Source organism: Gallinula chloropus, assembly GCF_964237585.1.
Source record: "Gallinula chloropus genome assembly, chromosome: 11".
In the NCBI taxonomy this organism is placed as follows: Eukaryota; Metazoa; Chordata; class Aves; order Gruiformes; family Rallidae; genus Gallinula; species Gallinula chloropus.
In genome coordinates, this window is record NC_140096.1 from 1,573,754 (window position 1) to 1,645,025 (window position 71,272).

The 71,272-nt window shown below is 45.4% G+C and overlaps 1 protein-coding gene across 1 annotated transcript; it reads left to right on the plus strand.

The window, feature by feature from the left end:
- Window positions 1-3,405: 3,405 nt before the first annotated feature.
- LOC311195904 (transmembrane 9 superfamily member 2-like) lies at window positions 3,406-34,412 on the plus strand (the record flags this gene model as incomplete). The annotated part of the gene is made up of 17 exons (XM_084269351.1): window positions 3,406-3,522; window positions 3,834-4,126; window positions 5,401-5,494; window positions 7,184-7,311; window positions 7,503-7,632; window positions 10,155-10,282; window positions 12,705-12,816; window positions 15,285-15,364; window positions 16,301-16,409; window positions 19,315-19,447; window positions 21,033-21,152; window positions 21,330-21,387; window positions 24,087-24,246; window positions 24,831-24,982; window positions 26,119-26,230; window positions 26,630-26,801; window positions 33,790-34,412. The coding sequence occupies 17 exons, from the start codon at window positions 3,406-3,408 to the stop codon at window positions 33,855-33,857; spliced, it is 2,166 nt and encodes a 721-aa protein (XP_084125477.1). The 3' UTR covers window positions 33,858-34,412.
- Between the last annotated feature and the right edge of the window lie 36,860 nt (window positions 34,413-71,272).

Below are 71,272 nucleotides of genomic sequence, written 5' to 3' on the forward strand. Positions count from 1 at the left end.
TACTGCACCTCCATCAGCTGCGGCAGGATGCCACGTGGGTTTTCCTGGGGCCCTGGTACCTGTGCTGTAGGTGCACAATACCTATTCAAGCTCTGGTGAGTACATACAAGATCCCTTTCCTTACAGACGCTGTAGCAGGTCAGCACAGAGAAGTTCTGAGGGCTGGCAATGCTCCACAGTGAACCTGCTGGGAGCAAAAAGGAAAAAGCCACCTTTCCCAGCCATATCTACTGCCCTTTGGACTCCTCCCCACACAAGTATTTGTACCGGCAGCTCGGAGGGGTAGGAAGGGGTGGGTGGCATCAAAGCAATCAGAAATGGTGGTGTAGTTTCCTAGGCCATGCTGTCTTATAAGAGGTGTAGGAGACAGACTATAGTCCACAACATATCACCCTTTCTTAACACATGGGATGGACATTGCTCGACTCTGCTGTGACTTCTGTTTTCCCTTGTGGTATTTCTTCTACAGACCTTTATTTCTGAGAGGTGTCAGAGTCCAGACACTCTCCTGGTACTGCCCAGTACCATTACAGTTGCAGAGCTGTGTAATTCTTGCATCCTGATAAGAGAACATCAGATTCTATTCTTGCCTTTGGTTTCTCAGCCTCTTCTCCTCAGATACTGATATTCAACTGCTCTTTGTGTTAGGGAAAGCAGAAGGTGACACCACTTCAGATTACCTCATAGATCTGTTGGGAATACAAAAGCAGGTAGCTCAAACACTTCTCTAGGCTGTGGTATGTACTTCAAGATGATCACCTTTCCAGGGTACATGCTAAGAGTTTCAGGATGCTCTTACTCTGCCTGAGAAAAGGATAAAATGACCTTCGGTAACGAAGTGGGAGGGCACTGCATGGGATAACAATGCAGATGTGGAGAATGGCATAGCTAGATACCCATCCAATTATCATATGAATAAAGGTTCAAATTCTAGTTTCAACACAGAATAATTTAAACCTTAGAGCCTCCCTGGAACTAGTGAAAACTAAAGCACACTGTTAGTCCTGTAAGAAACGTGCTAAAAATAGTCCCCATCTATGTGTGAAGTCTGTGTGCTTCTGTGACGCAGCGTGTTTGCTGACTGCCTAGCACATAATTACAAAGATAAGCAAATGCAAACTAAAGTCTCTTTTTCTTCCTCTGATTGAAAGAGTAAAATATTTCATTGGTAACTCCAGGCTTCATTTTGTTAATGTGCTGCACACGTAGCTAGATGGGATTAGCATGGACATATTTTAAACACTGAACATAACTGCCTGTGCTTGTTGTGGCTGGGATAGAGTCAGTTTTCTTCATAGTAGCTGGCATGAGGCTGTGTTTTGGACTTGTGCTGAAAATACTGTTGTTAACACAAGCCTGTTTTCAGTACTGCTGAGCAGTGCTTACACAGAGCCAAGGGCTTTTCTGCTGCTCACACCACCCCACCAGTGAGCAGCCTGGGGGTGCACATGGAGTTGGGAAGGGACACAGCTGGGACAGCTGACCTGGGATGGTATATTCCATACCATATGACGGAAGGGGGAAGAAGAAGGAAGGGGGAATGTTCGGAGCAATGGCATTTGTCTATCCAAGTAACGGTTTCACGTGATGGAGCCCTGTTTTCCTGGGGATGGCTGAACACCTGCCCATGCCAAGCCATGAGTTTTCTCACTTTTACTCCTCTGATTTCCTTCCCTGATGGCTGGGGTTAAACCACAGTACTGCTGTGATTGTATCAGGGCCAAATTCTTCTAATTGCAACTCTAGGTCCATTGCCATTGCAAAACAGAACAGCATTTTACTGTATTCCACTACATAGCTTCTGTATTGTCTTGCTCCAAGTTCAGCAAGAGATCTTTTTCTTAGAGGATTACAGGATATCAAGTTCTTCTAATTTGTCCCCTTTTTCTTCCCTCTGTTTTTCTAAGTTTGAATTTTTGGTACAAAAACTGCAGAAACCTGCAGGAAACAAACTGCAGACTTGGTTCAACAGCTTCATGTCTCTCTTGTACTGGGGACCCCAGAGCTGGATGCAGTACTGCGGGGACACACACATACATCTCACTAGAGCAGAGTAGAGGGGGAGAATCCCCTCCCTCAACCTGCACATTCATACTGAGGCAGTGCTTGGGATCTCTTTTGTACCATGCTGCGTGTTTTCATGATATTGGCCTTTTACCAAGTTCATCATACTTTTGGGTTTAAAATGGAGAAAGGATTTAGGAGAGCTGCGGATGAGCACTAATGAATCCATAAATAATCCGATCACTAAGTCTCATTCAGAATGAACAAAAAAGGGAATGTAATTCCCTCTAGATATATAGCCAAAAACTAATAACTGAAAAGATCAGTTTAATACTTTCATGACAAAGAACACTTTTCTAGGCAGCTGTCAGTTGACAGGTATTACAGAAATTCAGCACTTTTCCTCTGTTAGATGAGTGGATGAGAGCAGCACAAAGTAATTGTTTCTGGCATTAACTTTGTCAACCATTTCTAAACAGTATCTCCCTAATGTGCTTGTCCCAAATCACTTGTTTGGGGTCTAATTGTGGCCCCTTTCAGTTTAGCAATACAAGGTGGATCACAGTCCCGTAAGACACAGCTGGACCTGCCTGAAATGCCAACTCAAATTGTCCAAGCTCAGCTGAGAAAGACACAATAAAAGCAGTTTTTACACAACCTTTGTTCTTTCTCCTCTTTCCTGGTGCTGTCCCTTGGTCAGGGCAACTAGCTACTGATTATGAATTGAGTAAAATTGTTGGACATGGAGGCTGTGGAGGTTGAAAACAGGTTCAAAACCCAAGTAGCAACAGCTTGCCTAAATGGGGAGTACAAAGAGGAAGATGAAGGTGTGTTCCACCCTGTGCTGATGGCAATACCTTCAGTGCAGGGTCTTAGCAGCAATGCCTATGTCTCGCTGTGGTAGCACAGAGCTAGGCTTGCAGGCATCACTCCTATTTACCCTGCTTCTCAGCCAGGTTCTGTAGCTGCCCCGAAGCGCTGCCCCTGTCATTGCCACCTGAAGGAACAACCATCCTGTTCCTGACGCCGATGTGGCAAAGGGGCCAGAGGACACCGTGAGCTGGAGCGCATCACACTGCCCGTAAGGCGAGAAGGGAAACCAGCTGCCCACCGAGGGGAAGACGACATAAGGCGAGAAGAAGGGAAACCGGCTCCCCACCGAGCGGAAGACAACGGCCGGCGCGAAGGACCCGGAGCCAAAGGCGGCCTCTGTGCCAAAGCACTGCTGTGCCTCAGTGCGCCCTGCCTCAAGATGGCGCCCAGCGCCTCAGCACCTCATCGCGCAGGCGCCACGTCTGTGACACCGCCTCTACCGGCCTCGGCCGCCTCCGCAAGGCGCTGCCCGGGGAAGTCGGGGTTGCAGCCTCGGCTCATGGTGCCTTCCTTCCCGCAGGCTGGAAGATGAGGTTGCTGGCGGCCGGACTCTTGCTGGTGGCACCTCTCTGCGCTGCCTTCTACCTGCCCGGCTTGGCGCCCGTCAGCTTCTGCGAGGAGGGCGAGGAGAGCGAGGGCTGCAAGGTGAGAGCCGGCGCGGGCGGGCCCAGCGCGGGCGGGCGCCCCCGCTCCTCGTATCCAAAACCCCTTAAGCGAGGGTGGGGACCCCCCGAGCACCCCTCTCCCCGCTGCCTGCGGGCCCCGGGCGTGCTCCGTCAGGCGACAACCTTTGCTCCGGGAAGCGACCCCCCCCCCCCCTCCCCGCCCCCAGCTCCTTTCCCCTTGCCGTACCCTGTGTTCGGTTTTGGGGTTGTTTGGGGTGGTTTTTTCGGTGTGAAACCCGTTTTCCCGTGGAAGCCTGCAGCCCTTCGCCGGTGCTCCGCTGCTCGCTGCAGCCCATTGCGGCGGCGCTGCCGGGGGAGGGCGGCTGCGGCGCGGCCCAGCGCCGCGGCGGTGGCCGGGGCCTGTCAGAAGTCCGCGGTAGCTCGGGGCGGGGTAGCGAAGCTCCCAAACTTGCCGCCGCGCTCCTCGGCGGGCGGCGCGCGTCGTGTCGGCCGCTCGTTTGCTCTTCCAAGCCCGTATTTTCATACTTCTTCTCTCCCCGCCCTTCCCTCTTCCAGTCGCTGATCGAGCTCTTCGTGAACAGGCTGGACTCGGTGGAGTCGGTTTTGCCCTACGAGTATGATGCGTAAGTGCAATCGCAGCGGGCTGTGCCGGGAGCCTTTGGGAAGCCGGGTTTCTGCTCTCCTGGTGGGGTCTGTGCGTTCCTCACAAGCGGTGGGTTGGATGTAGGGATGGAAGAGTAAAACAGCTCGGCGGCAGCAATGAAATACAAGAGGGTGGGAAGGATGGAGGCCCCACCTGTGCCTCCTCCGTTACTGTGAAGGACGAGGCCCCTGGGTTTCACTGCGTTGGGGTTTTTTTGAGCTGACCACTACATTCAGTGTTGACTGTTTGAAAGTTCTTCCAGTTAGTCAAATCTGGGAAGAAAAGGAGCTTTGTGTTCCTTGTTTCTAGCAACTAAAACAAATTGAAGAAGAGTCATTGTTATTGTAACCTTTTCCACCAAAGATCTGTACCTAATTCACAGTTGTGTGTTGGTCTTTGGGGTTCTTTTATTTATTTGCTTGTATTCTTGTCTGTGGAAGCTATTGCCTGTATTTACAGATAGTTATAGACCTACAAAGTAATGATACACAATGTGATTTGCAGTCTGGCTGCTGGGCATCCAGAAAAGAAAAACTTGCTGGTGTTATAGGATTTAGCCTCTGTAGTGCAACAGCAGCTGCAAGACCAGAGAGGAGCTCCAGCAGACCACAGCATCTCTATTTGCATTAAAACTCTGTGGAAGTCAATGAATTTAGGACTGCTTATTGAGGAAAAAGTACATAAGTGATTGTTACATTTTTTCCCCATAACCTACTGCTACCTGTGTAATCATAATGGTTACATTCTCCCTGCTACCTTCAACTGTTCCAGACTGTATGAGGTTGTAAAGAATTAGTGAATGGCATCTGATAGGGTAGCACCTTAAAATTAAAAGCACTTGCTTTCTTTGGAACATGTTTCACATTAAATGTAATTTGTAAAGTCTGCCTTTAAGAAAGGGGTGTAGTTGTTTTTCTAGAACATCTTTGCAGGAGAAATGGCCAGTCCAAGCATTATTGTGTTTTTCTTAGTATGAAATATTGTTTATTTAAGTGGTGATTTCAACAGGGTGCTTGGACTAAGTGTTAAAGATACTTCATCTTCTTGGTTGAAACTGGTAGCAAAATAGAAGTATTTCTGTAGAATATATGGCAAACTTCTCTGCAGAGGCACTTGGCATTTTACTAAAAGTGCCTGACCCACCAAAAGAAGCATGAAAACTGCTATGTTCAGGATGTAACTTAAGAAATTATTTTAGGCTGATATTTACAGTTACATGTTAATTAAAGGTCATCTTTTCCACTTTTCCCCCAGTTTTGACTTCTGTCAAGATACAGAAGAGAAAAGACCATCGGAAAATCTTGGACAAGTGCTGTTTGGGGAGAGAATAGCATCATCTCCATATAAGGTTCTTTTATCCCTTGATAAAGTTCATACTGTTTAAATTTGATAGGTGCCATTCTGATGGCTGTAATCAATAGACATAGATGAAAAGTTGATGATTGTGTGATTTTATTTTTTTTTTAAATATAAGGTCATTCAATAAAACCAAAACACCTCCCATGCCTTACCCCAAAGGCATCTTAAGGTGGCTAATTAAAATTAGGAAGCTGAACTAGTAATCACTTCTTTCCTGTTCATCTGTGGCAGAGAAATCTAGAAACTGTGTCTTAGGCAGTGTGGGTGTGTTGTGTGTTAGATGATCTGAAATCATTAGGGTTTTTTTAATGTGATATTGGAAGCTGTAAGCTGGGAGTTTAGGAACTGCTTCATGTACTTGTTTGTACTGTTGGGAAACTTCTGGAGTGGGAAGGAGAAGCTGAGTTAGGGCTCCCTTCCAGCTTTTCCCTGCTTGTGCATGCTTAACATCTGTTATCTGAACCCAAATTTTTCATTGTTGGTGCATGTCACTTAAGATCTTCTGTAAAATAAATGCATAGAAGTATTTTGTAGATCAGGTGTGTTGTATTTTCCTGTCTCAGGCCCTGCATTAGGAATGACTAAATGTAACATCTCTGAAATGCTTGTCCAGTCAACTTGGGAATATTATTTGCAGTAAAGAAGATCTGGTCAAACACTGGCTCTTAGTGCTTGAAAGCTGTATGCTGTTCAAATGCAGCTTCCAGACTGGGATTTCCTGGTGAAACTGAAAACTGGGCTGTGTTTGTGTGTGAGGGTTGCTAGATCATCCAAATCCCTGTGAGAAAAAGAGGCAGCAGAGTTTGAGTCTACTGCTGCTCAGTCATTAGGGACCTAGTCACATCTTTTCATAGGACTCCTAAGGAGGTGATGCCTCCTCCCTTGTGTAAGCTGCTCCTAGAAGTCTCTCTAAGGCTCTGAGCTAATGTTATTTTGAGTCTTACGACTGCTGGCCACAAGAAGCTTTTAAATACATAGCATAATGGGTCATTTGGATTGGATATGCATTTAATAGATTAAGTATTATAAAAATTACTTCTTTGAAATGGCAATGCACTACAGTAATTAGGAAATGCTGTTTTCAGTTAGCACTTAGGCTGTGGTAATGTTGGAATTTTCAGTCATGTTTTAAGTACATTTGCTCACCAACAGGTGAATCCTAACTGGGTTGGAATAGAAATGTGATATACTAATGGGAGCACGATTATGTTAGGTGGTGGCAGCACTTGAAGCAGGATGCTGAGCATCTTGCCTTTTTGGCAGCCTTGTCTAATAACTTAGCTATGCTTCCCCATGACAACTAAAATTAACATGAAACACTCAAAAAGCATGTAGTTAAGTCTGGTTTAGCAGATGATGAAATTACCAAAATAAAACATACTGATAAAAGAAAAAAACCCCACTACCTCTTCTACTAACTTCCAAATTCTAGCATTCAAGGTTATCTGGAGGTAGTTTATCTGGGCTACTGAAGAGATTCTTAGTAGTGTTAAAGGGAATTGCTGCTGCTGGTTATAAATAAATCTTGATATTCAAGTTAAAACTGTTGTATGGGAAATTCTGGCTTTACAACAAGGAAGTAAAGTATCAAAAGTCACCTTTACATGGAAAAAAAAAAAAGACTGAAAGACTTTTTGAAGCAAAACTGAAATTACTTTTTTGTGTGTTCTTCTGACAGTTCACTTTTAAAAAGCAAGAAACATGCAAGAAGGTTTGTACAAGATCATATGACCCAGGAAACAGTGCTGATAAAAGCAAACTGGCTTTTTTGAAGAAAGGAATGCAGCTGAATTATCAGCATCACTGGTAAGTCGTGTGCTGGAGGTTGGTTTGGGGCTTTTTAGTGCTTTTAAAAATGGTTATTGATGTTCTAAGTTCTCTTCTGTGCATTTTGTGGGCACTGCTGAAAACAATGTGCATTACATGAATGTTAAATGTCAGTGTGGAATAAGGTGGATCCCTTTCTGAGGCTGCTGTGTTCTCTGGTTTCTGTCCAGGATTATTGATAACATGCCTGTAACGTGGTGCTACGATGTGGAAGATGGACAAAAATACTGTAATCCAGGGTTTCCAATAGGATGCTTTGTTACTCCAGATGGCAGAGTTAAAGATGCTTGTGTTATAAATGTAAGTGGTGGAACGCTTCTGTTGGTATAGCAGATGCAATTTCATTTATGGTTTTATTTTTAAGCATTCCTTTACTGAGAGAGAACGTGGGCATCGATGAAGCTGAGTGCTGCTTCTGTGTGCAGTATATCATTGATAAAATTCACCAGTTCATGTAGATCTGTTAACTAATGCCATTATGCTTGGTTTATAGCTTTATTTGTATCTAAAAGCCATAGAAATGTGAGGTTTTGTTCCTGTCCTGGCTCTGGCCAGGCCAGAGTTCACCTCCCCAAGCAGCCAGCCCAGGTGAGCTGAGTTAGTCTGAGCTGTTTCCACACCACCTGACATTACTCCCTCATAAGAGAGGCTGGTCAGGGAGGGGTGCTCCTGGGTGCCTCCAGGGTAGTCTGAGTTGGGCCAGGATTTGGGTCTGTCCTGCTGTCATGCAGTACTCTGTTACCCTCATGTCAATAAGATCCTTTGTTATCACTGGGTGTGAGTGGAATTTTTTGCAGGCTGTTACTGTTCCCCTTTCACAGTGATTCTGTCAGTAAACTGTCCTTATCCCAACCCAGGGAGGCTCTGTCTGCTTCCCCTCCCCACCGTTTGGGGCTGAACCACCACAGTCCTAAAACTTCATGCATATTCATCCTTTGTCCATGCAGCAGAGCCATGTTTATGGGTGAGACCCTCTCCTACCTGTTTGAGACAGAAGCTCTCTAGTGAAGGCCTAGAAATCAGTGCTGTGTTCTAGTTGCAAAAGTTATGTCTGGCACAGTTTATAAGTTAAATGTGTCAGGACTTTCCCAGGTGGCTGGCAGATTACAAACACAGCAGTGACAGGGAGCAACTGATCCTGACAACAATTCAAAATGTGTCACTCATCCTGGGATTGGTGAACTAGTACAGTTACAGATCATAGTGATACAGTTTTTTCCTTCTTGGGGTGAGGGACTGTGTTCCTTTCAGTTAGGAGAGGGTGCTCTGCCTTGACTCTGCCAAATGGCTTAGTGCTTACATGCAGTGCAGTCAGTTTATTTGTATTCAGCAGGTCTGATGCTTCTTGAAGGGATGCATTCATCATGCATGTTTGGTTTACTGTCTAAAGTCACCTTTCAGCTTCATTATTCCTCAGGCTCCCTTGAGTACTGAAAATGGTCTGTGAATTGAATGGAGTTATAGTTAGGAGCTCAACTCCATTACTTTGAGCTTTTTATGTTAAATTCACACAGGTCCATGTTGTGTTGGGAGCTGTCTAATGCATAGAAAACAGCTGTGGCAAAGTCAGCAGCTTGTATTAAAGGGTTTGTTTTAGAGGGGATCCTTTGTACATAGGCATGGTTGGATTTTCTAGATTAAGGAGCTTGTGTCATGAATCCATGAAGTGCTGTGCAGATTGTGCATGCCAGCTACTCATACCCAATGTCAGTTTTCACCTGTAGATCCTGATTGTGATGATAATGAGGGATGATTGTTACGTTGACAAGTAAGAAAGTTGCTGTGAGGATATAACTGTAATCTCTGGGCTGAGCTTGGAATGCTTTATTTTAGGAGTATACCCAAATACCTCTTCCAGCAGACATAATTAGATCTTTAAAAATGGGGGCAGGAAAGGGATTGTTACCATGCAATGGCAGAGTTCCTCCTCTCATTTATGGAGCTGATGAGTCATATTATTGCTTCAGCTGCCGTTTTGGAAATGGAGGAAACAGGTACCTAAAGGTAGGGTTATGTTATGGCACAGATACAAGTTTAGGCTTCTCCCAGTGAAGATCTTGATTGTAGTGAGAGAAGAGGAATCAGATAAATCTAATGCAAGACACCTTCATATTTTGTTGGGAGGTGGGGGGCGGGGGAGATAGAAGTTGTATGGGAGTAGGAAAGTGGCTAATATACACAGTAAATAAATGAAGTTTTCTACTTGGAAACTCAAGTACCAGTCTGTCATCCTGGTCCCTTAATTCAAATTAATTTTTTTTTTTTAAAAAACAATGGCATTGTTGAGGAGAGATGGAAATCCAGGTCTGCTTAGTTGACTCTGGTATCACCTGAGCTTTATGTAGTTCTTCATAATTCCCCATTCAGAAAGGATAGGAATGATAAAGCGCAATAGCCACTGAAAGTGAAAGGTATCTTCTTGAAGCAGAACCTGTTTTGTAGTCTTGGTAGCTGGCATGATTGCCAGGGACATTGGGAGGGAGGGGAGAAAGAGTGAATCTGAATTACTTGCACCTTGAATAAATATGTTCTTTGAACTTGTTTTGGCAGCTTTTTGTGTTTAAATACAAAAATGGTGCCAAGTACGTTTAAATTTTACTAGTAACATAGATGTGGTACTTTGTGGTTTGTATTTCTATAATACAATGTAATACATAGAAACCTCTATAAATATTTTACACAGGCATATTAAAAATTGTGAATGCTGAAGCATTTCCCTGCCCCTGCTCTTCCATTGCACAGTTGTCTGTCTTTAAAGTTTCTGACTGCTTGCGCCCTCTCCTGTTGGAGAAGTTTCTCAATCTCTTGATGATATTTTGTAGTCAGAGTTTAACAAGAAGAACACTTTCTACCTCTTCAACCACGTTGACATAACAATCATGTACCATAGTGGGAAGGATGAAAACTGGCCTGGTGCAAGACTGGTGATGGCAAGACTGAGACCACAGAGGTAAGTGTACATTAAAGGAGCAGGTTCTAGTACTGGGGACTCTTTAACAGTAGCTGCAAACTTAGGAATGATACTTAGTGTTAAATTCTGAGGAACTGGTTATTTTGAATTCTGATAAAGCTTTCAGTTTACTGTTTTTTGGCTGGAACTGTCTAGTTTTGCAACTGTGTTATTTAACGTTGCTTTTAAAATGTGCCCTGAAGCCTCTCCTGATGGAAAACCTGCTTCTGTGAGGTCCTTAGAACCTCCCACAAACAATGCAAACTTCCTTATGTTTTTATAGATTTTCTTCTAGATGTATATTACTTTTCATGTAAAGTGAGAAACATCCTTTAGCTGAGTGATAGTTTCCTGTGTCATCTCCTTACTGATGCTTCATTGCCTCCCAGATGTCCTTTGTATGAGTGTATGTTATTTGTACAGGTATACTTCTTCCTGAGTTAGTTTGGATACTCAGGTATAGATGAAATATCAGGTTAATACTGGTATTAAAAAAGCAGAAGACAGCTACTTATTTTCTAATAAGACTAACTTGTTTTCTTAAAGCTTTGTATCTGCATTTCTGTGTTGACCAGAGAGGAGATGCAACAGTTTGGAGGTCAGAAACAGACTGAAGTGATTACTTTGGCCTCTTGCCAGTCTGTTCATGCACAGTTCGTACTTAGATATATTTGAAAACCACAGCCTGATTCTAAAATTTAAAAGTAGATTGCCTTTATCTTCTTTTTTTAGTTAAACTCTTCCCTCTCTTCTACAGAGATTAAGTACACCCTTAAATTATGTTACCACAGTTTCTCAAGTCATACAGACATGGGTGGTACAATGGCTTGCATATACCTGCTTTCTCTTTTGCAGTGGAAGAATATATTTTTAGAGACTTATACTTGCTGTGCAAATTTATTCCTTCCATTTACCTTTGCTCTGATGTGGTGGCAAGAAGCTTGTACCAAGCTAGTACTTGATCAGTTGGATCCTGAATGGCTGAAAAAAGAGAATTTGTCTTTTCACCAGTAATGTAGAACACAAGGGGGCAGAGTTAGGTTAATTTTGTCATTCTCTGACCTGGTGTTTTGCTTCAGCCTTGAAGATCTCCTGACAGAGTGTATTTGTTGTTGGAGCACCCTAGGCCTTTCATGAAAGTTTTTGTTCTCTTGTGGCTTGACATAGTTGTTGACATAGAATCATAGAGTGATCTGGGTTGGAAGGGACCTTAATTATGGTAATTTATATAAAGTAGAATTGTTTATCTAACTTGAGTAAATACAACTTGCCCAAGAGGGTGTGGAAGGGTGTTAGAGGAAGCTCACAGGAGTGAATTCAAGCAAACTCTAGGCTGTCTTTAACTTTGTGCTTCTATAGCTGCAGTATTTCTAAAGTACTGCAGGGAAGTGTTTGCATATTTGGACCTCAAATGTGGAGTGTTGTTCTGAGTTGTGTATTTTTCAGTGTATGGAAGACTGACAAGAGGTGAAATTAGACCACTTCTATAGGAATGGAAAATGAAAAGGTTCCCCCAGTAATGTCTTTTGTCCCAGTGTAAAAACAACCCCATTATAGTAGTACTGCTACTACTAAAAAAGGCACTCCCAAATCCCCCAGAATAAAACAAATGTCCTTCTTTGAATGAAACCTGGGGGAAGGTGAGAACCTGTGGGAGACTGATAAGAAATTCTCTTTCTGACTTGCTGGTGAACATACACTGAGGTTAAGTCCCTTATCAATAATGCAGTCTTGTTAGAGTGTGGAAAGGAGGTATAATGGCAGAGAAGGGTATTTTGTGCAAAACTTACTATCTTACCAGGTAAAGATCTTTACACTTCAGTACCCAGTTAATCAAGCAGCACTGTAGTTTAGGACTAGGACTTTATTCTGTTTGCAGCAGAAAGTGGGTAGGCTGAAACCTCATCTCATGACCTTTCAGAAGTCTGCAGTTCTCATCTCCCACATGCTTAGCAAACAACTTCACCTGTAATGTTCTCAAATGCCTGTAAGTGTGAACAAATATTAACTGAATGTAGGACAGCATTCCAAGAATCAGATCCTTAGGGTGTTTTCTGTGGACTTTTTAACTCTTGAATCAAGTACTTGTGAGAATTAGTGTTCAAATCTGATGTGGCTTTAAGGCTGTCAGAGAAATCCTGAATAATGTTATTAATTATATGATTTTTTTTCCTCATTCTCTCTAGTCACAATGGAAGTATTAATAAAAAATTATTTTTAAGATCTAACTTTGGAAGAAGAAGGGGTTCTCAAAGAAGTTGGATAGCTGTTATAAAATTTACACAGCTCTCCTCATTTTTTGTTGTGGTTGGGGTTTTTGTTGTTTGGTTTTTTAATTGAAACTTGTGTTAATTACCTTTTAGGATTTGTGAAAATGTTGTAGAGCATGTGCAATTTTAACCTCTTTTTCCCCCCTCCTTAGCTACAAACATACAGATGAGAACAACTTAAGTTGTGAAGGTCCACCCATGGAGATTCCTGGCGAATTCACCAATAAACTTAATCTGATCTACACTTACTCTGTGACATTTGAAGTAAGTATTGAATCTGTTACATGAATATGTAATTCCCCAAAAGAATGAAATCAGAACAGCTGGATAATTTGCTAATAGCTTTAACTGGGTTAAAGCAGTGTAAATTCCATGAGGATGGCCTTGTGAAGTAGTTTTTTAATTTTTCCAAAACCAATTACTTTTCCATTACTGTAGCTTGTGACACTTGTACTGTGTAAGTGAAAGACTCTTTATTTTGGCCTGTTGTGTTAGTAATAGAAAAGAAATGGGTTGGATAACTGCAAGAGTTGTCTGTCTTGAGGTATGCTCTGTTTTCAGAGGTACTGAGAGTCTCAGGTTGAAGAAATACTTGCATTATGTTTGGAGATGCTTTTGTGTTAAATGTTGATTCTAGCATATTTTAAGGCTGGTTTTTCTAGTGACATTGCAGATTTTGCCTCATATTGCTTTTATTCACTAGGGGTTTTTTTTTCAGTAGGTGGCCATTTATTTTTTTAGAGTTAATACTTCGATGTTTACTATTACTCTGCTGCTTTTACTCAGCCTTAGACAGGAGGAAATTAGGCATGGAACCCCAGTTTGGAAAGTGAACCTCCTGTGGGGGTGAAAATAATTTGGATCAAGCTACTTCAGACCTGGGTACCTTGGTTCCAGTCTGTCCCAAAAGCATGGCTGTTTTTCTGCTGTTGGACACCAATCTTAGAGGAACTGGCTGGAGACCACCAGCTGATCTTGTGTCAGCACTCCAGCAGCCGTCACTTGGTTCACAGATTTCATTCTACCAAATTGAATTTGATTTGAACCGCTGACCCTGAGCTGCGAGGCTCTGTCTCCTGTTACTTTTCCCTTGAGACCCCCAATCTTCTTTAGACTCTTGATTTTACTACATGAATGAGCCTCCTGTCTATTAACATTTGCGTTTTAAGTCCTGATGATAAATTGCATTGTGAACTTCGGCTGTAACGACGCGGTGTGTTTGGGCTACCTACTGCTTGGTCCTCAGGCATGGAGCAGAGTCCTTCCAGCAGGTGATGCTCAGCACGTCTTCAAAACAGCTGGCTTTCTCCCTTAACCATTAGCCATGGTTTGAAACAATACCTGATATGCATTGCTTTTTATTAGTAACTTCAAAACAACTTAAAAAGGGGAGCATTTGTCAGTGAAAAGTATCTTTAATTAGGAGAACATCAGTTTCAGTAAGCCTAAATACAGAAATCAGTTAAATATGTTAACTGTTTTGTGGTCCTAACACAGCAGCTGACTTCTGAAGAGAAAGCTATAGCATCTGTTTTAATTCATTGAAATGGGCAGGGTAGTTAGATCTGTGCATAGGAAAAGTATAAGTGATCATGCTTCTGATGTTTACTATGCACAGGTACAAAAATGTAAGCACCTGAGCAGCTTGGTACTCAAGTAACAATCTTTTAGAAATACACTTCTGACACTCTGTCCCAGCTAGCAGTGAACTACTGGTTGACCACTGATTGGGCTAATAGAGAGCAATTTCAGGTGATTTCAGCCACTTTTTGTGGTGCAGTTCTTCACTGTTACATGTTCTTGATCCAGACCAGGAATGGGAACTCAAATTTCTAGAGTGGAGACAGAGCCTAAATTTTGAGAATTAACTATTCAAACTTGCCACCTGGTGAAAAAGTTCTGTTGAGCTGTCTAGTGCTGGACCTAGTAGGGCTGGATAGATGGTTGGACTGGATCTTGAAGGTCTTTTCCAATCAAAACCATTCTATGAACTTCACACCAGTCTGGAAATAGAATTTGATAGCAGAGCAAAAGATGCACCTCCCATGAGACAAGCTGCAGAGGTTGAGGCATGGGAGTCAGGAAAAAAAAATCACCACCTGTACAGCACTCAGGTCAAGCATTTAGAGGAGGAGATAAGAGAGGGTGGAAGTCTCTTTCAAAGGTGAAAGTTGCTGAATGATTCCTTCTTAAATCATCCACAGGGATATGAAAGCTGACTGCCAGGAAAATACTCTGTATCAGACTCCCTTATGGCAGGGAGTGAGGAAGCCTGTGCCAAGTACAATAAGATTATGAGAGAGAAATTCCAGGGGGAGCTAGAAACACGCTCAGAAAGTATGTTTAACAAAGTCAAGTTTCAAGATCAGTTTGTTATGTTGGGAGCATCTTGTAGTGATGGCATGATTGTTTTTCAGAGCATGTTTGGGAGCTGCAGGGAGCTACACACCGAGTCATGGAGAAAATGAGGCTTGATGAAGCCCAGTTGGTTGGGGATGGGTGGGGACAAAAGGTAGAAGACTTGGATGGGAAATATCAATAAACAAAATATTCTTTGAGATGCTCAGGAGATAAAAAGAACAAATGCAAGAAGGAGGCCTTGGGCTGTTACCAGGATTAGATATTAATGCTGAATGGAAAATGTGTGGAAGACATTTGATGTGCTTACTCCTTCTCAGAGACTGCAACAAACTTTGCTTATTTCTATTATTTGCTGATTCATTTTTGTATAGGAAAAGAATAATATTAAGTGGGCTTCCAGATGGGACTACATTTTGGAGTCCATGCCACATACAAATATCCAGTGGTTTAGGTAAGATTTGCATTTATTCAATAAATAACCTTTCAGGGAGCACAAAGAGTTCATATTTGTGCTTCTAGGGATACGTAATTTCTACTGTGGTTTAAAAAAAAAAAAAAAGACTGCTAGTTTTCAGGCAAGAAAACTTTCTTGTTTTCATATGTGAAATAACTTTTACCAGTCTTCCATCTCTTGGGAGCAACTGTAGTATTGCATTTCACCAGAGGAATGCACCGTTAGTGTCCAAACGGAAAGCAGCCTCCATCATTTTACTTTATCAGCTGCATTCTGTAGAGCCTTATTGTTACTGTCTGGCTTTCTCTTGCTGCCAAGTGAGCAGTACATATGTGTACTGCCTGTTTAGTACTCAGCAGCTGCTTACAGTAAAAAGAGCTGCATTTTTTTACAAGTAAAAGATGTCTATGTAAAGCTCTTACTTATTTCCCTCTGTACCATGCAAATGATACCAAGTAAGTATATAATTTATGTTGAAATGGTACTGTTTTCCAATCTAAAGCATTTGAAAGGGCTGACCTGATTAAATGCATCTCAAAGTATTAAATGGCATGATGTAGATTTCATTGATTGATAGATATAAAATCTCCTTGACAGTGTAAATTAAGAGCTGTAGCTGTTTCACAAGGAAAACTCTTAAGTTATATAAGGAGGAAAATAGAAGTAATATGTAGCTGTCTTGAGAATTAACAGTGTATCATAATATACTATTATTCTCACTTCTGGCTCCTAAGAAATTGTAAAGGTATTGCACTTAAACCAGAGTACTTTCTCTGGATGGGAAAATACTGAAAGGCCTGAATGACTCAAGTTCAATCTGGAATATCTAAGTCTGTTCCTCAGACCTGAGCTGTGTGTGCGCTGTGAAATCAAAATGCATGTCCTGAAACCTGAATAAGGGGATTGAAAGCTTGACTTTTTCTTCCTCCACAGTATAATGAACTCCCTTGTAATTGTTCTCTTCTTATCTGGAATGGTGGCTATGATCATCCTGAGGACTCTTCATAAAGATATTGCAAGATACAACCAGATTGACTCTTCTGTGAGTAAGCTTTACAGCTCTTACACGAGCGTGCTCTCCTGGTGATAGTGCTTTCAGTTAGCTTTGTACACAGCCCAAGGACACGGGTGACTATCAAGAATTTGATACACACTAATATATCTGGGGGTTAAAAATAGCTTTGTTACTATTTTGTCTTTTCTAACAGCAGGAATACATGGGCAGATGTGAGAGTCTTTTCATTTGATGAACTTGACTAACACAAATTGACGTTGCCTTGTCTGTGCTTAGGAAATATGGTGGAATCTCATGCTTTGCCTCTGGTTAGGAGATCATAATGTTCCAGTGCCTGTGCAACAATGTCTGATCACCAGCTGTGTTAGAACTAATGGTGGGGGGTGTGTGTAAATGACTTTTCACATTTTTATTTTATTTTTTTAGTTGTGATGGTCACTGGGTCAGACTGAATCTGGTTTGACTTAATGTGGTGACTGGAGTTTGTTGCCTTCTGACTGAATTTGTCGCAAGTTCTTTTGAAATATGGAAATGGGAAAGGGGCAGGTCCCTATAGTGTCTTGCTGCTTTAGTGGAAAAGAATGTAACATTGTGAGATAAAAGACTTGACCAGTTAACTGTGAGTGAAAGGCTGAGTAAAAATTACTCCTCCTCATGGGTAAAAGTGATATCTGCAAGCCAAAGATGAGAAACAGTGTCAGATACAACAAAGGTTTCAATTTTCACTGTTGTTGCTGTCTGTCTGGATAAAGAAATACTTTAAAATTCACAAAAATGTTTCATATTGAAACTAAAACATCTGAAAGTACTTTTATTCTTCTTTGTGGTTTTGATATTTAATATCTTTTGTTAATGCAAATCCAGACAGTAATTGAAGTGGAAGAATTTTTCACATCCTTTAACAGATCATTTTTGTGAAGCTCCTCTTTGATCTCTCAATTAAATTACGTTCAGTATCTTATATTGTGTTGTCTTTATTAGTTGGTCATTCTTAATGTGATGAAGAGCAAGACTTGTAGAAGCTTGATTAGTTTCTATGGATAACAGCAGGGATAGGTGTGACTTTCAAAAAACCCACCATTTTTTATTTTCTTGCCAGTTGTAAGAGACTTAATCTCTTGCTGTCCAAGGAGCTGATGTACAGAGGTGTGAAATAGTTGTGCAAAAGAGGACCTGGGCTGAGGAAGCTGCAATGAAGCAAATGAGTATCTCACACTTAGGGAATGCTGAGGATTGTCTTGAAAAGAGAGATGCACAAGGCAGTAACCGTGATCTTTAGCATGTGTGTATAACATCCAGCTAATACCACCTGGCTTTTGGTGTGGTGTAGCTTTAGTGAGACATACATCGAGTGAAGGGTTTAGAAATTGTTAGAGTACTATTAGGGTCCCTTTGACTAAGAGAAGATTCCTGAACTGAACTTAAGAGAACTTATGTCCTCTGTTTTATAAATCTCTTTGCTTGTGACTGCTTGAGTGAAGAGGACTTTTTAGTAGGGCATGTAGGGATAGGGTGAGGGGGAATGGTTTTAAATTGGAAGGGGCAGATTTAGATTGGGTATTAGGAAGAAAGCTCTATGCTTTCAAGTTTGGGTTTAAAACCAGAAGGTGTCTTTTGAGTGCGTTTGCCAGATTAGGTGTTGACACAAAATGCAATACCAGCTGTTCCAAATCTGTATACTTTCTATAACTAAAGTACTGAGGATTTATTTCTCCTTAGTGTTCATGTTTAAAACAAAGGAAGATTTGCTTCAGGTGCAAACCTGTTAAACTCTTTCGTTACTTAAGAGTTCCTGGGAAAAGTCTTGTGTCTTACCTCAACACCTTTCTTGTCATCTGAACTTGAACTAGTTGTGATGACTCATAGGTGGTCCTTAGGTTTCTTTAACCAGACAATCCTTTCTTTACTTGAAAAGCACTGAGGTATTGTAGTCATACCTAAATATATGGTCTAATTGTCTTTGCAGGCAGAGTTTTGTTGTTTTGGGGGAGTGTTTTTTGAATCAGAGTATTATCTGTGCTTGTCAGTTCTCCATTTTTTTATTACTTTATGGGATTTCTGAGAGTTGTTTCTAGCCAACAAATCCAAGTGTATCGGTATGGGGATGGCAAAGATAATCTTCCAGGTGCATAATTTGTCACAAGTTAAGATGCTTTATGCCATTTGCCTATTTGGTCTGTATTCTTTCTTACCCTATTTTTGTGAGCTGTAATTCTAGTGGTAAGCAGTCCATTGAACTAAACTCAATGCTCCAAGGTTGAACGAAATCTGCAGCTTTTAACTTTGTGAGACAGAGTGGTTTTCTTGAGGGGCTGGTGGGGTGTGTGTGTGTGTGTGTGTGTGTGTGTGTTTGGGCTTTTTTGGGGAGTGGACATGTTTGTTTTCAGTGACTTTATTGAAAAGTTTTATTCTTCAGCAGTGGTTCCTTAGAGCTGCTGGACTGAGGCTATTCATCTGACCATCTCTGACAGTGGGACAGAGGGTTGGTACTGGCCCTTAGTGATTCCACTGAGCTAACTTTCTTCTGGAGTACAAGAACCATTTAATTCTCTTCCTATATTGTCATCAAGACCAATGTGCTTGGTAGTGGAAGCAAAAAAAGATAAATGTTTATCTTGATTGAAATATAATCCAAGCTAAATGAAATGGAATGCTTTGTTTTAGTTTAAATTTAAAATTATGTTAAATGGTTTGGCTAATTAAATTTTGTTTTTCTTGCTTTAAGAGATGAAAATTTTCCTGATGAATCCTGCCTTTCACTGAACCATTAGGGGGTTATAAAATCAATGAGTGATGAATCAGAGGCAATTAGTCTGCCTTTGGATCTAAACTGGAAGTTAATCAAACTTTAAATGCAGATTCTGCATCTGGTTTGTGTTAATTCACTACTGCATTCTGTACCTTTGCTGAAGACATTGTTGATTTTATACAGGAAGATGCCCAAGAGGAATTTGGCTGGAAGCTGGTTCATGGAGACGTCTTCAGACCTCCAAGAAAGGGGATGTTACTCTCTGTCTTCTTGGGCCAAGGAACACAGATTTTCATTATGACTTTTATTACTTTGTGTAAGTAACTTCGAGGTGATGCATTTCTAATATAATAGTGCAAGGAAGAGCCAATATTATTAAACAAATGATTTCCAAAAGCAGGTCAAGTCCTACCTTTAGTAAAACAAATCAATACTATTTTATACCCATGGTCATCATGATAGCTTCAGTAATGCTGGCCTGAGTAGTGTCATTCCAGGCGTGGTGTCTGAGCTCATTCAAATTCTTCATTGCAGGAATGAAGATCCCCTGTTACAAGTTGCTTTTTAAAAAACAAAAACAGTTTGTCATGGTGTAAATTATCCAAGGATCCAGTAATACAAGTTCAAAGACATGTAATCAAAGCTTTAACGTCCTCAGAATGCTTTCCGAGTAATGTGCTTGACTCTGCAGCCTGCAGCCATGCAGAAACAAGAGCAAGAATACATGTCAATGAAATAATAGAGCTTTGAGATAATGTGATGGCCTGCCATAAATAGCTGTATCTATGTGTGGTGATGTAAACTGTCTCAACGTGGTGGTTCAGTATATGCTATCCATAAAGTACATTGCTATTCCTTATTGTACAGTAGAATTGGAAAATATATTGATATTTATTACAAAAAAAAATTTCAAATTCTTCAGGTTTTATCCAGATTTTTTGGTCTTTCATAGAGGAGCTTCTCTCTCTTTTTTTTTTTTCTATTCTTTATGTGATGCTGTAAGATTAATAGGATTTTCTTGATGCACTTGTCTCTCAGTGTTGATCTTTAACTTACTTAACTGCAATAGTTCCCTGTGCAACCAGTGTAATACTGAAAGAAAATGGCATGGGTGTGTATGTGAAATCCTTTTTCTGTCAAAAACCAAAACTTCCCATGAGAGATCACTGACAGAAGCCTTTTCTGAGAGCTCTCTCTCAGCTGGGCTCTGCTGTTAGTTGACACACAGGCAGCCTTCTTTTTATTAAAAGGGCTATTTTTGAGGTAGCATGTTCTTGAGTAAACTTTGTCCATCATGGTGAGCAAAAGCCTGTTGTAGAATTCTAAGCGAGTCACTTCTACCTCTAAGATGTTCTGTCTTCATGTTATTTCCACCTGAAAAACAACAAACCCCCAGCCCCACAAACCCCACCAAAAACAAACTAAAAAATTTCCAACAGATTCTCTTCCCAACAACAAAAAAAACCCCAAACCCTGAGCTCTATCAGAGGTTTTGGTTTCTCCAGACATTGTTCTGAGATGTCATTCTTGCTGTGTATTGAACTTCTCTTGTTACATAGTTAATGTGCATGTGAAGTATTTTACAGGGTTGTCATAGGATTTTGGGAGCAGATATCTTAACGCTGAAATTTATTCCAGGTTCATTGGTCATCTCTGTGTAGCATTTTAATTCTCAGTCCTTTGGCTAAAACACTTTCTATTTAAAAATTATGTGGAAATAATGCTTTATTATGAATGAAACAGTGACATTAGGGGTCATGGCCATGTGATGGGGATAGATGAGAGCTTATGTACAGAGGTTTCATTTAAGTATCTGGTAGTGAGACATACCTGCACAGTGATATGTGTTATCAGGGGATTTTGTTGTGTGTCCACAAATGACTAAATCTTTGTCTCTTTAGTCCTAGCTTGCCTTGGTTTCCTTTCTCCTGCCAACCGCGGTGCTTTGATGACCTGTGCAGTGGTATTGTGGGTCTTACTGGGAACTCCAGCTGGTTACGTGTCTGCTAGAATGTACAAGAGTGAGTATGTGGGTTTGTTTAATGTGACACAGCAGGTTGAATTCAGCGTTGCTGGGCTTGATGTAAATCTCAGTCTGGAGCTGATGTCTCAGACAGCAAATCTACTTCTTGCTGCTGTACTGCAAAACACTTGGAGAAAGTTCTGAACTTGAAATTGTTTTTACTTTTTCCCCTCAGCATTTAGAGGTGAGAAGTGGAAGACAAACGTTTTGCTCACAGCTCTGCTTTGTCCTGGGTTAGTATTATTTACCCTCATACTTTCCTTTATTCTTAAGTATAAATGAATCTGAGGTGGGAAGGAAGGAGGAAAAAAGTGAATTGTTGCATTGCTTGTTTGTGTGTTTTGTTTTTTTTTTTTTGCTGTTCTCCAAGTTGCTATTCCGTTGGTATGTTACCTATCTGTGAATATAAAGTGAGTTCTGAGGAGTTGGAGCCTGGTACTCTAGAACACAGTTTCTTAGCATCTTGTTTTGTCATCAGTGGTGGGGGTAGGGTGAATGATGTGATTTTCTTCCAAGGTAATATCGCAGCCATTGAGAAATGCACTGGGCACAGTGATAGGCTAATTCCAGGGTGCTACCACAGCACTTGGTATGTTTCAGATAATGCTGTCTTCACTGTTAATAAGTGTGGTCACTTTGACAGGAGCTATGTGGGTTTGTGGTAACTTTGGAGTGTCTGTAGTGCTCTTTGGTAAGTAAGGAGAGGCAGCTCTTCAGGCAAGGACCTCTGTTGCTTTAATTACCAGTATCAGTCTGTTCTTGGAAACATGTTATTGAAAAAGACATAAGCTAAAATACCAATTTTTTTAAAGTAGCTGTACTAAACAGTATCAGTTCAGTATGTCTCTGGGTGAGAATAACATGGAGATTCTCTTAGTTATCTTCTATAAATATACCCAGTATTGGGTATGGCTGTAGTGTGGCCGATACTGTGGCGCTTGGGAAGCCCGATTGCTCTCCTAACTTTCATTTCCTCATAGGTCTCACAAGATCTTTCATGAGGGTTAGGTCAGTGAAGAAAGGGAGCAGAAATTAATTTCTGCTGCAAGTCTTTCATATTTTGTGCTTGCAACTTTGAGTATGTGAAGCTCAGAACACTTGTACCTAGCACGTTTGGCTCGACAGCCTGCAGAAAGAGGAGCAAGAATGCATGCTAAGGAAATCATGCTGATGTGACATGGAGATAATATGCTGGCCTACCACAGATAGCTATGTATACATGTGATCCTGTAACTTGTCACAAGTTGGTGTTTTATTACATGTTATCAAGGACAAATGTCCTTGGCAAAAGTTGAGAAAAGGTTTATAAGTAACTTCTTAAGGTATTTCTCCCCTCCAAAGAAAAAGTCCAGAATGAATAAAACATGGCTTGGTTTTCAGGAAAGTAAAATTTCATCAAATGAAACATAATGCACTCTGTAAGAGCCAAGTGTAGTATTTCTGTGTGGAAGTCTTATTTCTAAACAAAATGTGCTTCAGTCTCCCTGCTGTCATTTAGATATTATCTTGAGAGGGAAGAAAATATTTATCAGTGGAAGGGATACTGTGCTGATCGTTTAAACTCCCAAATAAATGAAATTTCACAGAGGAAGGAAAATGATTGGGGATGGTAGCACAGGAACAGATGTCTCCATTATGCTATGCTAGTTCAGTGAATTTGCATAATATCATCAACAAGCCTAAGGCCATTACAGTCTCAGTAGACTGATGGGAGTTGATATTTGCAGTATTTTTTTCTAACTTTGGAGGGGGTAAGTGAGGTCTGTGCTACGAGCTTGGGCAGATGAGCAAGATGAGCAAGACTTCTAAAACAGATCTGATCTTTATGTTTTGTTCAGCAAGGTGCTTACACCAGGGGTCGCTTGGGTGTGCTTATTGAGTAAGTCTGTTCCCCTAAACAGTTTTGGCAAGTGTAAGGAAGGCCTCTCCCAGGAAAAAAGGAGCCTGCCTATTGTTCTAATCCTCCCTCCTTCCTTTTAAAATCAAATGCATTGGAGGGAGGATGTATGTTCACTTCAGAGCAGTTTAAATTGCTTCAGGAATACTTTTTTTTTAAATAAAACCAAGGTAAGGGTGCAATTTGCAGGGGCCCTTCCTGAGGCTGAATCTTCTGTGATGCACCTCTGAGTCCATAAATGAAGACAGTTCAAGCAGGCTCTTGTATGGGGTTACCTTGCTGCTTCATATTCAGAAGAGAATGTTAGAAATCTTCATCATGTTGGCTAGTGTTTTCCCAGGTTGTTTAGAAAATTTGGTGGATACACGTAGTTCAGGAGGGAAGAACAGTTCTGGAGACATGCCATAGCTCATGTAGTCTTTATTTAAATTCTCCAGAGGTCTGGGCTACTTAACTGTGTAACTCCATGAGGTCTTAATACAAAGACACTTGTTGTAGGGAAGAGTCTTTCCTCTTTAATGCACCTGTCTGCTACCATGTTGCTGTGACATGCTGCAGCAGGGTGTCCATTTTTTAGGGGTGACATGTGGCTTCTTATGTATGAGGTTCTGCTATTGCTGTGTTTCTTCAGAGGGAATTTGCTGATTATAAAGGACCTAAATTAATTGACTGGCAATAATAGTAAAGGTGATTCAGAGAAAAGGGTGTTTTTTAATTTATTTTAGCTTTTAGTATTTATTTGTATTTTTACAATGGATATTTCTGTTACTTTTTGGTCTTGTGATCACAGTCTTTATTTAAATAGTAGCTTTACTACTAAAACTTTTACTAGTTGCATTAGAAGCATTGGATGTTGCAAGTGATTCTTCATTAACCACACTATTGCTGAAAGGATTTAGAATTGTTAAGGGGTGAAAGGTGGCAAGAAGCTGCATTTTTCTTATGCAGATTTTTAACTGGTTTATTGGGATTTTTACATACTGGTACTTTTTCTTCCCTGAATGTTGTAATATCTCTCCTGATCTTTTTTTTCAGGATTGTCTTTGCTGATTTCTTCATCATGAATCTCATTCTGTGGGTGAAAGGATCCTCAGCTGCTATCCCTTTTGGTACTCTGGTTGCCATCCTAGCTATGTGGTTTGGAATTTCAGTCCCGCTGACTTTTGTTGGTGCCTATTTTGGCTTTAAAGAGAAGGTAGGGCTCTTCAAAGGCAGGTTTGAAATACACCTATCCTCAGTTGTTGAATCCCTAAGCATACAGGAACTGGTTGGATTGAAACGTCGTGGTTGTAAAATGATGTTTCAGTTCATCATGCTTTTTAAACAAATGCTTATAGTGTCACACTAACCTTTCTTCCCTGTCCATTCAGTAGGATCAGGATTTAGTAGTGCTCTCAGAGGTCTCACTTGCCTTTGTGCTTCAGTGATACCTTGGCAGTTTCATTTTTGAAGTAGTACTTCAGAAGTACTTCAGTTCGTACTTCACTGGTTTGAGATAATGCCAGACTAAGCAACTAAGAGCAAGTTGTGGGTTTTATTAAGGGCTGAACAGACTTCGTTCCTTTTGTTCTGACTTCCTCACTTGAGCAATAGTTGGAATATCTATAGGGTATGGTTTTTATCCTAAAGATGGACACCAAGCTTGTAGTTTTCCTGCTTTAATAACTTGGATGGTTTATGGGTTAAAATAAAGTTGTGTTTGTCACATCTTTAGCTGCTAGTATTAAAGAAAAGCAATCTTATTTGTGGTGTAATCATCTATCTTAATTTGTTTTGAAGCCCATTGAACATCCAGTTCGGACAAACCAGATTCCTCGCCAAATACCAGAACAGTCCTTCTTCACAAAGCCCTTGCCTGGCATCATCATGGGTGGTATCTTGCCCTTTGGCTGTATTTTTATTCAACTTTTTTTCATTCTGAATAGCATTTGGTGAGTATCAGGTTTTTTTTTGTTGTTCAGGTGAAGCTGATATGAAAATAACATACAGTGAACATCCTAAACCAGTTAATATGAGGAACAAACCAATTTTTGTAACTTTTTATCTTTTTGTAGACTTTTGTGGGATTTACAGAATCTGTGTAGTTATTCCTGTGCTCAGAACTTGTAAAACTCTTTCTTACTGCTAGCTGCAAAGTGTTGCCTTGTTTTATCTTTCTGGCTCTGGACAGCACAAACGTGGTTTCGTGCTGTTGTGGTTAGGTGGAGGCGACTAACCTGTTGTGTAACTATATTGTGATTTATGAAACTATTATGGTCTAGCAGTTTCAGCTGTTAAATCAGAGCCAGGACAAGGTCTCAGGATTCCATGTTCTGCAAACAATCCACCCTCTGTAAAACATCCACACCACTCCTAAATCTTGTCAAAACTTAGTCAGGCAGATGCATGGAAAATTAAACCAGTGCAATCTTTCATAACTTTCAGAATGTAAATAGAAAATGTTTAATATATTGTTATTCAATGGGAAATATTAACCTGAAGGTGCCAGGTTTCTAAGGTGTACTCTGTTTGTTGAGACTTCTTAAATAACAATTTCCTAAATCAGTTCTTCAGGGCAAATATTAGATATGTTACTCTGACATCAGTGTTAACAGAAGTAGAAACTACAATGTAGATGTGATGGAAAATACAATCAGCTGACCAACAGGTGCTGGATTCCCAAATTGTTTCTCGTTATTTATCATACAGCAGGGAAGCCTGGAGTGAACATCCAACTTCCACTCCCTCTGTCCAATCTCACGCTGCAGTAATGTCTCAGTTGCTTAATACAGTTGATTTTTAATGCTTCCTTTTTCTGAAAGGCACCAAAAGTAAACAAGCACACTTCTTTTTTTTAATGTTTTTGTATTTGGTTAGCCCTTGGATTGGAGTCAGACTTGGTGTGGGGATAGATAAAGGAAGAAAACCCTTTTAATGAATCAGCTAACAGTGGTGTATGTATAGGCAAAGTTACTCCAGTGGTGTGGATTCTTTCTTTTCTTATTAGCTTAGTATCTGGCCAGGTAATGCTGTAAATTAACTTGTGGAAACATCAACCAAAAATGACTTCTATTTATTTTTATTTTAGGTCTCATCAGATGTACTACATGTTTGGCTTCCTTTTCCTAGTTTTTATAATTCTTCTCATTACGTGTTCTGAGGCTACAGTTTTGCTGTGCTACTTCCATCTGTGTGCAGAGGTAAAAAGTCTGATTTTGATGTAGATGCTACCTCTAGGTGGAAGATGTTAGAGCTGGGGTGGTGTGTTGGATGCTGTGGATGGAAAGTACTCTTGGCTCTTGACATGCCTGTCTTAGCCACCCTTCTGAAATGTGCCTTTTGCTTCAAAATCCTTGGTTTGCAGCAGATAAGTAAAAATAAACAGCCCTGGTCTTAAACAATTCCATGTTTGTAAGGAAAGCAATACAGCTGACTGAGAAAAGAAACAAAAGTAACTACGTCCTGTGGTGGAATCTTTCTTTTCTGAGATAAATTTTGAAGAATTAAATGTACTTCACAAGACACTGGTAATTTTTAACCAGCTTGCTTATATTATTTTTTGTGTGTTGTCTTACTGAATGGTTTCTTGTTTCTTTCAGGATTATCACTGGTGGTGGCGATCGTTCCTGACGAGCAGCTTTACAGCAGTGTATCTCTTCATCTATGCAGTTCATTACTTCTTCTCTAAACTTCAGATAACAGGGACTGCCAGCACCATTCTATACTTCGGTTACACAATGATCATGGTCTTGATTTTTTTCCTCTTCACAGGTGAGTACAGTGTTCAAATGAAAATGAATGCAGGGCTTTCTTTTTTCCAAATGAGAAACATTAGACTATCAGAAACATTAAATACAGTTCATGACTCTTTAGGCAGTGCTATTTTTACAGTTTGTGACACCACACATCACAGTAAGATACCTTTTTTTGTCAACTTGAAGTTACACTTATTTGCAGTATAATTAATTTTCCTTTATCGCATATTATATGAGCAGTGAGTTCAAACCATTATATTTTCAAAGTGGTGTTCACTTTGATGTCAGAGCTGTTTAACTTGATTCTGGGTTTCATAATTGGTTCTAGAAGCTCTAGTTAGAGATATGGTGGTCTGCATATGGAAAACAAAAGATGCTTTTAGCTTTCACTATTAGCAAGTGAAGCAGGCTGGTGCTGGGGGGAAAAGAGTGCATGTTGACAACAGAGACAGAACTCTGAGTCCTCTAAGAGGTGGTCTTAGTGGCACGTTACGCACTACTACTTAATGGCAGGAATGGACCTTAGCTGGAGGAACACACTTAAAATCTGGCTCTCTGTTTTAAGCAGTCTAACTTTTCTGATGTTACTCAAGCAGACTGTGTCTTCTACAGAATTACTCTCATGTTCATATTCACTTGGCTCAAACTATAGTTTTGAGGTTGATTTGATGTGAAATCTGTGCTGGATTTACTGTGTGTTAGATGAAGTTAGCAGCACTTTGAGGGGTAGTGGCCCTTAAATAGCCAGGAGTGGTTTGTGTTGGTGTTCATCATGCTGCTGCTGTTGTATATGTGGTTTTAACATTTAGAGTCAGATCTTTTCTGTATTGCTGTGCTGCAGTGGTAGAACCAGAGAAATTGCTTTTGATATAAAATGGATTACTCCATAAACCAATCTGTACATTCATTCTTAAGTTTTGTGATAGAGCATCCCTTTGTGGATGGCTTGTTACATCTAAACATCTTCTACCTGATTATCAAAACCTGCCATCATTGCTTTGGATTAATGAAGTGCATCATTTAACTCCCTTGATGCAATTAAAGGAGTAGCTAAAATAAGGAGGGAATGTAACTGCATCAGACCTCAAGTTTGTCAGTTCAGCAGTGCAAAGGACCTCTTTCATCTCTGTTGCCTCTAATGATGGTTGAGTATGATACAAAAAAGCACTGTTTATAGTAAAACACAGGAGAAAATTCCTGTATGGGTTTGGACAAAGCAAGTGTTCTGTAGAAATTATATTTAATGATATTAACTGGCACTTTTTGCTAGATTTTTATTGATATTTAGATCTTTGTCTTTTCAAAAGAAAGTATAAAAAAAGTCTTTAAAATGGGGAGCAACAGGGGGGATTTAATTCTTCAAATTTTTAATTATTAGAAGGCAAAATAGACGTTGGCATATTGCCAGTTAAAACCCTGCTTAAATCCTGGCAAATCAGACAAGCTCCAGATGTCCTTTATATTATATATAAACCCAAAAAACTCAAACTCTAGTGTAAAATGTTTTAATTACTTTTAAACTAAAGTGGTATGTTAATGTGTGCCTGGGTTTTAGCATAGGTTAGTTGCTACTCTGCCAATTTCAATTTCACATACAAGATGCAAATTGGTGGAATTAAAAATATTCCTTTCATATATAAAACGATAATTGAAATTGTCATGGCAGCTGCTGAAATGGTATTAAAAGCTTCAGATGTTCAGATCCTGGAGTTCTTGATGTGGAGGCCAGTGAGGCCCCAAAAATACAATAATAAACTGTACTGCTGTTACTTTTTTTCCTTTAATAGAAACAGGGTAGCTGTGGCTGTGATGGATTTGAAGTTCATGAAGAAAGCTGTTAGCAGCATGGTCACTTTGGGGTTGTTTGAAGTTGGATGGAATAGGTAGTTGCTCAAAAGGTAGACAGTATAAGGAATGTGTAATAAATCTTGCCTATTTATTTCCCATATCTAGTTTGATAATTGCTTGGGGGGGGGGGGGGTAAAATCTAAGTTACTTAGATGAGTCAAGCCAAGTTAGGTGTAAAATACTGCTTTGGAAGTAGCCTTCAGTCCTTCACAGCTTTGTGGAGGTGAGGGACTTCACTCTGGTAGCTTTACATAACAAATGTGTTCTTGGTGTGTGTATGTTCCTAAAGTGAGACCTTGATCTGTTCCACTCAAGTTAGCACTAGGTATTCTGGTTTTCTCTCTTCTTGCATGTTAGGTCTCAGCAACTGTGACAGAAATATAAAGGGCAGTGTTGATGCCTCCTGCGTGGTGGTGTGGGGTGTTACTGTGGGCATCACAAAAGGCATCATAATGAATAAGTAAATAGGAACTGAATGCTGGTGTGTCAGCAACAACCATAATATAATCTGACCAGTGAAATCAGACAATTAATGTGCACGCCCAAACAGGACGAGTTCATTTTAGCACAACAAGTGCAGCTGATGTTTCAAGAAATAATAAGTGTGGGTGAGTAGGGGTAGCTCCATGGTTATGTGCATCTTATGCTTGGAGATGAAAAAATGCTGAACGTAGTCAAAGCATGTTGCTGCAGAGTGACCTCTATTTTTGAACATCATTTTCACTTGTGAGTTAATGCCATTTTCAAAATTGAGTTTTGATCTTCTGGGTAGATTGTGTTTAGAATCTGAGATTCTGAAGCACCCACCACTGTGCAGTGATTGAAACCAGTATGATGCAGAGAGCTTTTAAGGTACGTGAGAAGTATCAGCCAAGTGCAGAGTGCTTTTCTATTTGCTTTCTTACAATCTGTCCGTGCTTTGAATTCTTTTTTCTTCATTAAACAATAAAGCCTGAAGAAACAAATAGAGCAGAAGCATCTCCTTAATGTATTTTGGCACTATTCTGTTGGGTTTAATTTTGAACTTAAACTACTTTACTAATAACTTTTCCTTGCCCAGTCTGATGCTAGCTTGTGGTCTTCTGTCTGTGCATATGAAAACTGTTGCCAAGTTGTTATGTATTGAACACCAGAGTAGTCAACAGTATTCCAGCATAGAAAGTGGAGGACTACAAAAAAATAACCAAAAACCCACCTGAGGTGGCAGTGTCTCCCTAGCAAGTATCTGTGAATGTGTTGGACACCTTTTGCTTCTTGGCTGGAGAAATTCCTCGAGGCATCTTCACAACTGGGTTCTTGAATTTTAAATAGGTGTCCCAGAAATGATCTGCTAGCTGTACTTCTCTAGGATGATGGATGAAGTGCAGTGGCTGCAGTGCACTAGGGTGGCATCAGTTTCCTGCACTAGCAAGGGTAATTTAGGCAGAATTTTAAAATCTGAGGGTCACCCACTTGGTAAAAAATAAAGGTGTACCCCACGAAACTCAGTTCTTAATTGTATGTCATTCAGATGCTTTTCTGTTTAATGTCAGCTGGTAATTGGTTAGGATTGGTTAAAACAAACATTGCCCACAACATGAATTCTTAATACTTGATGAAAACAGATTTGAGAGGCTCACTGGTGGAATTGGTGTCAGGCTGTTGGTGTCTTTGTGCTGTGCTGTTTGACAGAGGTGTGCACGTGGAAGCTGTGCAGACCTTGCAGTGGAGAGGTGTTCAGACCAATCAGAACATCATTTTAGAGGTCTCAACTCTTTCAAGTACTAGGGTTTATTGACTGGGGGGGTTGGTTTGTTTGGGGTTTTTTGAGGGGTTTTTGAAGTATTTACAGTTAGAAATTTTTAATGTCTTAAAAAAAATAATCTCTGTGTCTGTTTGCTGTCCTCTGTGTGTGGTGATGCCTGCCAGAGAACAGGAAGAGGCATGTTGCTTGGTGACAGTGCTTCAAAGCCTCCTCAGTTTGAATGTGGCTTTGAAAGAAACAAATGCAGAGCAAGTACCCAGGGTGGCTTTATCTAAAGTTTACCTGCATAGTCCCACTGCTCTAGTGAGAGAACACTTTAAGTAAGGGATGCAAGATGTGCATAGAAAAATACTCAAGATTGATGAGGTAAACAGGCTTTTCAGGAGGCTGCATTTCACACCATGCTACTTGAGATGGCAAGGTTGTATTTAAACTTGTGCAACTAATAATGACAGTTTTACTGGGAAACTGCAGCTGTAGGAAAGGGATCATGGGTCTCATCTGTCTTTTAAGGTTGGCCTTAGTCAAAGTAGTTAAAAGGGGAATGTGGGAACCTGAACGGAACACAACAGACACTTAAAACACCTAATTGATTTTCTATGATTAATTCTCACTTCTAAATCTGCAGGTGGATACTTGAGGTAGATTTTCAACCTGGTTGTGGTTCTGGCAGCATCTTTAACCACTCTGAACTTTGAGTGTCATGTATACTGTTTAGGAGATGTCCTTTTGCAGGGAGGTGGTGTCCTCAGTTTGCTCTTTTGAATTTTCTGGTTCATAGAGCTACCCATATCTGAAATTTTTAAGATAACTTTATTCATGGAAAGGAAGAAATTCCAGTACTGATAACCCCAATTGTTGATGTGAAATTAAAGCACTGTGGCAGTAGCAGCAGAGGGAAACTGCTGACCAGGGAACACACTGGCTATGTGAGACTGGATCTTGGTCATGAGTCCAGCTTTTCTCTCCTGAGCAATTTGAAGTTCCTGGTGCAGATCTGGTGTCTGACAAATTCTGCAGCTTTCTGCCTGTGTTGGAAAACACAGACTTATTCTAGTTCTAGTACACTGGCAAATTTCTGATGAAGTTTAAAAAAGGAGCAGGGGGCATTTGGTCTTTGATTTTCTAAACAGACTTCTTTTTTAGGAGGGAAGTTGAAAATCCATGTTATTGAAACCTGTGAAAATCTATTTATAGATGAAATGTTTGTTCTCAGTGTGAAGTCTTCAGGTTGCACTATGAATGAGTCCATGTTTTATAGAAAGCTGGTGTATCAGATTCAGAGGGACAAGGATTGGAGGAAGTTAATGTGGATTTAGAGTGTGTTCCCATATTAAGTTACATTATGCTCAGAAAACTCTGGCAAATCCCATTCTTGGGATAGTTATAATTTTTTTAGGATATTATAATTTTTCTCTTGAACAGCAGATAGATTTTTAAGATATCTCAAACACTGGGAAGAAACATTGGTTTTTAAAGCCATAGAAGGCTCGAAGTTGGCTACATTATAAATACAATTAAACAGCAGATGCTGAGAACTGTTATTAGGAGAAAACCATGAGAGTAAGGCTTAGAGTAACAATGCTGATGTTGGAGTATTGGACACAGTAGGAAGGAGTGAGAATTGACCATAAACTGCAAAGACTTAGGATGTCAAGCCTACAAAGAAATTAAATTCCTTCTGTGGTTGGTGTCTGATCTCCTATCAGCAGCAATAAATCTGCCATCTCCTACTGTTTCAGAGGATGATAACTGCAAACTTGGAGGGAAAGGGTAATCTGTGGCATATAATAGTAGGCTGTCAAAAAGCCTTTAACTGCAAATATACATGGTAGCAAGAAGAACACAAGAATTGGCATATAGATAATAAGCATCCAGAGACAGGTTCCTCACTTACAAATGCCTAGATGTGGTCTGGAAGACTGAAGTGTATGAATGTATGAAAGACAAGCACTTACTAAAGAACCTTCTAGTTAGTAAACCAGCCACAAGGAGCTAGTGAAAGTGGGAGCTGATGTTAAACACAGGCTGTACAAACAGAAAAGGGTGAATGTAACACTGGAGGAGCTGAGTGTGTGGGCTTGCAGGTGCCTGCAGGTAGCTGGTGAGGGCTGGCACAAGGCTGGCATGTAGACTACAGGTCTGTGTCTTGAAGAGTGAATTCAGCTGAAAGAGATCTTTTGGTAGCTGGTAAGGCTTAACATCCCTCTGGCAGTTTAACCTTAGGTAAAAGCAGAAGGAACAATGCATTGCTTTTCTTGGAAGCTTAAGACTTAATTGGCTGGGACTCTGTGTCTCCTTGCATGCTAAGTTCTTAAAGTAATTTAAAAATAAATGGGATGGACAATGTCTTTGCAGTTGCCCCATAATAATGACTGTGGGGTGAAAATTGCAGATTTTTTTCTTCAGTTTAACAACAGAAAGCTGGTATACACTGATCTCAATCAATGTCCTGTCCTCTCTCCATCATCTTACCCTGCAGTGTGCTGACTCAAGCCACAGGACTTGATGTGTAGTACAGAGTCCCTCCAGAAGGTAGTGGGGGGTGAGGGGGTGTACCCCTAGTGTTGGGTTGGATGACTAAAGAACTGGGTGGTAAGAAGTGAAGGAAGGCTAGAGTAACCAGACCACAGGTCTGCTACCCAAGGCCCCTAACAACACAGCCCCCAGGAAGGAGTCTGAGACCAGGGCAAGCAAATGGTCTGTTCTCCCAGCGTTCTCCCTCAGCTGTGGCTCAAGGGCTTTTGTAGCACTAGAAAGGAAACAGTGTCTCTGTAATTAATAGCCTTTGGCTTTCTTTGTTCAGGAATTTGATCAGTTGCCCAAGCTAGTGTATGTTTTTATTACCTGTAGTGACCTGTGACAGGAAAACCTGTAGCTTGAATGGACGTTTTGGTTTGTGTCACTGCCAGTTCCATTGGATGCTTGCTGTCAGCTGTTGGAACATTCAGAGCATGGCTTTAGCAAAGGGAAGTAACAGGATTTCACAGAGCAAGAAGTTTTCTTTTCCTGAGTATAAATAAAGCACAGGGCAAAAAACCAGGGCAGGTGACTTTTTACCAATGCCTTGTTTTATGGCATAGTCTGCAGGTGGCTGTGAACTACTGTAGATCTAAAAAAAACCAGGTAGGTGTTGCCTTTGCATGTAAAAGGAAGTTTCTTCAGTGGTGCTTGTATGCCTACTAGTGGTTCAACTGTACATCAGGCAGCCCTGCCCTAAAAGTCATCTCTTACCTAAATCAATAACTTAGCCTGGGGATGAATGTGTTTTGTTAAACTTAAGAAGTGCTGTTATTCTGGATAGTTAGCTGGATTACAATGTTTTATCCTGTCCTGCTGGGAAGTGCTTGTTAGATTACTCTCTTGGAGCAAACTGGAAGATGAACTAACCATTTTCACTTTCTCGTTTTAGGGACTATTGGATTTTTTGCCTGCTTCTGGTTTGTGAGTAAGATTTACAGTGTTGTGAAAGTGGACTGAAAAGCTTCAAAGTGTCTTTTGAACATATCTCTCTTGCTGTTTGATAATTTTTACCATGTACCAAAAAACATCCTGTGTAATTAATCTAATTTGTAAAAGCTGAAGAACAGACTACAGCATAAAATGCAGATTTTTATGGAAGGAAATGGCACCATTTGAAAAATGTTTACATCAGTATATTCACTGAACATGTTAATTTTAATAATTCTAAAAATTATATCCAACGTTTGATTTAAGACAAATATAAAACAAAAACTGTGGAGTAGTTTATCTGCAAAATGAGTGTATTATTATACAGTCCTCCAGCTGAAATACCTTGTGATTTTATTTTTATTTTGTTACCTCTTTTGGTTACCATTTATATACCATGAAAGCATAGGACTGTCAAGTAAATCTATGTAAAATGTGAATTTTTTTAACTTAACTATGATTGTATATATTATCCTGCACCTTCTTTACAAGTAGATTCCTTCTTACAGCTGTACATGCAGTTAGTGTTATGTAGACTTTATTAAAGATACCGACACTGGGTTTTGTTCAAATAAAACTGCACAAACTCCAGCTGACTTGTTTCCTTCCTTGTTAATTAGGCCTTTGCTACTGGGACACAGATGACCTTACCTTGACCAGTTGATAAGTCTCAAGTGTTCTATTGTTTATAAGCAGTTTGGCTGTGACTTCGACCACAATTTGTGTGAGTGGGAGGACTGGTAAGTCACTTGAATCCCACGGCTGCAGGATGCACAGAGTGCCATTATCTGTGCCTCAGCTCTGCACTTCATCTAACTTTCCATAACACTGTTTGCTGGGCAAACCATTGCCTTTTATCAAAGAGTGAAAACCTTTTCTTTCTTTTAGTCCTCTGAAACACACATCTCATTGTTCTTGGTCTTCTGAAGGCTGTGTGCCACTTGCTGGTAGGTTTAGCCATGAATCTAGTGGACTTGGGAATGGGTGATGCTTAAATGTGAAGCTCTGCAGAGCTTGTGCTTAAATGGTGGATTACATGAGCTGGAGTATTTTAATAGCCTCTTCAGTCACAAAGCATTCTTCTCTCAGGAATGTCAAGGTTTTAAAGAGGCTCCCCAAAATGTTGACTTACACTTGGAGCTGAGCAGAGAAATCCCAGAAACATAATTCAAATGTCTGTGTCACTGACCCTGTTGGAGATGAGCAAGAGGATGTTCAGATTAATTGGTGAAATACTGAAAGCTTATTAACTGGCATATGGAAACATTCATCGCTGGAAGCTGCTTTTCAATGTCTAAGCCTGCAATTTAGAGACCTAAACTGACTCTGTTCCTGTTCATAGCCATACAAATACCAGGTGATTGTAGGTAACTTGTAATATCCTTAACAAAATGTAACCTTTGGTATGAGAATTTTAAGCCTCTCCTCTATGTGTAGTTGTTCTTCCTGCCAGGTTACTGCAGCTAAGCTGGGATGAGTACCAGGATACCTCTCTTGAAACATGAGGCTTTAGACAACTTAATAAAAAGAGCTGAGCACTAGTGTCCCAGGAGGACCTGGCTGCAATAAAGATTGTTTCAAGTGGGGTTTCAGGTATGTGCTCTTGATGGCAACTTGGCCTCAAATGTTTTCCCCTCCTGTCCTTTCTACCTCTGGAAAGCAACAGAGAACTGGAGTTGCCATTAGAGAAATGAGCTGCTTGTTACCTGCTGGTTCAAGAGTACCACTCACTCTATTAAAGATTTCATGTTCATATCAAAATTCATCATAGAATGGCTTAGGTTGGAAGGGATCACCTAGTCCCACCCCCTGCCATGGGCAGGGACACCATCCACCAGCCCAGGCTGCCCAAAGCCCCATCCAGCCTGGCCTTGAACCCTGCCAGGGATCCAGGGGCAGCCCCAGCTTCTCTGGGCATCCTGTGCCAGGCCCTCAGCACCCTCCCAGGGAAGGATTTCTTCCTCATACCTAACCTGGATCTGTCCTCTTTCAGCTTAGAGCCAGCCCCGTGCAGACAGTGTCAAGTGCTTTGTACGAGCCCAGGTGGCTGATGTAATCTGCTCTTCCCTTACCCACCAATGTTGTAACCCTGTCATAGACACCACATTTTCCAGGCCTGATTTGCCCTTTGTGGAGCCATGTCAGCTGTCACCCATCACCTTGTTTCCTGTGTCCCTGAACATAGTTTCCAGGAGGATCTACTCCATGATGTTGCCAAGCACAGAGGTGAGACTGACTGGACAGCTACAGGCTCAGTCTTCCTCCTTCCCCTTTTTAACAGTGGGGACTCTTTCCCATTATTCCAGTCAATGGGAACTTCAGCCAGACTGCCACAGCTTCTCAAACAGGATGGAGAGGGGCTTAGCAACTCCATCCCTGGTTCCCTCAGGATCTGTGGATGCATCTTGTCAGGTCCCATGGATTGTGCACCTTCATATACTTTAGATGGTGTGGAAAGTGATCTCCTACAGTGGGTGGTTCTTCATTCTCCCAGTCTTTGCCTTCCAGCACTTGAGTGCTGGGCCTGGAGCACTTGACAGTGAAGGCTGAGGCAAAAAAGTCATTGAGCCCCTCAACCTTCTCCATATCCCAGGTAACCAGGTCTGCTGGTTCTTTCTGGAGAGGACACAGGTTTTCTCTAGTCTGCCTCTTAGTGCTGATGTATCTACAGGAGCTTTTCTTGTTGCCTTTGCTGTCCCTGCCTGGATTTGAATCTGGAAATCAGCAATGCTTTGCTTAAAAAGGTCCTCCATACTAAATGTTATATGGAGAATTTGGGGCTTTTTATGAGAAACTTTAAAAAAATAAAAGTTGTTGGCTGAAGCTGCTTTTGAATTTTACATTTTCGAAGAGAAATTTATTCATGAGAAAACCTGGAGCTACAGTTGGCACAAAATCCCAGCAGGAAATTTTGCCAGATTAATAAATATGCATTTCATAAGAGCTGAAGTAAAATGAGTTGTAAAATTGTATTTATGGTATTTTCTCTGCTTTTACTGTGCTACTAGTGAGCTCAAATACAACCTGAAGCTTGCCAGGAGTCTAGAGCCAAAGCCATAGAAGCAGAATCAATTGTTCTTATGCAGATATTAGAAAACTTGTGGGATTTTAGTTTGTTTGTTTTTTAACTGTCCCATTCATGTAGATCTGGCATAATTGATCATTTAACAGTCTTTGTGGTAGAGACAATGTTGTGGAGCGATAGATTATCTAAAAAAGATTCAAATTAGATGGATACCATCATGGCAAAGAAATCAATCACTGCTGCTCTGTCATGGGCCACTCCTATGTTTGAGTGTTGTTGTAGTGAATTTGGAAGATGCTCTTTGTTTAGGTGCTAGAGGGAAGATCTGGGGCAGGCAGTGCCCTGACTGGCTCATGTCCTGAGTGCTGGTGTGGTTAAAACAGTGGGCACCTGCTGCTGTGCTCCTGCTACCTAAGAGACAACTGCTGCCCCTCTTGAAATCCTCTATGTCTAAATACTTCTGCTGGCCCCAGATCTGAGATCTGGGCTGTTGGTGAAGAATTTGGCCATAAACCCTCAGAAAGGATTTTCTGCCCTCTTTTTTTTTTGCCCAAGGCAAAGCTGGAAGCTGGCTTTGCATTTCCAGAGCAAGCCCCGAGGCTGTAGAAGTTAGGAGCATGTGTGGGTGTAAGGGCAGTGTGAACCCTCGCCAGAAAGCACTAGACAAGCTCACTGGTATTATATTGAGCACCAAGTGAGCTGTAATAATTGGTTTTCCAGTGACTCTTGGTGCTGCTTAAACTACTGGTGAAGATCTTGTCTGCTCTGCAGTGAATCACAGGCTGCCCAGGGCGGTGTGGAGTCTCCTTCTCTGGAGATACTCATGCCCTGTCTGGATGCCTCCCTCTGTGACCTGTCCTAGGGACCCTGCTTTGGCAGAGGGGTTGCACCTGATGATCTCTGGAGGTTCCTTCCAACCCTGACAATTCTGTGACTCTGTGAATTAGCTGTGGGTTTTGAAGATGGGAGCAGAGCCACGTCAGTATGCAGTAACAGAACACGAGCTTGCAAGAAAACCCATGAGAGAAACTGCAAGAATGTCAACAACTGCCTTAAAAAGGAACAATGTGACCGTGTAGCCTCAACCAATTATTAGCAGTAGTGAGACACATGTCAGGCAGGTGAACAGAGCATCTAACCAATAGCAATGTAATGTAACTCCTGTACTGATGTGGAAACCTTTATAAGCTGTGTGTGTGTTTCAATAAAGGAGCTCAGCTCTTGATCACGTTGATCCAAGTTGAGTCTGCAAAACTTCAGCTCCGGCAGTGGGGCTGTAGGAGGAGGTGAAAAGTCCTTGAGTCAGTGCAAGCACTGCTCAGCAACAACCATGATGCTGTTCTCACCCTAAAGCCAAAGCATGGCACTACACCAGCCAGCAGGCAGATGAGCTCTATCCCAGCTGAAACCAGGATATGTGCAGAGCTTTATGTTACTTTGCAGTTTCCCTTGGAAGCAGGAACAAAATCTCTGTGTTTCTACAGAGCAGCTGCTGGTGTTTCCAGGCTGAACAACTGGGAGATGAAGCTGCTGTGCTCTTCACCCATAACTATGACTTCAGCTGACCCCAAGTCATAAAATTTTGAGACTTAAGTCTCAAAAACTGTCTGCTAAACTCTTGTTGTGGAGCTGAGTTATTTCAGTACTCCTGGTTTTATTAAAGATGAGCTCTGTGCACTAACCAGTATTTTTAGAAAGGGCACTCAGGGTGGGGAGGGGGAAACGAGCAGGAGGGAAGGAGTTTAAACACAGCCCAGGCTTTCCAGTGCGACCACAACCAGTGCTGCAGCTCTCCTGGGGACACGGTGCATCCTCCTCAGCACTGCTTCTGTACACCCACGTGGGATGTCTTTGACTTTGCTGGGACAAAAGCAGGCTGGATGTCCTCTGCGTTCTGGCGAGATGCTGCAAGCCTGTCCCCAAAACTCCAGGTCAGGGTCACCGTCTATTTTGGTACCCCAAGTAACTCCAGTTAGGGCCTTCCCAGTACGGGAATTTATCTTCCTGATCTAGATGCCTCCGAGTTACAGGCTGCACACGCTAATTAGCTTTGCTCATACAAACTGGGAAGCCCTTAGACTGTCTGTGAAGTTATTAGCACCAAGATTTTTATAGATAACATCAGCGTCTGTGGAGTTTACCCAAGGTAATTTATGTTCTATTTGCAACTCGGGGGAAACTCTTAGATGTTTGACATCATAAAACAGTAAAACCAGGAGATTTATTACAGGGGAAGAGAGAACAGGGCCCTTGAGCTGCTTTGTTTATGATAAAAAGTCGGGTTAATCAGACAGGCACATGTGCCTCCCATATTTTGTGGTTTCCTTTCCCCCCTGTGCTGCTCCTTGACAGGCTCTGCAGTGGATGAAAAGGTGTGGCAGCCCCGGCACAAATCCTTTGGGCTCTACGGGATGAGGATTATATTTGTACACCCAGAGGGTGTTTTCTCTATTAATGGCAACTTGAGAGATAAAGAGATAGAGACACATGCAACCCAACTCTCAACGAGGCTGCAACTTCTCCCAGGGAAGGACAGGATGGGAAATCCCAGTAGAGCAAGAGCCAACGTTCCTGGGCTGCTCTGGACCTACCAGTATAATGTCAGCACCTCAAAATCTCTCATCCCAGAGGGTGATGGCTACAGGCAAGCAGAGGTGTGGTGAAGACAAACCCTGCGCTGCTCGGTGCTGCTGAGCAGGGCTGTGCCCACCACAGCATCCTCAGCAGTCTGGCCAGGCTGGGGAGGGCATTCTGCAGTGTCCTGGCTGTGTGAGGTGGTTCACTGAGACATTCCCTCTGCCTGGAGAGCTTTTCCTACTGCAATCCCAAGGCCACCACCATGGCTGCAGATGTCCTGCCTCTGCCTCACAGTTTCCTGCAATACCGACGGGAATAACCCCTGGGTGTTTTGGGGGGGTTTGCAGGGAAACACCATCACCTCGGAGGAGCTGTGACCAGCAGAGAGAGTGGCTGCCCCAGGCAGTGCAGAAGCTGCAGCTGCGTTTGGCTCGGCTCCTCCGGCAGATGCTGCTCGTGCCTTTGCAGTGGCAGGGCCTGGGTATGTGCTCACGGTTAAACTTAATCCAGATTAAGAGACAATCCATCAGATTGGCAGGGGTCAGCATGGGGTGCCTTTCCCAGCAAAATTCCTACCGATGCCAGCACTGGGCATCTCAGGAGGATCCCCACCCTGCCTGCTGTAGCTACTCAGCTCTTGGTCTCTGGGGGTCTTCTGTTGGCCATGCTACACCACACTGATGTTCTCTGGTGCTCCCAGGCAGCAGCAGGAGAGACCCTTTGGGTTTCTCACTGGTGTAGGAAGAGAAGCATTGTTACTGTTGGGTGAGTTCTGGGGTGTTCAAGCTGGGTGAAGCGGCTGCAAGCAGCTGGGGATCCCTCTGGGAGGGGTGGGGATGGGGGCAGCAGCCGGGCAAGGGAAGTGGGGTCGTGCAGATGTCGGCACAGTTTCCAGTTTCCTCCTCTATCTTCTCTGCTTAGGAGGGTTAAAGGGCAAAAAAAAAGGCAGATACTTTAGCTGGAACTACTGCCCACCACCCTTCCTGCATTGCAGAGAGCTTGTACTGCACAAAGACATCCCAGGGGAATTAGGGAAGGCAAAGCAGAGGTAGAGGAAAGGCAGGTAAAATGCCCCAGCATACTTCAGAGCCCTGTGAAGAGCTTTGTGCTGGGCAGGCTGAGGAGCTGAGTTAGCTCCCTGCCAAAGAGGGAAGCAGTGGCCTGGTGTTAGCTGTGCAGCTGAGAGTGGTTAAGGAGCAAAGCCTGTAAGAGCCTGTGCTTCTGCTGGTGTTATTAGGGCTTTCAGCTGTGGTGGGGGGTGGAGTTGGGATGTGGTTTGGGCTGCTGGTTGGAGCTTCTGCTGGTTTATCCCAAGCAGCAGGATGAGATGTGAGTTACACTAAACTATAGTTTTGAATTTTTCTCTCTGAAGGGAATGGGGGAGAGGGGGGGGTGTTTGTGGTAGTAGCTGTGGTGATGCTGCCTTGGTATGGGGGTTTCCCTGGGAGAGGTGGGAGCTGCTTTCTGAGGTTCCCTTGGAGCAGGGAGTGTTACTGGGCAGGATGGTGGCTGTGGTGTGGTGTGTCCTGCCAGGGTGTCCCTAGGCTGCAATGCCCCTGTTGCAACAAGCTTGGGGCCCCCCAGCTCATGTACCTGCCCAGGAGCTGGTGCTGCAGAACCTTGAGCTGGGGGAATGGCTTGCCCTGGGCTGAAGTGAGAGCAAATGGCTTTGTGGTAGTGTCCAAAGTGGCAGTTTAGAAGTGTGGAGTGAAGCCTTTCAGGCTTCCTCTGTCAGCTGGGATGTTTCTGTGCTGTGGGTATAAACCTGTACTGGTGCTCATCTTATGGTGGCAGTGGGAGAAGGTGCTTGTCTGTTGGAGGTGGCAGGGCAGGCATGTCCCTGCCATGGGTGGTTAGATGTTGCATGGGGAATCAGCCCTCGGCTGGTCCAGGAAGGTGCCAAGGGCGTGTGCCATGCTTAGCTCCTGTCACCCTGTGGTCTGTGTTGTGGCTGGTGGATGATGTTTGTGATGTGTTTAGGACTTGCACTTTGTAGAAGGGCCAGCTGGGGTGGCTGTGGGTGTGGAGAGCTCCTGCAGACCTTGCAGAGCAGCGTTGTGTTGGGTGATATAGGGAGGATGATGCCTTTTACCTCCCAAACTTCTGACTCAGTCCCAAGCCAACCTGAATGAAGACCCATCTGAGGGCCTTGAACAGGTCTGTGCCCAGCAGGCAGCTGTTCCCTCCAGCTCCCTATTTGCCTGGCAGACGCTGTGCACTGCAGGAGCAGCCAGGCTGTCCTGGCCCTGTGCCTTCCCACACACTGCATCACCAACAACTTCAAGCCACCATCCCTGCATACTACACACTCTTTATGTACTGACTAGAGGTGTCCAGGCCTCAGAAACACGCTTGTTGTGCACAAAATCACACACTGGTGGTGATCTAATTACTCGGCTCCTCAGGATCTTGCCAGGGGATGTGCAGGACCAGGCTCCTTTATTTCCCCCTTCTTCCAGCTCTGAACAACTCCCAAGTTTCCTCCTGCTCTTTCCCTTAATGAGTTGTGCCGTGCTGGGACAGAGCCCTCAGCTGAAAGAGCCTAATTGCTGGAGTAAGGGTGAAATAGCCATTAGAGTGTTTGCTACTAATTAATTATTGCTTGTTGCTGCTCGGAAGGGGAAGGGTTCAATTGCAGCATAACAGGCTTACTGGTGCTAAATAACTCCCACTTACAGCTATGGGAGCCTGAAGGCTGGTGATTCCTCACTGGTCTTCTGGGGACATGGGCAGGGCTGAGCTCCCTGTCTGCTGCGCTGCTTTTTTAGTTCTTTTGGCAAAGCCTTGTGGTTCCTTGCTCCTCCTGAACGTTTGTAGCTGGTTTGAGATGGATGATGTCTCCCTTAGCAGTCAAACGCTGCACTCGAGGAAATATCAAAGAACTAATTAACCTGCCAGGCTGCTCAACAGCAGTGTGGGTAGAGCTCCTGTGACTGGGTGCAGGATGTGTCTGTCAGCTGCTTCACTTTTAATTCAGAAAAGGTGGGGAGACGAGGAGAAATCTGCACATCCAACTGGAGAGCTGCTGGTTGACAACCAAGCAGTGGTGATTTATGGCTGGGTAGTTTTGCAGCTGCCATAGTTTGTGTTAGTGCAACTGAGAATTGACAGCAGTTGGAGTTAATGGCTGAGGAGTGAGGAGCTGGCACATACTGGCTTTGATCTCCTCTGCCACGGGAGCAGCTGCTCCTCAAACCACCCAGGCTCATCTGCTGAAACCTGGAGGGGTGGGTGGGCTCCAGCCCTGTGGAGGGGTGGGTGCCTGGGAGGAAGGGGGAAGGTGCGAGTGGACCTGGGCAGGGATGAGAGTGGGGCAGTGCTGTGGGACCAGAGCCCAGTGAGCACCTGGAGTGGCTGGGAGGAGATTTGGATTTCTCTCCTTGTTCCCCTCTTCTTGCTGCTCTGCTGTCTGGGACACCCCAAGCACTGCCTGAGCTTTGCTTTGGCATCTTGTGCTGCTCCTCCAAGCACTGATAAACAGCCCAGGACAGTACTCATCTGCCAGGGAGAGGTGGGCCACGCCACCAGGCATCATGATGATGCTGAGGCTGCTGGGCAAGGAGCTGGATGTTTGAGCATGACTTTAAAAAAGGAAGTTGTTCCTTCCTGTCCCTTCCTTATGGCCAGGGGGTGTGAGGCCTGAGGAGAGAGTCCCGATGTGCCCCTCTCCAGATGGGTGCAGAGGCTGGGGCTGAAGCATCATTCCTGAGGAGCTGGAGTAGGGCCAGTCCCAAGGTGATAGGAGCAGGACTGGAATGGGGTACCAGTGTCCCAGCAGGTGCAGGACAGGTGCTGGAACTGTGGAAGTACCCATGTCCTTGGGGAAATGCCAGCAGCCATTGGAGTGATGGAGAGGCGTTTAGTGGAGAAGGAATGAAGTACAAGGAGAGAGTATTCACCAAACATGAAGCTCCCTGGGGCTGTCCTGTCAGCAGCCCAGCCCCAAGACTGTGTGAACACCACCGTTGTGTGGTACTCAAACCAAGCTTTCCTTTCTCCAGAAGGTGTTTTTAATTTTTCACTGAGTTATTTTCTCAGCTCTAGCAGTGATGGAAAGGGGGTTTTAATCCCCGTGTGGTTTATTTTCAATTATTAAGGGGGATAATAAGACAATTGCTGGCAAAGTGTGTTGCTTATAGCATAAACAGTCTGGGTGTTTAGAGTTTTCCCCAGCTTCAGCCCCCTTCAGCAGCTCCCCTTGGGAAACACATGTGCCAGTCTCTGACAGGCAGCAGCAGGGTGAGCGTAGTCTGGCGGGAAGAGCCTAAAATATTTAAATCTAAATTATTCACCTCAAAAGTTGACTCTCTGAACGTTTCTTGCCACGGTACCTGACTAATTACCACGGTACCAAAGGAGTGTGCAAAGCTGTGAGCCTCGGCGTTGGGAGGGGTTTGACAGATGAGCTTCCCTGATGGAGACACACGTACCCTGGCTGTTACCAGCCTGGTTCTCTGCTCAGGTTTCAATTACCTTTTATACATCTCTTCATTTTTTTTTTTAAGCTAATAGTCTGTTTTATGTAAACCGCTCGGAGATTAGGAGCTGATTTCAAAGATCATCCTCCATAAAGTCTCTTGATCATATTTTATGGTTCTTCTGCCTCACAGGGGTAATCTTGTATCCCTGGGATATTCATGACATGTTCTCCTAATTCCCCACAGTAGCTAATCTCACTTCTGTACCTTAAAAAATAAATATACATATATATATATAAAATATATTTAAATATCTTTAAAGCAAGGCTGGTAAAAAAGCAACTTTTACAGCCAATCTTCAGCTCCAATTGCTCCTGCTGGGGAAGTCATAATGATGAATTTGTGACATAATTTCCGCGGCAACATGCTGGGATTTCATAAATGGGGATGGTGATTATAGAGCAGGATCAGGTGAAGCTGGATTGTGATGGAAAAAGCCCCAATTCAAATGCAAATTGTTCAATAATGGCATAGGGGATACCAGAAATTACTGGCAATTTATTTTATTTGGGTTAAGCTCTTCAGTCTTCTCCAGTTGGAAAGTCACTCTTTTAAGGACACGAGTGAAAGGAATGGCTGGGAAAACATCTCTTTCTCCTCTCAAGGGAACAAAATTGTCCTAATTTAATAATAGTTAATCAGTTAGTGTAATTAATAACCATGTTCTGTGTTTCTATGATTCCTCCCGTTCAAGGCTCTCCGAGTGCTTCTTAACTGATTCCAGCTTACCCCTCCCTCTAGCAGGACCCCATCATTTACCCCATTCTCTGGATGCAGAGAGGTGTGTGAGCCAGGAAAACAATTTTAACCAGGTGAAACGAGCGGCCCAAGTTCAAATGAGGTGCCAAAGCCAGGACAGACCTGCAACTCAAAGACCAGCCTCCACCCCATTGGCTTGTGGCTGTGGGACTGTGGTGCAGCTATTGCATGGCCATGAGAGCGGTGGCTGCCCAGCTGCATCCTCAGAATAAATCTGGTGCTTCTCTGGTGTCCAGCGTGTAGAGGTGGGATAGGAGCAGCTCCTGGGAGCAAGTGTCAGTGGTGAAACCACAGAATTGCCTTTTTTGCTAGTTTTTCTCACTGAAACTTGGGAGCATCTTGGTTTGGTGGGGGTTGGGGGTGTCTGTCTTTCTCTTTTTTTTTTTTTTTTTTCCTCTCGCTCCAAATCACTTGGAATTTAAACAGTTTAGCTGAGGATTAAACTAATTGCTTCTGTAAAATGCTGTTCCCACACCATCTAGCGTACATCTGTTAACTGGGGAGGGATAACTGAACCAGTTGCCAGATGGCCTCTTGGATTTGGGTGGCTGTGAGCCAAGGAGCTGCCAGTTGGTGGTTTGTGGGGTTCTAGCAAAGAAGTCACGCTACGTGCACATTCCCCTCGGTTACTCCTCTCTGCCTTAATGAAGATACTACTTAATGCAATAAAGCAGCCCTTAGCCCCCTCCCCAAAAGGGGCAGGTTTGTAGGGCTGCTTTGTCCGGCTGAGGCTCCTGCAGGAGCTCTGGTCCCCCACACACTGTGTGTGCAGAGGCACTTTCTCAGGTATGTGAGTTACTCAACCCTGTGTCTGCTGCTTCCCATGCTGCAGTGGAAAGATGCTGCTGCAACAAAGCTGCTACTTGGAAGAGGGTTTTACCTGCACAGCTTCGTTACTGCGCTGTGGTTGTTGGATGACTTGTACGTAATGCAAACCAGCTCATGTCATGAATAAAAAGCTCTAGCCTGAGGGCTAGATGCTGTGCTTTGTGCTTTGAAAGCGTGCAGTGTTTACCTGTGCTTGGAGGAGGATGCTGCCCAGCTCTACAACCTGTGTGCAGAACTTCTTGGGACTGGGACAGAGCTTGGTATCCTCAGAGGTGACAGCCAGGCAGTGTGTTTGCATGGGACTGCTGCTGGGGGACAGCCAGGGCATCCAGAACCCTACTCCCATTGATTTCTGGAATTGTGTTTTTCCTTTCGTAGTTGTTACAGTTAAAACTGCTTCCCATAGCCAGTGACTGCCAACTTACTGAGCTTTTCTGCTGTGGGATGCAAAGCCAGATCATGCCCATCACGGGGTGAGGTCTCTCCCAGGACCCTGCTTCATCAGCCGGGCTCGCAGCCCTCCTGCTGAGCCTTGCATGGCTTGTTTGTCTTGTGCCTGCTCAGCTTTTCCTGCTTCCTGTGCCTGCAGCACCAAGGGGGCACAAGATGTGTGTGTGGCACTGAAGGAAGGTGGAGATGAACGGAGATTTGGGCTCAAAAGGGAGTTTTGTTGGCTGTGTGCAGGGGTGTGGACGAGGCCTTAGCTGAAATTCCCAGAGAGTATTAAGCATAAAACAGCATGGTTTTGAGGGGGGAGTGGAGAAAGTGAAGCAGAATACCCTGAACAGGACCCATCATGAGTGCAGTGCTGCTGCTTGGATGCTTAGTGGGCAGGGCCAGGAGGCTTCCCTGGGAGCCATAGTGGGTGTATCACCACGGCAAGGTACGTGGTGCACAAACTCCATCAGTGTGGTCAAGCTTTGCCCTGCCCATCCCTAAGGAGGGAGCTGGTGCATCTCTGTCCTCAGAAGACACTCCATGAAATGTGAAGCAAACCTTTATGGCTGTTTTTAAGGATGAATCAGAGAGATAAAAGCAAACCAAGATACTGAGAAGGTGCACATATGGAAGAAGCTCCTTTATTGAAATTACAGGCACACAAATCCAGAAAAGCCTTGTGGGTTGGGTCTAAGAAGCTTACCAAAATCGGCACCTAATCAGCATGATCCCTCCTTTCCTGGGCTATGGGGAAAACTGACCTTCAGGAACCCGGGTCCAGGATGAGCATGGCAATCCCTGAGGCTGCGAGGTGGCACGCGAGGTGCACCTGCTCCGCGGGGCTGTGACACAGGGCAGAGGGTGGAGGAAATGGCCAAGGGCAGAGGAGAAATCCCAGCTCCTCAGAGTCCAGGTTTCCTGAGACAGTGCTGAGTAGTGATGCTCAGAAGTGGGAAGTTGGCACTGGTTGATAAAGTGTTTAGGTATGGAAAGCTGAACTATCTACTGCATTTTTAGGAGAGTTTCATCCAAAAGCTCATGTTTATTGGAGCCCTTGTGTGGAGAGGATCCTTGGGGGTTGCAAAAGTCGCGGGCAGACTGGAAATGCCAGCCTGGCTTCCGGATGGTGCTTTGCAGAGCTGTGTCACTCATTTTGCACATCCAAGCCCTCCACGTGCAAGGGAATTTGGGTGCTCATCGCTCAAAGCTCCGTGTCTGCCACGTCACCGCCTCGATTTCCCCAGGCGGATTCGAAACGTGTTCGGGGGTGGGATGAGAAACGGAGCAGGCTCAGGGTTAGCCTGGGGGAAGCTGCCCTTTACGTGCGTTTCTCTCTTTCCAGAGTGAGGTCCCCAGCACAGGCACGTGTCAGCAGAGTGGTCTGGGAGAAGAAGGCGCCCTCAAAGCGATTCCAGCTCTGCCTTGGGGATGCGCCTTGTGTTTGGCTGAACTCGGTCCAACAGGCTCTGCATGTTGTGTTACATCTCTGTGAGCACGTTCAAATGTGAGACTAGTGCTAGTGGGCACCAGCCCGTCGATTTACACTAAGAGCCAACAGATGGGGAAAGGGAACGCCAGGAACCCAAGGGCTGATCAGGTGGCCTGAGCTGTGCTCGTGCTGTACTCAGACAATAGGCTGCATCGCACGTTTGGAGGCTGAGCTTGTGAAAATGAAACCCTGCTGGTGCTAACCCACAGAGGCTTTGCATGCTGGGAAAAGGGCCAAATTCCTCTGGAAAATGGGGAACCTCCAGCTGGGGGAATTAATGAAAATTCACTTTTGCCAAAAAGCAGAATTTCATCTCTTCTTTTTCTTGCGTGACAAAGGTTGGCTCTCGCTGGTGGAGGTTCCCTGTCTGCTGCCACCCCGTCCTGCACACACGCAGGAGGAAACATGTGGCAGTCAAATCCCTGAAACTGCTGCAGGGAGGAAGAGTAACTTGTTCCCTGTATCTGGTAGGGCTCCGGCAAGAAGTCAGGGCTGTGGGCTGCAGGAGGAGTGGGTTGGCTTCACGCTCAGAAACCCTTCCTGGATACAAGGAGTCATCGGTGATGCAATTGTCCAGGGCATCTGTGGCACTGGAGGCTTTGAGAACAGTGTGCTATTTATGTTTGCTGGCTTATATAGTCTGTCTCAAAGTGGGGAATGGACTAGGACATCTCTTCTAGCCCCATTTCCTGTGATTTCTGACGCCTGCTCCTCAAGCTGTTGGGCAGCTTGTGTTCAGATACTGGAGGGAATGACTGGCTGCACAGCTCTCCTGCTCCCAGCGCTGGCCTTATCCTGGAGTTTTCTTGCTCTCCAGAAAGCTTTGTAGGGGTTTGGCTGGTCACTAGTCGAATCTGGTTTTGCTCAGGTGCTTCCCTAACTTTCTCTCCTTCCAAAGTGAGACTTTTGCTCCATCCTATCCCCTTGCCAAGGCTGATTTCAAGGAGACCAAATTCATGAGGACCACATGTGTGTCAAGGTCTCTAGAGGGCTATAGTTTCTCTGTCTTCCATGGGTCGAGACTTTCAGGTAATTTTGGCCTAAATAACTTTCCCAGACCAGTTTTCTTCTCTGATTTCCCACACCTGAGGTGGGTTTACAGTTGCCTTCCACCAACTCAGTTCCTCTCCTTCCCTGGCACAGGCTGCAGGATCTCTGCTGGGTATCACAGGTGAGATAACAGAGCAGCTCATACAGACACCAATCCAGAGAGTATTTTAGTTTTAAAGATGCAGTTAAGAGCATTTCAAGGATTTTGCTCTTCTATCAGAGCCTGTTTCTGAGCAGAATCCTGATCCAAGTGCCTCATGCTATTTTCTTCAATAGTTCAGTGGTCACATTCCTTGACAGTATCTCTTAGCCAAACTGCCTGGTAATCACAACTCAAGCAAGGAGGCCAGTTTATAGTTTATCTTCAAATGCAATAATTATATGTGGAAGAAAAATCACTCAGCATGTTGCTGTGCCACGTTTCTCTGCCTTGCCCAAGGCAACAGAAGCACCCAGAGGATGGGGTGCTGCTGTATTGGGGAGGGGAGGTCTGGTTTTCCTCTTGAAATCCAGCCTTTGCCCTTGCTGCTGGATTTTAGCTTGTAGGGAACAGGTGGTGTTTGGGAAAATCTGCTGAACTTCAAAAAGACAAACAGTATTTGGGCCTGAACTTTTAATCTCCTTGAATGATGTTGCTGTGCTCCCTGAAAAGCGGTTGTGGAAGGATTCCTTTCCCTTTGGGAAAGGCAGAGCCCTGCTCTCTTTCTTGCAGTAGAGGTGCTGTACTAACCAGGGGTAAATGAGCTTGTTGTGGGAAGGGGATGGAGGGGATTTTTTTGGAGCCTGGTGCCACTGGCATGCAGAGAAATGGAGGGTGGGTGCAGGGTTCTTGGGGAGCTGAGGGTGGCTGGGGGGGGATCTCCCCTTGTTGTGTCCCTCTGCATGGAAGACTCTTCCCTGCTGCTGGCCAAGTGGCTTGAGGGGATGTGCAGCACCTCACCCTGGGGCTCCCTGGCAGGTTCCTGGCCACCAATGACTTCGCTGTCATCACCATGGCATGAGCCCAGCTACAGCCCTGGCTCCTGCTGCCCACTCCCTGGGGCCTGGCACCCTGCTTACAGCTGCAGCGCTGGCCTTGGGAACCACCTGGGTGCCTTTAGCTAATATGGGCTGTAGGGAGAAATGAGAACATCTTTCAGCTCCCCAGGGACATTTGGGTCGTGCTTATGACTTGCATGTTTACTTGATGAAGAGTGAATTGTGGCTGTTCCCCCCTGCCCCCTCAAAGCCCTTGGGAACCACTTGTGAAATGAATAGCAATTGTTCTCTGCTCAATTAGTCATATATAAGTGAATGCCTTGTGGTGGCTGTCCCCAGAATGGTGTGTAATTGATGCGTTTCACTGATGGCTACACCAGAAGGATCTCACTTTCTTTGCATGGCAAAGGATGGGGGAAAGATACAATGATGGTTGGGTTGTCCTCAGCCTCTGGAGGGGAAGCGTGCAGTTGCTGCATGGGATGCTGCTGAGCCCAGCGCGGCGCTCTTGAAACATCTTGAGCTTGTTAGAAGTGCATGTTGACTCTGGGACTTCAGTCTGACTGCGTGGCAAAACAGTTAGGCCAACGAATATGTGATAATGTTTTTTATAAATGTGATAATTAGATAAAAGAAGGGGGAGTTGGAGCTTAGACTCGAAGACACTAATTAAATTCACATTGACAAATCAACATATTGGTCTCATATGGATTAAAGCAGCCCTGAAATGCTTCTTTTGTTTAGATTACACTAATTAAATTCACACATTTTGCCAATCCACAACAGTTACCTTGAAACACAGAAGGCTGAAACTAAAGCTTCGAAATGCGTGTCAGTGAACGTGCCCAAGCTGAGGGTGTTTTTGCTGAGTGAGCAGCCAGGGATTTTTAAGCAATTTTGGGGCTAACATTAGTGAAAATTTTATATCCCTGCAAACAAATGCTGTCAGAATGATGCATGCTTTTACTTAAACGCTGAGTGCTTAACTGCAGCTTTAAATTATGCTCAGTGATGAGGTAATAAAGTATTTCAGTAAATTCGTCTCAAAGGAGAACTCTGGAAGGCAAAAAACCCCACGTCTATTCCCAGTAGCTGGTCTGTTCAGGTCAGTATTTAAAAACCATAGGTCACACGTCAGAGAATTATGGCCTGCTGCTGGCAATATTTTTGGAAGTTAGGACTTCATAAATACATCAGCTACTCGATGCAGGGCTGCCCCACAGCAGCCACTGCGAGGAAAAGCCAGGGAATAGGAGCCTGTGTTTTAAAGATGAAGCTTATATTGGTGTGCAGTTCCTGAGTTGGGTGGGGTTTTTTTAAGATTTAACCCAATAAAAACAAACCCCACCCACCCCACAGAACCCCACCGAGCCCGTTGATGTGTGTATCCCCCAGGAACGGGAGAGGTGGCATGAAACTGGGCGCACACTGGGGTGATCTTCTGGCTGCTGCAGAGCAGGTGGGTGCCTTGGGAAGGTGCTTTTTGGGTTGCAGGCTGCCTTTCCAGCCTCCCACCTGGCTGGAGGGGACCCCAGCAGCATTGCAGTGTTGTGTTTTGTGCTGTGCAGTCCGGACATACCCTGTCTTTCATCTTTAAGGACAAGAACCCCAGCGAGAGCCTGCCTGCCTTGTCTCCAGAGCCGTAGGTGTGAGACCCCCGCAATAACCCTGAGTCATCACCATCGAGTCATTAGCGAATATTCTATTTTCTGTCAGTAAACACAATTTAAGCACTTAGCAGTTAAGCTTCTTAAGATTCATAGCTGATGAGGGAGCAATTAGGACAGGGTTTTAATGAATACACACAAACTGGGGGGGTTCCCGCCGGGCGAAAGGGGAGGTTTGAGCCCGGCCTAGAAATGTGTTCCTGGCAGTCAAACACACTTAAACAGGCACTCTTTACTTTGGGGCTAATTATACTAATCTTTGTTATCTGTTTAAAATCTGGCTGTCGGTCAGGCTGCTGGCCTTGTAGCTGTCGGAGTTGGGGGGCTTCTGCTGCAACTGGTGCCACGCTACCTCAGCAATTCCCTTCCTTAGAGCTTCTTGTCCGTGTTCCTCCCAGAAGGTTTGGTAGTGACAGGGTCTGGTCACTAGTAGAGAGAGAAGTTTGGGGCTTTATTTCCATACAGGCTGTGCTTCAAGTTGAAGTGTTTCCAACTGGAAGGTGAGTTCTGTGTGGGAGGGCAAGGGGAGCATGAGCAAGGAGATAGGGGGGACCACGAGGGGTGGCAGTGCTTTTCATGCCTGATCTTTTGTATCTACTGTGGGGTTTTTGTGGGTTTGCTGCTGTGTTTTGGGTTCTTTTTATATCAAAGCACTGAGATGCTGCTGGATGGAGAACACTATGTAAATGCAAACTTCATCCATGCTGTCAGCTGGGGAGCAGGTGAATCAGTGTTGCTTGGGAGCAGTGTGGGTGCATGGGGATGGGTGAGCATCACAGGGGACCACATCAGCATCTCTGGGACTCTGCTTTCCCTACTCTGGTTTAAACAGCTATCAGGGTGGCTGGGCAAGGGCTTTTGCTGGGGAATGGGGTGTCACTGTGCTCCTGGAGCCCTCCCAGCCTGGCTTGTATCCACCCATGGAAGGGAACGTGGGTGGTGTGGTGGCTTTCCACGTAGTGACCTTGAAGGTGCACTGGAGTCCAACAAGTAGCAGCTACAAATCCTTGTCATCTTCAGCCCCCTTTACTGATGTTAATTAATCCTGCCTAATTTGGTCTGTTGTCAGTGACTTGCACTTGCTCATCACCAGCTGTGCTGGGGAGCAGTTGGGTGCTGCTGCATGGGTAAGGTGAGAGCAGGCAGTGACTGGGAATTGCCTGATCAGTCCTTGGTTTTGGGGGGTAAAATGCTGGTTTACTGGAGTTTCTAGGTTGCCCCTGCCCTCCAGCTGGGATGTTTGCATGTAGTGCTGCTGCAGAGGCTCTGACTTGCAGGGGGCCCGGTGGGGAGGTGGCACTGGGTCCCTGGGTGGGACGCAGCAAGGGACAGTCCCCACACACAGCTCTGGCTTCTCTGAGGTGGGTGAAAGTTTCCGTTTGAGTGCCGAAAGCTCCTTATCGCCTCCGGCTTTGTCTGGTTGCGCCGCAGGGGTTGCTGCTGCTGAAGCTGCAGTTCTTGCTTAGCTCTGCTGGTGACAGTGTCGTCTGAGTAAAAACCCACAGCGGCTCTCGAGGGTGGCGAAACGCTGGGTACCCGAAATCTGGGGATCCAGGCTGCTGGCTGCATCCCTGGGACACGCGTGGCTGTGGACAGATGGATGGGTGGCAAGGGTGGCTGTGGGAAAAGGAGAGGACATTGGGAAAGTGGGTGAGGAGGAGGAGGGAGGAAATGCAGGAGGCTCAGCTAAGTGTTAGGTGAAGATCCAGGTGCCAGATTTGCTCAGGCTAGCCAAAGTTCAGGCTAATACTGCTCTGACTGCCTTAAAAACGCCCTGGAGGGTGCTGGGGTCCTTATCCCGTATCCAGCGAGGTCCTGGGGGAGCTGGGTTCATTTGGAGCTCTGATTGCAGGGATTTTTGTGGGGCTGCACCCAACATCCACCCAGAGCTGCTCATATGCTCATGTGGAAATTGGAGGTGGCAAATGGCCAAGGCAGCTGGAGGGCTGGAGCCATCCAGACTCAGCAGAGCACGAGCATGGGTTTGGCTTTTCTGTTAGACCACAGCAGGGACAGAGCCCAACACAAAGTGCTCAGAGCAGCCCCCACCTTCCCCATGCCTTGCCATGCTGAGGAGGATCTATCAGATGCCCCACCCCCAGTCCATAGCCATCCAGGAGCTGCTCCTGGAGATGCCCAGTGTCCTTGCAAGGAAAAGTGCTCAGCATCAGAAAATGGCACAATAAATGAAGCCAAGTGGAACCTTGGCTGGGGAAGAGGGAGCTGATGAAGTAAATAGCTGCACACTGCCAGTTTCCCTTCATGTGAGTGTAATGAGTGTGTAATTCAGGTAGGAGTAGGAACCAAGGGCCCACCCGACCTGCTGCTGGGCTGCAGAAGCAGAGGAGTCCTTGGGACTCATTCTGACCCCAGTGTAACTCAGATTGTCAGTTCTTCCAGTCCTCTGGAGAATCTACTCTTAATTATTACCCTGCCCCATCCCATGGCAAGTTCCCCCTCCCTCATTTTAAAAGTACAGGGTGTCTGCTGTTTGGATGATGGGTGCTGGTGCCCCTCCAGCCTCTGCTGCTCTTGGTGGGCGGCTCACACCTTGTGAGCTGGCACCCTGTGGCTGTGATGGGTGCCAGGGATGCCGCTTCCCGTGCCAGTGCCTGCTGGTGCAGAGGGGCTGGGCATGCTAGCATGCAAACTTCATTTTTTCCTGGGGCTTTTCAGCTTCAATGTGGCTCTAAAGATAAGTTTCCCCACCCTAAAGGAGCCTGGCAGGTATCTCAGATGTCTTTTGGGGTCTTTTTGGAGTGGGGGGGAGGCTTCTCACGCTTCCAATCCCAAAGCTGTCCTTTCTTTTTCAGAACAAACTATTCTCAAGGGGGGGGGGAAGAGACCAACAGAATAATTTGCTTAAGACTCAGATTCACAGCAGCAAGTAAGATATAATTGCAGCCTTTGATCTTCAAAGATCTCATCCAGTGTCTGCTGAAGTCAGTGAAAGCCACTCTGTTTGACTTCAATGAACATTTTATAATGTACAACTCAGAACTATCCTTCCATTTTATCTGCACACGTCTGATGCCTCTCTGGTGAAAATAAACTTCAGTCTGTAAGTTTGGGCGTTTTAACATAATTTTCTGTGGCATGAAAGTGTTTCATATTTGAACATGAAAGGAATGAAATTTGTTTGCCGAAAACAACACAACTGCTATTAAAGGAGCGTGTGGCACCCAGCCCAGAGCACCTCCTAGGAGTCTATGCAACACTTGTAGCTGCATCAGCAGCGCCCAAACAAGTGCTCAGCTGCTAATGAGCTGCCAGGCAGCAGTGCTGCTGCCTGAAAACGTTTCTGGTCCTTGGCATCTGCCTGTAGAAGAGATGTGGGAGGTTGTATATATGTCTGTATCAGAAATAGCATCGCCAGCAGGTCCAGGGGGGTGATTGTGCCCCTGTACTCAGCATTGGTGAGGCTGCACATTGGGTGCTGGGTCTAGTTCTGGGCACCTCACTACAAGAAGGACATTGAGGTCCTGGAGCGAGTCCAGTTAAGGGCAACCAGGCTGGGGAAGGGGCTGGAGGGCAAATCCTGTGAGGAGCAGCTGAGGGAGCTGAGGGTGCTGAGCCTGGAGAAGAGGAGGCTGAGGAGAGACCTTATCACTGCCTACAACTACCTGAAGGGAGGTTGTGGAGAGGTGGGTGATGGTCTCTTCAGCCAGGGGGCAGGACAAGGGGAAATGGGCTCAAGCTGCAGCAGGGCAGGGTCGGATTAGATATTAGGAAAAAATTCTTCACTGAAAGAGTGGCACAGGCTGCCCAGGGAGGGGTTTGAGTCACCGCCCCTGGATGTGTTTAAAAAAAGGGTAGATGAGGTACTTAGAGATCTGGTTTAGCACAGGACAGGAGCAGCTGGACTCGATGATCTTTAAGGTCTTTTCCAGCCTTGTGATTCTGTGATGCAAACCTGGAACGTTATCTGCATTATACCAGACTAATTCTGCACACACTCTGGTGTTTTAGCCTGCTGTAAAACTGGAACTATCTCTATGTAAATGCTCTAAATAATTATCTGAGATTTGCATCTCTGTGTGTGTGTGTGGGGGGGGTGTCAGTGTTTTCCATCCTCATCTCCATACCTACATCCATCCTCAGCAGCAAATGTTATGGACCAGTCTGGAGGGGAAGGTTTTAGCAGCATGAGGAATTTGTAATAGAAATCAAATATTAGTACAAGCAAGATGATATCTTGCCCAAATGAGACTTGGTTACATTATTAATCTTGATAGTTAGACACGATTTTGTGTGCATGTGGTTTGAATGCTGGATGAAAAAGCCAGAGGATGAGTCACTGAGGTGATTTCTTGGGAAATGCAGGCAGAGAGGTGCACTGACCCCGGGCAGAATGGCCACAGGCTACGGGATGAGTCTGCAGGAATTTATCCTGCTGATGGGGGCCCCTCCCTGCAGAAGTCCCAGAGCAGAGCTACCTGTCATACAGCCCCCACACAGCCAAGCAGCTCAGCATTTGCTAGAGCACCTGGGAAACTGAGTCCTCTCTTATGGGTAAGCACATCCTTGTGCTTCTGAGGGACAGGAGTGGTTTTGGTGACACTAGTGGGTGCCAGCATTGTGCCCTCAGCACGCTTTCTTCAACCATGCCAGTGCATCACAGCACACAGCCATCACTGCAGTGCCTTCTCTTCCTTCCAGTCTAGCTTCAGCCTCACCTTAATCTCTACCATTAATGCTTTGTACACCTTTGTTGCACCCCTCTCATAGCATTTTTGTTCAGAGGAGCACCAGGCTGTGGTCCTGCACCCCATGGGGTGGATGATGTAGCAACGTGCTCTCACCAGCTTCGGGTTCTGCAAGATCAGCCAGGGCCCTGCCAGCAGTGAAACCTGGAGCATCTCCAGCAGTTCAGGAGGCTGTGATTATCTCTGCATTAAGGATCTGGCAGACTAGATCCCAGATGTTTCAAAGACTGAATATCTCACATTTGGAGTTTTTAGCATCTGATTAATTTATTTTTTTAATCCCTTTTAGTCCCTTTTTCTTCTTAATATGGACCATTTGTAGTGGCAGGGGAAAGTCTCAGTGTTTGGTCCCTGTATTTACTTTCCAGTGGAATTGCTCTAGCTCTAACTGCTTTTTGAAGGCTGCCTGTGGGGTCTGCAATTCAGCAAAGCAGAAGAGGGGAAGAAAAGATAACTTTTCTCAAAGTCCCTGAACCCTCCCGTTGCAGGATGGGTTTAGTTTTGCCTCACAGAGGGGCAGTTGTTACTCCTCCTTGAGTCCCCTGAAGTCTGCTAGAAATCTGGTGTGAAGAGGGCAAAAAAGCCCCTAGAGAGTCTTTGAAGAAGCGAGCACGTGCCTCTTGAGTGAAGTGTGATGGAGCTGTTGGAATTGCTGGTGTTTCTGGAGATGCTGAGTGTTCAGACCATGCAGAGGGAACCATGAGTCTTCATCGTTATCATCATCTTTGAATTTTGCTGGTTTAGGGATCTGCTGTTGGTTTTGCCATAGGAATGGTGTGAGCTTAACTGTGTCCCCAGAGCGCTGAGCCCAAGGCTTTCCCTGGGTCCAAACTTAAAAAGGCAGCTGCAGGTAACTATGTTCACTCGTTTTAAATCCCTGAGAGTGACTCCACTCTCTGTGGAAGCCCACCTTGAGGCAGGCTCCAGGGATGCTGACCCTCTGAGAGCCCCCAGCTTTGTGCTGTGCGCTGCACAGGTCATTTCCCCACCAGAAGGAGGGAGGCAGGAGAGAGGATGTAGAAAAGTTCAGAAGATAAAGTCTGCAAGGAACCACAAGCACAGGTGCCTCAGGTAGCAGTGGGGTACGTGCTGGTGAGTGGGTTGGTGTTTGTGGGTGGTTTTGTGGTTGGGGGTTGCGTGGGTTTGGAGGAATTGTTCTGGATGAGAGATGGTTATTGTATAAACTGGGGTCAGAGCAAGGCGAGAGGAGAGGAGAGGATGGAGCAGCAGGGGCAAAGTGCCCTCCACAGTGTTGGAGAGGAGCACGGCAGGGAGAGGAGCTTGTGTGGGTGGGGTAGCTTGTGAAGTTCAGGTGGCAGCGCTGGGAGACTTCTGTAAAGCTTACTGTTGTCACCACACATGCAAGGCTTCCTGACGTTAGGAGACACCTCAGGAGTCAGGTACTGCCTGATGAGGGATGGGCAGTGCGATGGAGGCTGTGCCCCTTGGGGTCTTTGGTGTTGCATGTTAGAATTAGTTCAAGACACAGGAACCTAATCCAGCATCACAAACAAAGAGTGTAAATGCCACCGTGTTCCCAGGAATATTTTGCCATTTGAGATTACCTACATACAGCTGGGATCGACTGGACATAGCTCAATTTTAATGGTGCAACAGTGACAACCAGTGGCCAGCTGGGCTAATCTGGGAGGAGTGCCACCCCTCCAAACCAGGGCTGGAACCCTGGGACCCCTGCTCCCAGAAGGGACTGGGGTCACCTTGGCACAGCTCTGTCTGAGCTGTGGGAGATACCCCACTGGAGAGGCTCCTGAGAGCAGAAGGCTCTGATGTTTCCTTCTGCAAGGTCATGATCCCACACTGCTAATGGGTGAAACATCAGCGTAGCAGTTTTGGGATGAATTCCAGGTACTGGGTACTCAACTGCTGTAACACACTTAGAGAGCAACAGTTGGTGTCAACAGTCATAGAGGGCAGAGCACGTCCTCTGTGCTTCAGGAGGAAGGGCTCAAGCTGGACTTCTGATGGTGCCAATTTGCATTTGGAGATGTGCTTACCTCCAGAGACTTTATTTATTACTGCATTCTTGTGTGCTGTGAATGGACGTGACCTCATGGTACGTGGCTGAACACCTCATATAAGACTTTCCTTTGTGTGCCTGGGAGGGAGAGAGGCAGCAAATGTCTTTTCTCCAAATGTCCCTTTGTGACCCAGAAGCTCCATCGGCCTCTGTGAGATTTGGGTTCTGTACATTTACAGGGTGTGCTGGTCCTGATGACCTTCCCCAGGGCCTTTTGTGGAGATGCAGGTCCTCAGGGTCAGGCGAGGTCAGATCTTGACCTGCTCTGCTGGGCAGACTCCAGAGGCTGTCATGGTATCTCGTGTCTGTGTGCCTGTTGTCTGTCCCCCTGCATCACCAGGTCCATCAGCACTGGGTCATCCGAAGTGATGTACCCACCAGAACCTTCACACTGGGACATCTCAGAGCAAAGCTACTGCCTTCAAAAGCTCAGTTTTGACATGAACAGTGTCAGCCCCTTTTCTGCTGGTGTGAGTGGTTTTGGGCAGGGGGACGCAGCCGGCATCCTGCCTGCGCTGCGGCTCGATTCACACTCTGTTTACTGTTTGTTTTTCCCTCCCCTCAATCTTGAAGTCATTTAGACCCCAAAGTGGTTGTCTCGCTCTGTGTGCAGAGGACCCTGCCACTGACCAGATGCTTTTATCCTGAGAAAAGCAGAAATCCCACCACCTGTCTCCACCTGGGTGCTGCTGCATCCCACGCGCAGCATCCCACGCACAGCATCCCACACGCAGCATCCCCGAGGACACAGTGCCCTGTCTAGCACATCCACCTTACCGCAGCCCTTCCCTTCCTGAGAGACATTCGGGGCTGTGTGGGAGGTGGCGGGGCTTGAGGTCCTCCTGCTCCACGTCTGCCATCTGTTTTGGGCAGGCCTTGGTCCCTTTCCCAGGGAGGTGGCAGCATCCCTTCCCAGGGCCACTGCAGGGCGGGCGCATGGGGGAGGGCAGCCTTTGCTGTTCCCCTGCACGTTTGGCAATTCAAAGGCTGCTGATCTCCTCGTCGCTGCTCACAAATCGGTGGTTGATGCACGTGTGTCTGGTTGTATCACAGAAGACACCGCGGTTTCGTGAGCAAGGGTTTGAACAGCTCGAGGTATCTAGCCGGGTCCTGGGACTGCCAGTAAGTTGCCTTTTGCAAGTTCTGGATCAGTTTTTGAGAATTTGGGAGCAAGGTAAGCCCCTTGCGAGCTGGCACACGCAGCCCAAGGGTATTGACCCCTCTTGTGATAACTCCTTGGGGAGGTTGACTCTGGCCTGGCCAGAACCAGGACACCGGTGCTGGTCCATCTGCGATGCCTCTGGGACACCAGGAACCGCTTTGGGCCCTCGGTGGGGAAATTTTGCTCAAGTGCAAAGAAACTCTTTGGTCTTCCTTGGCCCAATGCAAACGTGTTGTGTCTCAGCTTGGGGTTTCCCGGGTGAGTTACAGCCCCCTGTGAAGCAGTGCCACCTTCCAGCTCGGTGCTGGCCAAGGGAACTGATGCTAACTTGTTTGTTTGGGGTTTGTAGTTTACAAGATCCTGATTTCCTGCCTCTGGGGCCGTTTGAAACAGTTCTGGTGTGTTGGGTTTTTGGTTTGGTGGGGTTTTTTTTAATCTTAATAATTGATTTAAAAGTTAAAGATTTGGGGGTGTAAGAGCAGCCAGGCGTGGAGCTGAGCTGCTCCCCAGCGGGGAGAGACGGACTGGCAGAGCCGAGACAGAGCCGGTGCCCCTGCAGCACATGGTGCTCCTCTCCTCTCCTCTCCTCCGGGGAGCCCTGGGTTGGGCTGTGCTCTCCTCCAGCGCCTTGTTTCCCTGACCAGATTGGGCTAAAAGTAAAAAGTAAAACAGGAGGTGAACCCCTTTACTTCTGTTTGTTAATCTTTCTTCTTCTATCCTTCTTTTGCCTTTCTCTTTTCTTTTTTCCCCCCTCCCCTTTTCTTTCTTTCTATTTTTTTATTAGCAGGGCTCCTTTTTTCTCTCTCTTTTGCCTCAATAGAAAGAAAAAAAGTTTTGTCAGCACTCCTGTTTCTTTTGTTGTTTTCTTTTTCTCAGAAGTCTTTTCTGCTTTTATCCTAATCCCAGGCATGCATGAGGGAACAGTTGTGCTCTGTTGTTTGTCTGTTCTGCTAGTTTTGAACCAGTAGGACTCCCGCTTTGTTCTCTTTATTTTCTGAACACAGAAAGGTAAAAGAGTAGGAATAGCGATTGAAACTCTTAAGAAGAGAAAACCTTCGATATTTATTTAGATTTAATTCATTTTTTTGCCATGTTGGTAATAATTAAGGGATGATGACAAATAAAAAAAACCCAAAACCCACAACCCAGAAAAAGTGGGGGGGGGAGAAAGGGAAAGAAACCTCTTTCTGCCCCTCTGAGATCAGAGTTTTGCCAACCCAGAATGTCTTTTTAACTTGTTACCCTTTGAGATGCTGCGTTTTTTAACCACCTTGCCCAATTTCTTGGCTCTCTGGAACCAGACAACAATTTACCAGGCGCTGGGTGATTTATCCGGTGTGTCTTTCCCCACGCACAGAGCTGCTCCTTTGTGGAGAGGGTCTGAGGGTTGAAGCGCCCGTTTGAAAGGCAGCGTTAGGCTGGTTTACCTGATGCGATGGCAGCCCGATTTTCAAGTCAGATCTGGGTTTTTAAGCCTCATACTCAGGGCTTTAAATCCACCCTGGCGCTTCTCAGCTCTTTTGGGGTGCATGTTGTGAGATGCTCATTAAGGCTCATACAGGTTTGATGACTGGATTTCCTTTTTTGGGGGTATTTCTGGAACAGTTCAGCATCCCAGTTGATAAATTGCCTGAAACCTTTTAACAAATTAAACTAAAACTAAACCTGGATCCATCTGTTTCTGTTTCATCCCTGCAAAACAAACCTTTTATGATTTTAGTATCCAACATGTGCTTGTTCTCTGTTGCCATGGAGATGCTGTAGGCCCGAAATTTATTTATTTATTTTTTTCCACAGGCTCTTAGGATAAAGTTTTTTTTTTTGGGTGGGTTTTTTTTTGGTGTTTTTTTTTTTTTTTTAAACTGTTTTGATTAATTTTTCCTCCACTTCAACTTCTCTCTCACTTAAACTGTTTTCCCCCTTTTGTTTCCCACTTGATTTATGGCAGGTCGCTGTCATTTAAATAGATGCACGTTTTGAAATTCCTTCTTTCTGTTCGAATGCAAAGGGAAAAAAAAAAGAGAGAGAGAGAGAAAAAAAAAATAACCCATGCAAGTCATGCTCAAAGACTTGGTTATTGTTGCTTGTTGGATTTCTGCTCTCTGTGGTTGTCGGGCCTAATTCAAAGTAATTCAGGCTACTCAGTGGGGGCAGTGCATAGCTCCACAGGAAATTATGATAGCAAAAGTCTTCCTGTAGAGCTCTACACTTGGCACTACAAAGTGCCTCGGGCTGCAGTTACCTGAATAGGGTTGAATTAGACCAGACAACCGCATCATCCCACTTCTTAATCTATTAGAGCGATATACAAGTGGCAATTGTTGATTGCAAAAATGGGATTAAGAGGCTCTTCAAGTGAATTGATTTTCTTGTGAGAACAAAAAGAGGAAAGAGAAGGCTCGTTTGAATCACACAGCCAGAAAGTTTCGTGAATGGGTTCCACTCCAAATGTTAGAATTAAAGCAATCAGTGTTTCCCCATGGAGCACGCAGGTGAGAGGAATAAACTGCTGAAAAATAGAAAATTATGTCTAAAACTTAAAGTTTGAGGCCCTCTTGCCAAATCACCACTCTCCCCCTGCCGCCCCTCCCTCCCTCCCCTGCTGCTGGCAGCAACAACAAATCCTTGTTTCAGCCAAAGACTTTGTTGCTCTTCATCAGCCTCTGCTTATTATTCTTCAATCTTTATTTTTGCTGACACGTTTCACTTATTTATTTTGCTTCAACTCGGGCAAGAAAAGAGGAGAAAAATCTGCTTTGAGTCCTCCTGGTTTTCCCTAAACCTTCCCACTTTGTCCTTCCCCTGCCAAGATCAAAGCAGTGCAGTGTCTCTCCCAAGGGACCTCAATAACGTGATGCCCAGGGCAGCTCCTCAGGGTTCTGGGTTTTTTTACTGTTTTTTTACTATTTTCACTGCAGCCACAAGTTTTGTCTGGTCGTAAATCTCCCATTAACCTCAGTGCATCAGCCATTGGGAAGAGCAGGGTGTTCAGGTGGGTCGTGGCATTTATTTTTGGATGGCTCTCAGGGATGCTGGCGATCGTTCTGCCTCAGCTGAGAGACAAGGTGCTGAGCACACGTGGTGAATAGTGAGCTGCACGGGGATGTCCTGCGCTGGGTGTACAGCGCCTGGACAGGGTTAGCTGTCAGCAGTGTGGAGAATAGAAATGACACGCAGCCAGGAGAAGGAGCTGCTGGAGCAGATGGAGGGAGCCTGGTGCTGGCGTCGGCGTTGAGGCTGACCGGGAGGAGATAGCTGGGAAGGTCCCGTCTTGGGCACAGGGATGAGAAACCTTCCCTCCCGCCACAAAAGCACAGAGCTGACCCCAGGAGCCGGCGCCAGGGCAGGGATGCAGGGGGTGAGCCACTTTCAAGTGGCTTCAAAGGGAGGAGAGGGAGGGGAAGAAGCGGCTGAACTAGACTTTGCTCCACGAGTTGGAGATGACGTGTCCATCCTCATCACATCATCACTAGCGTGACTGCTCAGGGCTCGTCGTGGGGTTTGCTTGCCCATCTTTAGGTTTGCCATTGCAGGATTGTTTTCTCACCTGGCCCCTGCTTGACAAGAGGCCTCTTGGAGCCAAAGGGGCTGATGATGTCATAGCTGTGAACTGGGCAACCGGCGGGGCTCTCACCCCACTGCTTTGCGAAGGGCTAGGGGCAAATTCAGAGCTAAAGCATCATCTTGATGCTTTACTTGACAATTTCTTGTTTCAGGAGATAGTCACATTCTTGCAAAACCTTTCCTTTCGGGTAGGTGGTGGTAGGAGAGTGCTGAGTTTTGATGGCACCAGAGACTCCTCTTCCAGCCAAAGCACCCTGTGTGTGTGCTTGCAAGTGCTGTGAATCCAAGTGACCCAGTAAGACACAACATACCTCCCATCGAAGGCTGCATATGTACTTCCCCAAAGCCTTCATTGTGAGCAGCCACCTTAAGCCTCTTCCTAGCATGTTCCAGCCTTTCCTGGCTCTTCCTCAGCTCTGAGGGTTTTACAGGGTGCTATTTCCCCTCACACAGGTTTCCCTCTTTCACCTCTTTGTCCCCCACAGAAGGATTTTTCCTTAAAAACCTGTCAGGGGATGCCAGGAGCACCCACAGGCACAAATTTCCCCCTTTGCAACAACATCGCTCTCTCTAACTGCCACCCATTAATTGCTCCCTATTTAATTACCCAAGATTGCATCAGGTCCACGCAGCGTATTTGCGTGCACGCTATCAATTATGTCATAATAAATGAATTTCCTTTTCAGGATTCCCCGCAGCCGAAGGCCAGGCTTCTGTTCCTCCTTGACTGTTCTGACTTTGAACAGGTTTATTCAGCTGTTGTCTGCTAAGCCCTACAGAAAAGAACAATAGCTTCTGATCTGCCTTTTATGGGTTATTGGGAACTGGTGGTCCGCACTACAGCTTTGGTCAGTGATTAACCAGAGTGAAAACAAACTACACAAGGCTAAGTTGATGTTGGAGGAGGAATGAACCCACTTCATTAAGGCTTTAAGAGGAAACCTTTTCTTCTTCAATGCTTGTTCACAACTTTTCAGGTCTCTATTTAATCACGTAATTCTCTCTAAGTAGGAAGAGAAGCTTGCCTCACAGCGAGAGGTCTTTTGCCACATGACAACTTAGAAAGATAAATTATATATAAATATCTTCATGGTTTTGTGGAGAGGAAACCAAATTCGGTTTTACCACATGCAGCTAATTTACCAGTTTCTTGGGTGCTGTGGGCTTCCCAATGTCCCTTCGCAGGAGGGGAAATTGCTGCTGCAGTCGCCTTAACTTTTGGCATGTGTTTAGGGTGAGCAAATCGCATCTGGCCAGCGCTGGACACGGGCGGCCGGGGGCAGATGAAGAGGCAGCAAGAATAGCAACCCTCCTTGACAACACCGCCGAGCCACGATGGAAGTGCTCCTTAGGATGGGGTTTTAATTCCATCACCAGCAGAAATCACCCCCTCCTGTGCCCCTGGGGCATCTCCTCGCACCCCAGGGGGCTCTGGGGGAGAAGGCGAGGGGGTTGGGGGGGATGACTGTGGTGCCAGTGAATGTCGCGAGCGTCGCTGGCCCGGGCGGTCCGGCCCTCGTGCTGTGCTAGCGGCACAGAGCTCGCTGTGTAGGGCAGCCCATGTGCTTTTGTTTAGTGTAATTTATTATTATGATTATTTATTTTTTTTTTGAGCATGGCAGTTAATTATGGTTTGGGGAGCATATTTCTTCCACCCAAAGCACAGCAGTAATAAATCAACCCGCTGGCTCCTCTGGGGGTCTCTGGCAGCAGTGAAGCCTGTTGTTCCCGCTTCTGATGATGCAGGAAGCATCTCCTCCTGCCTATCCGTGCGTGGCCAGGGCAGGGTAACACAGACAGCCTGGGAAATACCAGGGAGGTGCCTGCTGGACACCTTCAGCATCTTTACCAAGCCTTGGGTGGACAACAGAGATTGGAAGGATGCCTGAAGTGCAAAGGGGTGTGTGTGAACCCGGTGCTGGTGCAATGGGCATGGCTGGTCCAGGTTCCTGCTTGCGTGCTGGGATAAATGGGGGTTGGCTTTGGGGCCAGGATGGGTGGGGTTGTGCTGGGTGGATGGAGGTCACCTGGTGTTCTCGTTTATCCCTCTGAGGGCTCGTGGGGGGACATGTGGGAGATCCTGCTGAGCAGAGGTGACCATACTGCTGGGCACCTTCTTCTGATGGGGCTGTGTTCTGACCCACACGGGCAAGGCAGCCCCTTTCTCTGTAGTTCACCCAACAGCACCCCAAGACTCCCAGTTCAACACCCCAAGTAAAGTCTGGATTTGAATGATCACAATCCCTAGCTGCTCTTGGAGGGAGACCAATGGTCCCTCTTGGGAGTGGGGCACACAGGACATGGGGTAACTCTCCCATTTCCTACCAACCCCACACTGTAGCCCTGTTCCTAAGTACCCCTCCCAGCTCCCAGGAGCAGATGCAGCATCCCTTTCTCTGCCTGCAGTGCTCCTCTGCGCCCATCTGTTAAACTCTGGGGGTAAAGCACAGGCCTGGGCAGAAGGATGTTTGAGGAGGAACAATTTCTAGTCATGGTGAGGCAGGAGCAGCGTGAGAAAGCTGCTCTTGCCTGTACCACAGGAGCTGTGGGTAAGACTCAGCTCTGCTCCAAGTGCCAGCTCTGGTGCTGACCCAGTGTTGCACCAAGAAGGGACAGACCCTCCTGGGGCAGGAAACCCCCTGGTCCCATCTTGGGGAAACTGTGGCTGCAGGTAAATAGGTTGGGAGGTAAGAGGAGAAAGTGGGTAAAACATCTGCAGAGGAGATCTGCTCTTTGCAAAGGCGAGGAAAGCAACAGGTGAGGTTTCCCTCCTCAAACCCAATAGCACTGGCACAGGTTTCCCTCCAGCAGTGCCTGGCAAAGCAGGTTTTGCACAAAACTCTCCTTTTGCTTTCTCCAGGTGTTTTGTAAATTGATTAATTTGGGGTACAGAAATGTTTAAATACTTCATTAAGCCAAAATCTTTGAACTCAAATTAGAGGAGCTTGTAGAAATGATTTAATGAAGTGCTTTGGCAGGAGAGGAGGGCAGAGGGAGAGGGAGGCTGGGGCACCGGGAAGGGAGCAGCACGGGCTTGCAGCAGGTGAGGATCTGGCCCAGTGCAGAGTTTGGCTATTAAATGACAGCACTAAGCTGTCTCAATTAATAATTAAAATGTATGTTTAAATAATGCATCAAAGGAAATTGCTTAAATTGCAAACTTGAGATTTGTGGGGTAAGTTCACGTTCAGACTCCGGCTTCAAATGTGGGAGGAATTCAGATCTCTAATGTACCGACATGAAACAGGGATTTCAAAAGCTTTGGCTTTTGTGTTAAAATGATGAAAAGAGTGGTAGGAAAAGAGACTGCCGAGCTCCTCAGAGTGTTTGTGAACAAAATAGCACCTTTTTGGGGAAACAAAGGCAACCCTTCAGAGTCTATCAAACAGTTTATGCCCCAACTGCTGCAAAAATTGGGCAGCAAAAAGTAGGAGAGATCCTTTAGATGATTCCTCCGGAGGGAAGGCTAAGCTACAGACTGAGCAGAGAGAAAAGAAAGGCAGATGTGCCTTGGAAAAAAGGATTATCAGACTAGTGTCCATTTAGGAGTCTGCAGCTGAATGAGGAGAAGAAGCTGAAGCAGGGTGAGACTTCCCACGATGTTTTCTATCTGGTGCAGAGCTCTCCTTGGAGGCAGCACAGGGTCTCACGGTGGCAGTGTGGGATGTGCTGCACACCTGGAGACGTGGGGAGGTTTGTGCATCCTTTCCCCAGGGAGGTCCAGCGCCTTCCCACGCCCACGGCAGCGGGCACTGGTCAGTGCAGGGCTGCGCTCGACTGTTGCTAGTGTTTCCCATCCTCTGACTCAAGGCATGTTGAAACTGGCTGCTCCAGCCTGTCCTGACCCCTTCGCCTGCTGGGTCTGACCCCTGGAGGAAGGTGACTTTGCAGTTGGCAGTGTGGCATGTCCAGGGCAGCACAGCAGGACGGGGAGCTCGAGGAAAGAGCCCCATCCCGTGTGATGTTGCTCCAGTGTGACAGCATGTATTTATCTTGCTTGCATCTCTCCTGCCAGCCGGTGCCCTGGCTGTCCTCATCCCCACAGGGGCTTCTCACAGGCAGGGAAGGGCCCATTCCTGCACAGGAGGCCTTTTCAGTGGAAAGGCCAGGGACCAGGAGAAGCCACCAACTGTTTAACTGTGGTCTCTGCTCTGGTGCAGGGGAACTACCCTGCTCCCAAGCAGAAAATCCCTCTGTCTGGGCTGAGCAACAGCTCATCAAAACCTCCCTGGCACTCTTGAACACACAGCCAAATAGGACATAGAATGGTTTTGGTAGGAAAAGACCTTCAAGATCATTGAGTCCAACAGCCTATCCAGCCCTAAAATACTGTGTATCTTTCTTTTTCAGCACAGTGCCTGCTTGGAGGCTGATGGAAGTTGGGCCCCCATCCTGAGCATCATTCCTATGCCACCACCCCAGGAGAGCGATGCTGCCAGTGGGAAAGTGATGGATGCAGCCATGCTACTGGCTCAAAGTCCTGGGGGAAGGATAAACTGCACTGTGGGAGGCCAGCACTGCTACCTTTCCAGACCTCGCAGGGCAGCAAGAATTAAATCATCCCAGAGCAAATGGAGCAGTTAAGGCAGAACTTGTCAACGAGTTCCAAAGGAAAGCTGACCCTCAACCAAGATAGCCATAGATACACATGTTCCTGGGCTTCGTCTTAACAGCATCAGGCTATGGCCAGAGCTGGTCTGGGGATCAGAAACCCTGGTGTGCTGCATGTTTTGTGCAGTGGCAGAGCTGCCTTGAGCAGGCACAGCCTTCGCTTCAGCTGGAGAACCCCAAACCCTCCTCTTTCCACGTGCCCCAGGGTTGGGGCTGGGCAGCAGTGGCACATCCTGGCTGGTTGTCACCTTCGTTTTCCTCCTGAGACCGCAGGGTTTGGCTGTGTTGATGTCTGTCTGGTTCGACTCCAAGCATCCACTTCTCCCGGGCTGAATAGAGAGGATTCCTTGATGCAAAAGGCCGGCTTTCTCTTCACACATGAGGGGTTTGCTCCATTATGCTTTGACGTCCTGCAAAGAAGCTTCCTCGGTATCAATGGCATCTAACACGGTGACACATGTAGGGCCCGAGGGCTCCGGGAGCAGGTTTAAATAGGACCATTGAATCCGTCCTCCATGTGCATGTGGCTGTTGGTGGCAGGAGCCCAGCCATCGATTGAGCTGTCAGCGTGTGCAGATGGGCCAAATCTTGGACTTTCTGTCCTGTGCAACACGACCGGTCTCGGTGCATCGGGTCTGAATCAAGCCTTGGAACAGTATTTGGCTGCACAAGGAGGGACTGTGGGGTACAGGACCTGCCCCAATCCCTGTCCCATGTGTGTAAGTGCTACACTGTGGCTTTCTCTAACCTGCTGAAAGGAAATCATTCAACCTGCAGATTGTTTCCCTCTGTAGCTGAGCGCTGCATAAAGGAAATAGTCCCTGTTCGGGGTTGTTATTAGACTCTGGGGCTTTGAAGATGATGTATCTAATGGAGAGAGATGTAGGTAGTGTTTAACCAACAGAGGAAATAGTGTTTATCCATAAGCATGTCTCCCTAATTTCTGCTTACAGTCCCATCAGAGGTGATTTTGCTGATGCTGACACAATAGGGTTTTCATCCCTTTTACCAGCCAACAAGCAAACCCAATTTGCTGCCACTGGTCCAGACTTCTGCAGCTGGACATGGCCTTGGAAGCTGCAGTCCATCACTGGAGCATGAGGACTGTGCCCAGGCACCTCTCCCTCCAGCCTGCACCTGCTCTCAAGCTCTCCAGCAGCTTCCCAGTGCCACCATAGCCCTTTCATCCAGCAAGTATCTGAGCTGACCTGGCTGCTCTTTGCGGCCCTGGGACCTCGCAGAAGGACATTTTTGGGCAAGCAGGTCTTTGTGTCTCTCTGGAAAGCATGTGCTGCAAGAGTGGTGGAGCTGCTGGTCCAGGATGTCATGACTCTCTCCAGGATGGGGAAGAAGAAACGTATGGCAGCTTTGAACCATGCTGGGACAATGAGGTAATGTACAATCTCTGTTTCCTTTTGAGTAGAGGACCATTAGTAGAGGAACACAGTGGAGCGTTTCACGGGAGAGTTTGAGCAGTGCTTGTCCAAGAGATGATTGGTGATGCTGGATTTTCCTCACTCTTGTGAGGAGCCTTGAATCTTGCTGGGATGCTGCTGGGGTAAGACTTGGAGGGTGATGTCACGGTCTGTGGGACTCCTGTGGTCCCTGACCATGGGGGCAGCATGCTAGGGAGCCTTGGGAGCAATGAGCAGGGCATCTCTGGCAGTGCAGCCCCTCCATGTGCAACCAGTTGCAGCCCCTGCAGTGAAGCATGTGCTCCCACAGCAGCTCCCTGCTCAGCAGCAGATGGCCTGGGCCTGATCCTGGCTCCCTGCATGGCCAAGGAGAGCACCCTTGGGGTGGCCCTGACCATGCAGCAGATCCTCATCAAAAATTGCTGCCTGCACAGCGATTCGTGGCTCTGATCATGAGGATGCTGTGGGGAGACCCTGTCCAGAGCTGGATTAACTTCAAACCCAAAAAGGGGGGGTGGGAGGGATTCGCTTCTCCGTCCATGCAAGGCGAGTTTCTGGCTCTGGTGGCTCAGGATTAGTGCTCCACAAAGGGAGGGTAGGAGCATTATAGTGAAATGTAGACTCTCCATAGGAGGCACCCATACATCCCGGCGGTGCGGGGAGGGGAGGAGGGGGGGGAAAGGCATCTGTGGCCCAGCCAAGTTTGTTGAGGAGACCAGATCGCCCTCGCCGCTGCCCAGACGCAGGTGTCAAACCTGAATAGAGCAGGTGGAAAGCACGGCGTGGGTAACCTGCAGGTAACATCCCTCCTGGCTGCATCCTGGGGATGCCCAGCCCCGGTACCCCACGGCACAGATGGACGGACTGAAAAGAGGGGACGTGTGGGAGGTGGGAAGAGAAAACCCTATTTGCGTGTGTGTCGGTGTGCGGGGGTGATGCCTCCTGGGGACTGTAGCTAGTGGCTGTACGGTCAAGTGTGAAGCAAGAACCGAGGTTGATGCTGTAGAAAAAGCTGGTGCTGTTTTCTCTGCACCCGGGTGGGATGTGTACGTGGGGCGTGACGTAGGCTGGTCCTGTGTCCCGTGGGCACAGGGCCTGCAGCAACCCACCCGCACCCTACGCGCGGGCTGGAGAAGAGGAGCGGGGGACGAGTTTGTCACGGGAGGGTGTTTTCCCCCTTGTTCTCAGCACTTCATCACCGGAGTGCTTTCCTTAAAAAGCAAGTGGGGAGCTTCTCCTGCTGAGTCGAGCGCCGTGTCTCCTCTGCAGGTGAAGCTTCCATCAGCCGCTGGCGTCAACAGGCAAAGCAGCGGTCCCTAATGAGACGCTCGGTGCCGGCGGTGCCTGGCTCTGGGAGCAAGTGCCTCCATAAAATCTCTGCCTTTCTGGAGGATGCTGAAGGGGTGAGGGCTTTGGGGGATGGGGATGTACAGGGCACACAGCTTCGCAGCTGGGATGGGAGGAAAACGCCTGCGAACGCTGGTGATGCCTCCTCGGGTGCCTCTCCGCACCCGCTGCTTCCTCCCAGGGCTCTGGGGACGCTGGGAAGCAGTGGTGGGGCTCTGGGGAATTAGTTAATCAGGTTTAATTCTGCCTAATGCTGGAAAAATGGCACGCACAAGCATGTATGTAATTATCTATATAATTATATATGTATATGTATAAAAAGTCTGAAGACTTTTTGTGAATAGGGGTCTTGGAGGGTAAATACAGGACTGAAACCCAAGAATCTTAATTTTGCCTCAAATTTTGGCTATACTGTTTCTATAGAGACCAAAAGGAAGCTTTGGCTCCCCCACTCAGCTATTAAAGTTTAGTGCATTGAAAACTGTCTTCATGCTGTGATACCCTTTCACGGAGTAGAATAGGGTCTGAGCTAATCCATGAAAGTTGTCATGCTATGAACTAGTAGTCAAGCTTTTTCCTTTCAATTGAGTCTAAAACTATACTGTACTTCACACTTGATTGGCCCTTCAGATGGCAGGACTCAATATCCCTGCTGGAAATAAGCTCGTCTTCACACAGTGATGTTGAACGTGGAAAGATCTTGTTTCTGTGGCATAATTACTGGCGCCGCAATATGAAAGTCGTCAGGATGAGATTTTTTTGGGGGTCTTTTTTTGTCTAGTTAATATATAGCAAACTTTTTGCTTTCTTCTTAAAGCGCGCCGGGCGAGCTTTGGGTGCGATGCTTCGCAGCATGTGGGCTGCCAAGAACCTGGACCTGAGCAAGGGGCTCCCACTCGCTTGGGAGCTCTTTTTCCCCCCCCTCTCCTCAATGTTGCACACACAAACGTAGCCAGGCAAAGTTATCATCTGCACACCAGCCTCAGCCTTCCCCCATTGAGCGTACTGTAGCAAAGGTAATGAATGGGTTTGGGTGGATGGGGTGGGTTTCTTGTTCTTTTTTTTTTATTATTATTATTTTATTCTTTTTCCCCCTCTCCCATCTAGGCTATCAAGCTAACTGTATAAAGCAGGATTTTGCACTGGGGCAATTTTTCTAATGGAAATCAGCCCCTTCCTTTGACCTTAGCCACTACTTGTGCGTGTTCACAGAGGCTAAATCAATAGAGGGGACAGGGGACCATCTCTATAGGTGGAGCAGCCACGAGACTCTCGATTAAAGCTCCACGAAGAAAAGTTACTGTATTTTTTTT